Source organism: Chanos chanos, chromosome 3, assembly GCF_902362185.1.
Source record: "Chanos chanos chromosome 3, fChaCha1.1, whole genome shotgun sequence".
Taxonomy (NCBI): Eukaryota; Metazoa; Chordata; class Actinopteri; order Gonorynchiformes; family Chanidae; genus Chanos; species Chanos chanos.
The window spans coordinates 29,775,001-29,827,500 of NC_044497.1; the positions used below are offsets into that span (position 1 = coordinate 29,775,001).

General features: G+C 39.6%; 1 protein-coding gene across 7 annotated transcripts; it reads left to right on the forward strand.

The window, feature by feature from the left end:
- The first annotated feature begins 5,755 nt into the window (after positions 1–5,755).
- oprl1 (opiate receptor-like 1) lies at positions 5,756–25,812 on the forward strand. 7 transcript variants are annotated; one of them, XM_030768596.1, is made up of 4 exons: positions 5,756–5,961; positions 21,131–21,483; positions 22,809–22,817; positions 25,289–25,812. In XM_030768596.1, the coding sequence occupies exons 1-4, from the start codon at positions 5,756–5,758 to the stop codon at positions 25,810–25,812; spliced, it is 1,092 nt and encodes a 363-aa protein (XP_030624456.1). The 7 variants fall into 7 exon arrangements, with proteins under 7 accessions (XP_030624456.1, XP_030624457.1, XP_030624454.1 ...); XM_030768597.1 differs by lacking the exon at positions 22,809–22,817 and adding an exon at positions 23,076–23,084; XM_030768594.1 differs by lacking the exon at positions 22,809–22,817 and having other exon boundaries at positions 21,131–21,509; positions 25,297–25,812.
- Positions 25,813–52,500: the final 26,688 nt, after the last annotated feature.

A 52,500-nucleotide genomic window follows, 5' to 3' on the forward strand; every position in this document is an offset into this window, starting at 1 on the left:
CTCTTGGGGGAGTTTTTGGCGGGGTTTTTTTCTTTCAACTTGTTTATTTTGGTGTAAAATACACATTTAGAAAAAGGTGTACAGTGCTCTGATATTTTTTTCCTGGCATGGCCAATATGACCTTTTGTTATCCTAGGAAATTCTTCTGTCCTTGGGCAGAATTCCGCAGATCTGCTCAGAATATTTTAACTACATTTACAAACACCTAAATAGAAATGAATATACCCCACAGCAAATTCACTACTATTACATTAACTCTAGGTGCCCAAGAGCCAAAAGTTACATTAACCCACTTTATGTATCTGTGTAACTCTACTATTCGTTCATCCATGTAACAGACAGGCGGAGGAAAGCTTGCTTTGGTTTGTTGAGTCTGAAACAAAAGTGCCTTTTTCATGCCATAATCTGATGTATTTCACATGACATTTGGGTTAGATTGGAAGAGATGGTACTGGTGTTCTGGGTGGGGGGGGGCTCCAATGGGAACACCGAGGAGGCATGGCCGGCTGCTCGTTGATGAGTGGCACCTGCAACTCATGGAAACCCATCATCTGCAGTATAAAAGCAAGATTCTGTGTAAAGGAAAGGAGGACGGTGTACCAAGGCAGTGTGAGGAGATATCTCTGCTCTGTTTCCCCAGACTCCGCTCAGCCATCACCGGAAACAAGAAGGCGGAAATGGGCCACAAGAGGGAGAGTACGGAAGCCTGCCCTTGGTGCAGATCTCTTCCCGGGTTGCCAAGCCTGATTCTGAGCTATCGCTGGAAGCATCCTCCATCAGCTGAGACTGTTGCTGGGCCACCACAGGAAACAATTTCCACCAGACTCGGCTGTGCCACTGTGGGAAGCAGCTGCTGCCAGCTGGGTAGAGCAGAAGGGAGATACTCACCAGCTAAGCAGGAGACTCGGGTTCCGATCCTGGCTCAAGCATCTTGAAACAAGCAACGTTGTCTGCTCCCTCCATGAGCTGGCAGCCACCCCAAGGCCCTGGATCCTCTCCAGATCTCCCCTGATTGACATGCCTTCATATCTGCAACTCATTGTGCTGGGTCACAGATATGAAGGCACTCCAATGCAACCCGTGCATGTCTGTAACTTGGTTTTGTAAAATAAGACTTCACTTCAACAGCTGAAATCCTTACCCGGCTCACATCTCCTTACCACTCTGTGACACTGGCTAATCTCAGTGGATTCATAGTGTTGGCGGACTAAACCTTGCCCTCTGATGTTTCACTCATAAGTGTGAATCATATTCTCTGTAATTCTGGACAGCCTGTAATTCTGGACAGTTGGATTGAAAAGCTATTGTACAGCATGAACTTTGATGTTAGCATGTTTTACTTTCAAAAACTGAGGATTTAAGATTTAAAATTCAATTCAGATCACTGTACCAGCATAAATCTCTCCCTCTCTCCATATGCAATATTCTTATACCATATTCTATTCCCATATGAGTGCCAACCATATGGTTTCCCACTCATCTCTTTTTAAAATCAATTCATCCCATCTATTACTGATCACTCTCTCTACTCCCCTTCGTCATTATCATTCCAGTTTTCATCTTCCACCTGCTTCTTTCTTATATCCATTTTCCCCAACCTTCTTGACCTCTCTCTTAACTGTTTTAGGGTGCAGCTGATTGGTTAAATGTAAAGAAAGTGATTTATGCACGCAGTAGAAGTTTAATGGGTCAGGGTTAGGTCTGTTAATACATGATCAAAAAGGTAAACATCAAGCTCTTAGCCATTCTCTCATCAGTGAAGTACTCCCTCAAGAAAAACATTCCTAGCATCTCTTGATGTCAAGGGCTTTTATTCCATGGTTACTGCCACTCGATGAGATTAAATCTATCTTTTTTTCATTGCTCATTCACAGTACTGTTTCATTTAGCGAAAGGTGTTTAAAAAAAATTGCTTAACATAATTTAGCCCTCAGCTTGGTAACAACTTTGGTCATCCCCATACTTTCAGAGTGGTTTGACAATAATTCTTAAACTTTAAAAATCTACTTGTTCAGACAGTATAACCAGATGTTTAATACTTTTAGCAAGGATTCAGATTCTCTCATTTATCATGAGATCCAGAAAAAAAGAGAGAGAAAAACATCTAAGACACCAGTTGTTGCTGCATATTAATCAATATTTCAGTACATTCTGTTGTACACTCAATGATGCTATTATGAGAAGCCTGTTGAATCAACAGTATTGGGCAAAATTTGCCCATTAGTGCTTTTGTGTTCAAGTGACGCAATAACAATATGAATCAGAACCAGTAGTACACACTTTCCATGCTTGTTCAAAGATTTGTGGCAAAGTTTATAAATATACCATTTCAGCCACTGAAGCTGTGAATAATTATACTGCAGGAAATAAAACATGAAAAAAAGTAAATCAAAGGGGTTAACTGTAGGTTAACATGATTTTTTTAAAAGCTGGCAAAGAGTACATAACAAGTGTTCATCCCATAGGGGAGGTATATATGTCCTTTGTCAGTTGAAAAATGGATGATGCATGTAGAAGTGAAGTCTGAGGTGTTTCTATAGCAACTATGCTGGACCCCAGCAGACTGTAAAACCCTAGTTTTATAACCCCCCCCCCCCCCCCCCCCCCCCCCCCCCACACACACACACACGCACACACACACAACATAATGTTCTACTGAACAGTGAACTTGAGCTTAAAAGGTTTGAAGGGCAGAAAATGAGTTTGAACTGCAGCTGTAACTTGCTGTGATACTTTACGCGAATCTGTAAATGAGCTTCCAGATTTTATATTTAGCTGAATATCACAGAACGATTTTAAAAAACTGACAGCAGTTACCCAAATTGATTAGTGTTAATGGTACTTACCGTGAAAAAAAAAAATACAATTTTCTTCCATACACAATACCACAAAACTAAGACATGAGCTAAATAAAAATGAATCATGGAAGCCAATCATGGAAGACAGCTCAAAGTGGAAGCCTGGAGAGTTTTGTTCTTTAACAAAAAGGGCTTACTTGATAAAATAAAACAAAACAAAACACAAATAATTAAATAAATGAATAGAATTGAAGTCTATTGTTAATTACTCAAGTTGTAAAGCACACAAACAATATCTATGACAGGATTCCACTGACAGCTCCAGAAATGATTTTTTTTTAATGTGAGTGTGCGCATATGTGTGTGTGTGTGTGTGGACATCACACTTAGACAATGAAAAGAGACAGTTCTTTGTGTGGTCTGCTCTGACAATAGCCTGGGTTAGGACTGAAACCAAAAAAGCAACAGATTCAGTGTGCTGCTGTTAGTGGGTCTGTCCCACTCCCATGTAACTTCATCAAGTTATAGAAAATTTCTCTCTCTCTCTCTCTCTCCCCTTCTCTGTCTCTCTCTCTCGCTCATTCTACTTAGCATTTATTTTCCCTCTGTTATGTCATATTGCAGTTAGCTTTGTCCTGAGAATTTATGATGTCAGACTGGGTTCATTGCTACACCAGTCTGCACTTTACTGCTGCACCATCTAATACTAGTCTTAGAAACATTCTGCTCAAAATTATTACACATTTTAAAAACGTATCTTAAAAAAGACATTAGCATTACAAACAACTCAGGAATAAATTGTATCTCTTGAATATGCATGGCCATTTTATCACTGCATATTACACAATGAGGTTAGTCATGATTTGACCAGAGAAGGGTTTTTTTTAAACAAATAACACTAGGAAAATATACTCCCATATTTTACGATACTCACAGTTTAACTGGTTTTGATTGTGAAACTTTCTGTTTCCCTGATATGATCCTGAAATATGTGGTTTTATGAAAGGTCAATCCTGCTTTTTCTGCTTCGGATAAGGTCATCGATTACTCTGTTAATCAACAACCATGTCTTGTTCTGCTGATCTACAGTTTAATTTTTCTGATGACAAAATTGATAGAAGAATCTCAGTTACATCAGGAGTGAAGTTTACTGATAATGTAACTGACCTGTGAGCAGTGTGTACAAGTTAGGCTATGATTGTTGAATTCTGATCTCTCTCTCCCTAGATTTGTCTCAGTATTTATTTACAGTGTTAAGTTGTAGTGTTGTAGTGTAAGACCAACGGAGTCTTTTCAGAAGTAGGGTCAAAGGCGATTTTCAGGACCAAGGACAGCGGCAGAGAGGATAATATACTCTATGCATTATTTGTCTTCTCCTTAGCCTTCTAACATATTCTCTATGAACAACACTTTGCCAGCATTTAGGTTCCCGTTATTCTGTTATTCGCTCTCTTTACATTACGACGAATCTCGTCGGTGGCCTAATTACTGAGCACGAGCACCCCCTGTAGCCAACACAATCGCTGATAGGCATGCCAAACCACGAGAGTGCGTTGAATTGCAGAAAACAATAGCGTATGCATCACTATTTACTTTAGTTAATTATGGTGCTATCGACTTTCGTCATAGCATAATTAACATTTATTTCAAAATTCTTGCTTTGTGTACGAAATTAAGAGACAGTTGGTGCAATTAGTGCCAAACATTTGAATTCTCCTAAAATCACTGATATTCATGTTTACTCTCATTGCCTTCTCTTGGTGGACAAGATTCAAGCAAGACATTCTTTCTGGTGCAGCACACTTCTCGAGGGACTGCTCAGAGACCATGCAAAGACCTGCAATTGGAACATATTTGACCAATGTCTTGTGTACTGTTATTTTAGTCAGCCTTAACCCAAGTTAACTGGAAAATATCGTCTGCTAAAATGATTAGAGAAAGGTGGCATACCATTTTTAATCGTAAAACAAACGTAAAAGTAACAAGTGCCTCGAAAAAATACAAATATGTTGGCGTCTTACGCTGAAACCTGACCAGCTGCGTGCCACTCATGCGTAATCAGCTCTCTGGGTACGCGTGCGGAGGCAAAACAGGACCAGAGAGAGAGGGGGAATGAGGAAGATGCCGAGTGGAGATCTGTGGAGCCTGACGAGAAAGTCTGTACTGAAGAACTGCAACAACGGGCAAGCCTTCTACCGCACCTCCCCTCCCTCTTCGCTCTGACTCTCTTTTGCGAGAGAGAAAAAAATGTTTCATCCTCCAGACGTACAGTAATGTGAATTACTCTGCACTATGAGAAACAGAACGCCGCGAACACATTGAAAAATAAAGAAGAGAATAGGACAACAAGAAAGCTAAATCCACTGATTAGCACACTGGATTCGGAATCATCTGGGTAAAGATTAAAGAAATCGCCATCTCGAAAAGATCACACGGACTTTGGAATTTCCTTTTCCTCACAATCAGCGGTATGTGGTGCTCTACTTGACAGCTTGCTGCACTTACGTTTCCTAGGGCAATGCTAGTTTTAATGATGATACTTTGGGCTAGTCCTTTAATGGAACTGTGATGCAGAACGATTCGCATATACAGCATTCCCAAATCGCAGAGTATGCGAATATGTGTATTTGATGCAAAATTATTGATCTGTTCAACACTTCAGTATTGACTGTAAATACACACAGTTGCTTGATGCAAAGCTCAATTTACCTGTTAAGGTCGTTTTAAGAGCGTAACCTTTACAAGGGAAGATCTCATACATTAACTGTATTTACTGCAAAGTACTAAGAATCCATATCGATATGTCCTAGTAAACATAAATGTTGTCTCATGTTTTTTTTATACTCAGGGACTTTGAGGGGAAACAGTGTTATTCAGTTTAAAGAAAACGAATCAAAATGAACTGCATAATCGTATCTGTGCGTGTGGCTTTTCTTCTTCTAGGTAAAGACGTTCTCATGGAGTTCCCAAATGAATCTTCTGGCTTCGTTGACCCGAGACTTCGACTGTACAACGGGTCTTTGTTTCAAAACAACTTCAGTGCGTTCAACGAGACAGACAGTTTCCTCCCTACAGGCGTAAAGATAACAATCGTCGTGGTATATATGATCGTTTGCGTGGTGGGGCTCGTTGGAAACTGCTTGGTTATGTACGTCATCATCAGGTAATTTCCTTTCAAGCACTTCACATGAGCATTGCCTGTGTTATTGTAAAATCAGGCCCATGCTGAGATGCAAACTTCAACCTTGGTTATGCTGTGTTAAAGATGATTATTATGAGACAATGCTGCCTGATTTCTGTCACAGACTGGACTGGGAGAGTGTTGGAGGAGGCCCACTCTCTAGTGCCTACTGGTTTTTAGCCATTAATCAGTGCTTATGTTCATTCACACAATGATGAGTTGTGACTGATGACAGGGCAGTTGACATTTGGGCATTAGAGTGGAAGGTGTGAATCATGAATACTGATCAGCAAGCAATCAGGATCTTCGCATGAAGAACAGGTGTTTAATGAGACCAATATCATATTTCACAACAGTCCACCGAACCAACTAAGTGAAATCAAGAAGTATAAAAAAAAAAAAAAAAAGATATTAATGTGTCGGCTATGGTGTCTACAAAGTTCTTGATGGCTAGACTTTCTGTGATGTGATGAATTTAGTAAAATCAGGTTACCTATTAAAGACAATTAGACCTTTTCACAGCGGTATCCAGTAGGATAAGGGTAACATTTCACACTCTAAGCCAAAGGTCTAAGCTTTGCTCTAACTTTGTGAGAACTTCACAGGAGAATCTAAGAAGCACTCAATGAAGCATCTGAATGTTGCATTTGATGTGTTTAGGTCTGTACCACTAGTTGTCTTGCTCTGGTGTACAGCAACTTATTGTTCCTGATTTTCCTCATCTGGTGTCTGCTTGTCTTGTCATCTGATCTCAGATCTCAATCCATTTGTTTCTTGTCATAAGGCCATGATCTAATGTGGTTTGGTTTTGTACAGCAGAATTGCTCATTGTCAGAGGGTGGATGAGGTCACTCTATAGTGTTCCATATCTAGACCTCTGGGACTGCTACTTTGGCCATGGTCCGTGCTGCAATCACCGCGTGTCTGTTTCCTCAGCTTTTCATTCTCGTTTTGCTGTTTGCAAATGAATGGTTTTAAATACTAAACACTGAGCGAGTAAGGTCTTGATCCCTCTCTCTCTCTCTCTCTCTCTTAGTTCTTCTCCCTCTGTGTTGTGTTCTTCAGGACTCATTCTTAGTGTTGTCCAAGAGCTTTTTACCCTAGACAGAGCAGGGATAATTGAAGCACACTGAGAAACTAGATAATTCATTCTCTCTCTCTCTCTCTCTCTCTCTCTTTCTGCTTTTGTCAGTCTTGCTGATTCCTTTATCGTCATTGTAACAAATGCTGGTAATTATCATCTTTCTTTACCAATCGCTCTCTCAAGTGCAAATGAAAATACACATATCCTAATAAAAGTGTATGTGACACCGGAAATATGTACACACCCTTCATACTTCAAGTTATTGCACAAAAACATTCTAAGCTCTGTGGACACCACTCCAAGGTTGTGAATGTGCTTAAAGTGGCATAAAGGAAACCAGACGTGGACCCAGACACACACACAGACACACCCAGACACAGACACACCCACACACATATCCATGCAACTGCCCACACACACACGCACACACACGCTCACACCCAAATAGACAAACACACAAACACTTAACAAACATACAAACAATTCTGAAAAGGTCAGATTTGTAGCTTTGTGGTTAATTTTGTTTTTGGACCCTTAGTCTTCCATCTGGCGGTGATGGTGCATGTCCAGCTATCATGAATAGAGGCGTATTCATGTAACTTAGAGTGAAGCACTGTAGATTAATCAGCCCTCAGTCATGATGGACTACTGTGCTGACGTCTTGACTTTCAGCCCGTTGACTCCAGCTGGTAGTTTGGTTTGAGATTGCTGGGCTGTGCATCACTATAACCGTCATAAGCTCCTGATTCGTTTTACCTGAGTGAGTCTTGTTAATTGAAAAAAGTTTGTCTCCGTTAAATGATTTTGAGATATAAATAAATCTCTTTGTCTAAAGTAACAATGGAAATATGATTGATTTTTGTTGAAGATGGAGAAAGTGATTAAAGGTTTTATGCACGGCAGGGCAGATCAGAGGGACAAGACCGAGGCAATGAAAGGAGCTTCACACAACTTCACACACACACACACACACACACACAAAGCTGTAAAATAATTGATATGTACAAAGATCACATTTAATTTAGATCTTTTAATTTAGACTATAGAGCTGTTAGATTTTGGATAATGTTTAAAGGTAAAACAGTTAAACTCACAAGGCATTTGTCTATCATATTCCATAAAAAGCATATGAGGTAAACTGGACTAGTCCATGAGCTAGAGGAAATTTCCCAGATTGAGCCCAGTGATTGTATGGCTGAGATAGATGAGATGCCAGAGGACAACATGACCAAGGACCTATTTCTAGGCACTGAAAAGATGCCCTCTTCTGGATAATTAAGCAGCTCTGAAATCGGAGGAATTATATTCTTGGATTCTCATTATCACGACAAATTCTCATCCAAACGGCTCCTAATGAGGAGGATCATAGTGATATATAATATAAGTGTGCATAAAGTCTAGGCCCATAGGCGTATTGTAAAGATTTTTCTTAGATTCATTGCAGTCTTCAGGAATTTTAAATCTAATACCCCATGCTGTTTTTACTGTGTCTGCACAAATGAATGAGGAGGAGGTTGTGTTTGAGCTACATATGATAGTCCTTAAGTGTAACTGTGCCAAAAAGAAAAACATTTCTTCTCATGTTAACCATGATGTATGTTCTTTTAAAATGGTTATTAATGTGTTCCACTTCCTTGGATGTTTGGCAAAAAGCATCTGAAAGCCTGTGTCTTTCTGCAGTGGGCCCAGTCAGCCAATGTCTGTCTGATCAATACTGCAACTCTAATGAATTCATTCTTCCCTCCTTCTAAACCGAAGGAGTGAATTTATCTCCACGTGAGGAGGAATACATATCAGCGCTTGCTCTACAGGCTGACGCTCGTTTCACTGGTTGCTTTCTCTGTGTGAAACATTAGTCTGAGACGTTGTTGTTGCATAAACATCATCACGTGGTCTTTGGTCTGAGAAAATTAAAAAAAAAAAAGAGAGAGAGAGAGAGAAGAAGAAGCTTGGCTCTGACTTATGCTTTTGGGTTTGTTTCAATCTGTCAGGCTATGTTTAGCGGTTCAGCTCTCTAATGCTTTCCATTTACAGCCTGATTCTTCCTCACTGTGGCCTTAGAAACTAGCTTTGCTCGTTCCAAATGGAAAAAAAGGTAAATGGCCAATTTTTAGAATAAGGGTAAATTGGTCAATTTTTTTTCCCTTTTTGTTACATCAAACTGCCTGACTGAAAATATATGTCAACGAATAGCCAAGAATCATAAAAGGATAAAAAAAAAAAAAACAAGGAAAGAAAAAGAAAGAAAACCTACTTGTGGTTGTTTCTGATTTTATGAAAGATGCTGTTTGATTCCATATATGGATTTTTTTTTTAAATGTAAAATGATAAGTATGTTGGGTGTTCTGCGCTTGACATTGTTTATAAACTTCTTGGTGAACATGTATGCAATGCATGGTTTCTGACTGATATCCCTATTAAAGTGAAGTAATTAGATTTTTACCAGCTAATTAGCTGATCTGGCAGTATCAGTCGATGACACTAGAAACCCCCAGGCAAATTAGAGAAAATCACTGGTGGTTGTGGGGTGCTGTAAATGAACATTGCTAATGGTTTTGAGTTATTAGTCAATTTTACAATGCAGAGTGCTATATCACAAGGGTAAAAATAATCAAACATGTTTAGAAATGGTTGTGATGCAAAAGAGAGCAAGAGAATTGTTGATATAGAGGATGATTAATAAAGAAAGACTCTTTCAAATACACAAATTTCTCTCCCCTCTGAAAAATGTCTGTAGCTGCTGTTAGTGTTTGTAGTGTTGCCTGGTCTACATTATTGAAAAGGGACGTCAACGGCTCCAGCAAAGCCGAGCTCTGAGTGGAATATGTGTGCTGCTCTCTGCCAATAAAACATCAACAGGTTTGAGGAGAAGTGGTTGGTTCTCAACTAATACTTGTATTTCTCCAATAAGAACAAATCTCTGCCATGTTTAAGAGTTAGGGTCAGGTACTCTGCTTCATTTGGATAATGATGTGTTACTTTTGCTTAAGGCAGACTTGAGATTGTATAAGTGTTTCTGGACGCAGTCACTGTACATCATGTTTTGTACATTGAGTCCCTAAGCACACACTGATATGAAAAGAGAGCCAATGGTCACATGTAAATGCCATAGACTAAGACTGGTCATCTATATGATGCTTAAGATTGCTTTTTTTTTTTTTATCTCCAGTGTTGTCATTGGACTTCAATTACAGTGATTTATTTACTGCATTATTTGAGATTTCTGCTACATTTCTTCAGGATTCCCAGTGCATATAAACGCTGTGATAAATGTACCTAGTTTGAATTTGAATTCAGAAATGTGTAGTGTATCAATTTTTCATGCTGCCCTTTTAGAATAGGCTTTCCAAGAGACCCAATCTTCTGAGACCATTTCAAATCAGAGGCTGGCAGTTAGTTCAGTAGCGGGAATAGCTGTATCTAGAGACAGATGTAATGCTAGTCACCTGTATCTTATTTTGCTTTTGAGGCTCTTAGGATCAGTGAGACCGACTGGAGCCACCTCCAGCTAACACGTTTCTCTCTATTTACCAGGCCAATTATGTCAAGCCTGCAGAGAACTCCTCTCACAGCCGGGTCCATTAGAAGTCTCTCGCCAATGCCATTAAAAACATATTATAAAATCTAGCTGTTGAGATTGTATGCAACCTGAAACCTGTGGAACAAACAAACTGCTATATTTGAAAAATAGCGAAATGTGTTTAGTGCCTTATTGTACTATATGCATCACTAAACCCCTGATGTGTACTCTATTTTTTTTTAGTTCTTTTTTTATATTCTTGTTTAGCTGGTCTGATTTGATGTGCTGTTTAAAAGTGAAAAGAGAAGATGAACATAGCCTTTCCGATTTCATATAGAAACAAATAAGAGTGCCTAAAGAGTTAAGAGCTAGCTCTCCACAGTACATCTCTAGCCAGTTGTGCTAATGAGGCCTCAGATGGCAATTTATGGGGGCAGACAAATTTATTTCATCAAGGGTAATTTCACCATGCCCGAGCTCAATATGCAGGTGTTTTATGCTTTCCATTTACAAGACGTTGTTTCACCCTTGAAAATCTTTCTGCCACAGCATCATTCTGCAGCATGAAGATTGCAGGATGAGAGGGTAGTGGGAGTGTTTGGACAGAGGGAGGAATCTTACTGATTATGCTCCGTATTTGCCAAAAGCGTCTAGACAATCAAAAGAAATCGCTTTAATGCTTTTGGCATGCGTCAAACTGTGTTTCCTTGGCAGTTCTTCCCCCTCCACCAAAATATGTGAAATTATTCATACCTGCACTTGCTCTGTACGGATTTGTACGTCATTCATTATTCAAAAGCTGGGACTAATTCAATTTTCTTTTCTTTTATTCTGAATGAATTTTACATTTCCGATTTTTTATGGGGATATTGCTTTTGATTTTATGCCGCATTCCTCTGTGTATCCCGCTGTAGGTGGACACATTTTGTACAGTCATTAGCTAATGATTTATACAGGTTGAGTCTAGACGAGATGCTGTGGATGTCCCCAACTTTGCCTTTGTTCCTCAACACTGTTAAAAATATGCTTTGAAACCACCAAATTAGTAGAAACTGGGCCATAGAGAAACCAGCAGAGATTCTGAGACAGCGTAGAGTGTACAGTATGAATATTTCTTATATGGTGTAAATAGATCTTGAGTTCAGATAGGGGGAGCTATGCATGTGCTCCACTCTAAGAAAGAAAGAGAGAAAGAAAGAAAGAAAAAAGAAAACATTCTCTGGTGGTCTTGTCAAGGCTTCTGACTTGATGTCCCTGTTGCTCTCCAAAAAAAAACCTGTATGTGTACGGAAGTGCTCCTCAGAGAACTCAGAGGGGTGTTTTAGACAGAGCAAGTCTGAAGTAAAATACCATATAATACTGTCAAATACCATATAGTGTGCAGACATAACATTTGTATTCTGCAGTAAAATACCATAAAATCTCCAGTGTTTCCAATAGAACATGTTTTTCAAATAATCTTTAAATGATTTCAAATGTTATTTAATTTCATAAGCCTTCAGGCTAAAATCTGTTATTTTTCATTGGCGCCAATCAAGAGCCCTGAGATTTAAAACTCTGTGGCTGGGGCACTCGGATGGCTGAGGGATGAATTACGTTGCGTACCATCACCAGGATTCCGACACAAAGTGATACCACTAATTGGGTCTGGCATAGCAAAGAACACAATTGGCAGTGTTTTTGCAGGGTCAGTCAGACCGAGTACAATCCTGTCTTCATGCTCCAGTGGCTCCAAGCCTCAACAGTTGGAGGTGAATCTTTAGGCAATGGCAAGGGCCCATCTTAGCACTACATTATTGTGGAAATGCTTGTGAACGTGGCGCATGAAAAGAACCAGTGGGTGACTTTGAATGTATTGGAGTATGTAGACTATAGTCTTTACTCTCCTGAATTGGCTCAAAGGTCATGTCAGTGCACAGGCAGAGAAGTACAAGTGGGAGAAAAAGAGTTGTTAAAAATCCCCACCAAAAAAAAAAGAAAAGAAAATGGGACATCCACCCACTATGTCACCTTAATGCATAATTAATGGTTGTGTGTTTCTTTCTGTTTACCAGTAAATGTCCCGGGTAGATCTTACTGTTGTGAAGTTCGATTTAAATGCACTGAAATTCACTATGGTGTATAAAGCATAACAAAATTGTTGTGATCCTTGGATGTTCCCTGTGCCCAGTGGTTGGTCATGATGGTCTCTTCGGACTTGGGTAACTTTGGCTGGAGGAAAATTGCACCGGCCTGAATATATTATATGTGAAAGCAGGAGTTTGGCAGTGCTTAAAGGACTTTCACTTGAGTTGCGAGGCAAGGTGAATCTTTTCATACACTTGACTGCCTGTTGAAATGATAGTTGTGTGGTTGAAATCTCTCTTTCTGTGCAGTCTTAAAGTAGGGGAATAATTATATCTTTTTTATCCATTCAAGCAAACTCCTTCTTAACTGATTTTTGTTCATATGGTTCCCTGCCTCCTGCTGCAATTCACTGTAAGGGTACAAATTCTCTCTTTCCTAAATTCACTAACTCCTTGAATAACATGGTCTGATTCCCAAAGGTATGAATGACTGTGCATGAATGCTCAGTCTAAGAGGTATACCAACTGATGCACCTGTTCAACAATGAAAGCATGTTACTCAGTTGTCGCATAGTAATTTACCTCTCACAACAAATAAAAGGGAGAGATAATCAGTCAAGACTTTCATTAAAACATTTTTCTCAGCATGAAGAAATGCTTGGTGATTTTAAAATTTGGTCACATCTCAGTCACACCTGTGTAGAATCACCGTAGGTTCACCACGTTGTACATGCACCAAAATGTTGGCCTGTAGTCCCAGATTTGCTCTAACCATGGAGACAGGACAGTGTAAGGTTTAAAGGACCTTTGAGCAGGGGCAGATATAGGCATGGGTGACATGGGCAGCCACCCAGGGAGGCATCCTGCTGGGGACAGCATGGGCATCCCGCCCAAAAAAATTCAGAATGGTGACATTTGCACGATCGGTTTTCTATTCCACATTTGCACGTCACGTTAATGATACCATCCACCACGTGGGCCAATTAACCTTGCTGGAATGGGCGCCCTGATTCTAGTTTGTGAGTTAGGTAGGCTGCTGTCTGGGAAGGACTCCCACTCAGAAGTTCAAGATGGGGAGGGGGCTGGGGTTCAGTTGACCTCAGGTCTCCCCACTGGAAGCCCGAGGAGGAGCGGGGGAATCTATCAAATAGCACACCTCAAACTTTATACAGTACGCCTACTAATGCTATTAGTAAAATCAGTCACACTACGAAATGCTACCAAATAAACCACAATTCAGTCATAATATTGTAAATATATAGTTTCACGGACATATTGCTGCATTTATTCCTGGAGGGTGGGGCGTCACCCAGGGCGCCATACAAGCTAGAACCGCCACTCCTTCAGAGCTCTACATTTTGGGGAAAAAACAAACAAACCTGATATGTTCACCTCATCTGACTTCAGTCTTCAGTTTATAAAAGAACTTAATACTTCTTTCTAAAAAAAAAACTGCCTGCAAAATGAGATATTGTACACTTTAATATTAAAGTACATCACACAAACAATAGATGCTATTCCAACTTCTCAGAACTAACTCTACATATGCCAATTTACTACATTATGTCTTCCACTGGCATTTGTAGTGCTATTAGGTGACAGGACATTTTTAAAGAAGAGTTTTTAAAGACTGGACAACTCCCCTCACTTATAATGCAATAAAGCTTCTATTCCACAGATTTTGGCCGATGGAAATATCATTTAATTCTCAAAGGCTGAAGGCGTAAGGTAAACTGAGAGATACCAAACAAACAGAAAGACTAATACTATTTTAAGTTAAGAGTAAAGAACATTCATTCAGGTGCAATTTACAGTGAAATACAGACCATGCTACATTATTTGAAATGACAGCAAGGTCAAAAACAGCCCCCCCCCCCAAAAAAAAGAAAAGAGCCAAACATGTGAAAGCACACGGGAAACACTTTGTTGATGACAGTGTTTTAAAATGATCATTCTTGTCAGACCCAAATATCAAAGTGCCAGACTAGGACATATAAAATAAATATATAAATAAATGGACTAAGTACTAGACAAATGTGAAAAACAAAAAAAACAAAACAAAAAGATGTTGAAAACAGGATGAAATACGGAAGTGAATAAACAAAACAACATTTAAAAACTTGTCACTCTGACTTGACAAACAAAACAAAAGACAAGCACTGCATCCTGGTGTCATAAAACAGACATCAAATACCAGCATGTGGAGAAAATGTCAACATGTCATATATTTTGATCAGAAAATTTTTTGTAATGCTATTAGGGATTTTTTGTAAAATTGTGTATTTTTATGTGAATTGTGGAAATTTCATACTCTGTCCATAACAGGCTGGTATGTTTTATTTGATTTTTTTTTTCATTTAGCTAATCCTAAAACCACGGATATCACTTTTTACAAAAATGCCCAGTGAAAAAAAAAAATTAGTGGGTAAGTCTAGGGTTAGGAATATTAACTTTTCCCGTGATAGTTCACATGATGCATGTAACAAGCACATCAGGACTTTAATTGTCAATGTTTGGACATGTTGTGAGATTAGTTTGGGCAACAGCAGCGACTTTTACAGCCTGATCTTTTTTTTTTTCTTTTTTCTCGAGCAAATGCAGAGTGGGTCAAATGCCATCCAAACGTTTCATTCTTTTTTTTCTCTCTCTCTGTCTACCTCTAAGCGTCCCAGCCTCTTCATGTGACATGTAATTATAATGCTACTTTGTAATTATACAACACAAGTGCTTATCATTATAATTTATGTAATTTTCGAACATAAAGGTAGAAAAGCACCAACAGCAAAACAAGGTCCATATCTGCTCAGTTTACTTGTTGCTTTTACCATTATGCAAAGTATTGAACTTTACCAACCAAGGTACCAGAGAGTGTTAAGCAGTGTAATGTTTTTCACCATTACATTACATGGAATTCACTGTGCAGGAATGGGAACACAACATTGCTGTTGATCTATATGTATAGAGTATGTGCTTTCTGAGAAGTGTAAATGCAGGTACAATACAACTCTCTATTAATTGTGACTTTATCTCTCTCCACTTAATTTAGAGTTTGATTTGAACTTGTTGAACTTGGGGAAAGGCTATCGTATTGCTTAGAGAGGCATCCCTTATCCCTTTGTCGAACCATGTTTTCATATACATTATGTAAATGGACGGTTCACTTTTTTATAAAGTACAGGATGATCACAGTGCCATTCACTCAGTTGTATTATAGCATAGCTTATCCACTGTGAGACAAATTATCACTTTCCAGTCTTATGGGTTTTTTCTTAGTTTTTCACTGTGGTAGATTTCAGTCATAGTCCTTACGAAGACTGTGCTTCTGCAGTAGCATTCATACACTGTCATCTCTAAACATAATTGAAACTTATATCAAGAAACTTGTGTAATAAAATGACCTTTGACTTAGCATTGCTTACACTATAGTTGTAAAGTTGAACAAGCAGACCAGGTTATAATCAATAGGAGGTCAAATACCTTAATCAGGAATTTCAGTGAATGGCTTTGTCCTTTTTTCTCCTTTTCTTGTAAAATTTTGATCAAATTAATCAAGAAAGCAAAATGTAAATAAAGTAATAAAATAATCTTCAACTAAATGATATTTCTTCATTGTAAGGCATTTGCCTGTCCATTTGAACTGAGTATGCACATGCTAAGTGTACTAAAGAACGCTAGCAATTTTTGCATTTATTAACACAATGCCACCTTGAAAAGAGCAGCTTCTGAAATGTTTGTCTCACAGTCTGTGACCAGCTCTCCCACAAAACTAAATGTTTCCATTCATCTTAACACAGATGAAAAGCAGTGCTTTTCAGACATCACAGGGGGTAGAACCAGATCAAGTCAGTATTAGTCATATCTAAGGGTGGTTGTATTTTGGGACAAATCCATTTGCATCCATCTGAATCTGTTCATTAAGTAGAGCTTCACATAAGTTTTAATAATTCCTAAATAATGTTTGATTTGTAGTCCAGCTTTTTAATGTTTCCCTTTAGGCATGTATCAAGTCTTAATTTGCACAATGTGTGACCGAATTTTAAAAGAAGTCAATTATGAACGGTGGAAGGGTACCTTATTCCACTTTGTGAAAGTAATTAATCTAAGCCTGAAAGTGAATCAAATTCTGGCCTGGCAATGGAAGTGCACAGCCAATGTTACGAGTGCTTTTATAAATGGATATGAAAATGACTGTGAGTGTGTAATTTTATCGCCATAGTCACATTTTTTTCAATGACATTAATAATAAAAAACTACCAATGCCTCATTACTCAGTATTTAGAACTGATGACTGTAGTCTTTCTTTCATCAGAATGTCTTGGGTTTTGTGATTGCAAGTGATGAAAGTGTAATCAAAGTCACCTCAATCCCACTTTCATTCACTGGGTCAAATGAAGGGACATGGTAGGGATGAGAAAAGAGACATATGTCCCCAAAGAAGTAACCTGCTCTCTTATTGAAAGTCCACATATTCACATGAGCACTGAATAACTCAGACGATTCATAAATATTTGAAATATTATGGTATATAGGCTGGAATTGAATCCCTGCTCTTTTTTCTTTTCTTATCTTTTATCTTTTTTTTTTTTTTTTATGTTTATCACCCTTATGCCTGCAAGGTGGAACAATGGCCTCAATAAATCAGTGTCTGATTTGTTATACGTATATCACTGATCAAATGATTATTCTTCTCTCTGGTCACAGATGATCCCGTTATGAAAGGAAATGTCACTTCCACAAAGGCTGGATGTAGGAGTAGATCCCGGTGGTTAATGATCTTAGAGATTGGTAGTATAATGTGCAATGAATTATTGGTAGTTGGAAGGTTGGTTTTTAAGCCTTGGTCACGCTCTTTAGTGACTGACACTGTTACATCAACGTATGTTTTTCTTTCATTTGAGCAAAAGAGACAGAACTAAGCATTTTCTCTCAAAAATGTGAAGAGAGTTGTAATTCTCTGAGCCTCTGTGAAGTTACTTAAAATCTGGGAATGTGCTATATATGAAAATACAGAAGATATTAACGTTGAGCTGCTATCATTTAAAGAAGGAAATGAAGACAGTGATATGACATTATTCATTTATTCAATTTACTGATTTGAATTGATGGAAGATATACTAGCAGGAGTCGATTATTTTTCGTGTGGATCTGAGATGGAGTTTGTGCTGCAGCTCCTTCGATCCTCCTCATCTGATTTCATCAACTCCTTCATCAGTTTCATCTCCTTCCCTCTTTAGCAGCAGTTAAATGACCTAAAACCATCTGTGGCAGTGTGGCAACCAGACAGTGAGAGAGAGAGCGTGAGAGAGAGAGAGAGAGAGAGAGAGAGAGAGAGAGGAAGAGAGGTGGGAGGGAGAGTGAGGGCATATATTTTCCTCGTCTCACCTACAGACGACCAAATCCCTGAAGACGCTTTCATGCTCTACAGACTCTGTCTGATTTCCTCCCTTTCCAACCATTCCCTCCAATTTTTTTTTTTTTCACTCACTCATAGCTCAGAGGAGAGCCCATCTCAAAGGGAATTTTCAGGTTTTCCTTCTGTACCAAAACAGATGTATATTTAGGTTGTTTCTTTGTATTTTGGATGTATATCCTAATGACTCCAGCATATTTGACAATGACTTGAAATAATCAAAGCAGCATATGCCCATTATTCATTCTGTTCACAGTCCTTTCATTTGGTGTTTGGAGTTTATTTAAGCTTCAATGAAAATGCTATCAGCTTGTGTAATTAACAATACGTAGCTTTCGTGGATATCAACCTTTTTCACCCACCTTTTATTAACCAATTTTTTTTTTCTTTTGATAATTAACACATAAAGCCTCTCATTTTCAGACTGTGTTATGCCTTTGTAACTTAACTTTATTAGAGTCTCTGGTCTACTGAAAATAGAATCAAATGAAAATTAGACAGTCTAGTTGTAAAGGTTTTCAAGGCTCTGGAATATTATGAATGAAAGATCAACTTTGACTCTTAATAGATTTTCATAGCGCACTGCTTTAGAGCTGCTCCAGAGGGAATTTCATGTCAGTCAGTGATAAGGCACAGGGCTTTTCAGCAGCTTGCTGCACTTAATGAAAAATGGGTTAGTTTTTCCATTTCATGAATAATGTATTTAGCTGTTACTTTTTGGCAGTCCAATCAAGCGCTTAGATTTTGTGTTAGTGTGTAAATTGCTTTTTATCTGACTCTTTAACTGATAACTGTATAAGTTATCAGTGTGTGGTTTTTTCTGCCTCTCTGCTCAAAAGTCAAGACTCTATATTCATTTCATGTTTAAAAGTTTGACAAGCGCTCAGAACCAAAACACTTGTACATTACTTGTAACTGATGGATTATGTTATAATTAAAGCCATATTTATATATGTTCAGAACTAATGAAGTCTTCTTTTAAAGGGCCAAACACTATCAAGATATAGTCCAAATGAATATTTGATTTCATGGTTAAGTTGTCAACTGATTGAACTGGCAGCTTATGAAATTTCACATGTGTATAGTAGTAGTATATGAGCATAACACTTTTTTGGGGACCAAAAAACAAACACAAACTAACGAACACACCGAACCCACTGCATTTCTGTCATCGTGAAGTATTTATAGAGAATGTGGAGTAGGTGTGAAAACTTGTCAACACAAGTCCTCTATTATGGAGTCCCTTTTACTCTCAACATGACATGCTCTTTTGTTAAAGAGTTTATTTAAAGAGCCTAATGCACACTGGCTGAGCTACAGGTGGGAGTTTAGCAATTTGTTCCTCCTCTTTCCTGTGCCCTATTCACACCCTCAATCTAAAACCTTTAGAGCACAGACAAGTCATGCCCCCATCCCCCCCCAAAAAATCACCACAGAAGACCAGTTGCTCTGAAAGGGAGAAAAAAAGAGAGGGATGTAGAAATGCTAAAGGATGAACAGACAGAGAGGTGGTGAGCTGACAGGAAGAAAAAGAGAAAAATAAGAGGTAGAGTATTAACATGATGATGGGAAAGAAAAGAGGAAAAACAGGAGTACTTGATGGCAGGCACAAAGATGACAGAGAGAGAATGGCTAAAAAATAAGTGGCAAAGAAGGGTGTTGAAAGGATGGAGGGGAAAGAGTGTAGGTAGACAGAAATGGTAGGTATGCTTGTTCAGTGGCATGTCATTATTGCTCCATCTTATTATGTCTTTTCCATATATTCTCTTTGATAAAGCAGTTAGAAGAATGTAAGAGTTTTTCAGCCTAAACCTTAATGGAACTAAAGCACTCTCATATCCCTCACAGGGTTTGATAGTGCATCATCCTCAAAGTAAGCCTGACCTGCAAATCTTACCACTTTTCAAGATCAGAAATTTCACCATCTTAGGGGGAAGAGTTACGGTATAATTTTCCAGACTATCAATTCATTCTTTTCTCTCTCTCTCGTATTCTCTCCCGCTCTCAATAAGCATGAAACTGGACAACGCCACCAAGAGAAGCTAGGATAATCATTGCACTGATTCTATTTTGACAGAGAAACAAAGCCGTCTGAACTACTTTTATGTAATGTGGTTTGGGATCGATCATGTTTATCTTTCCTGCTTGCCGATCATGCCTGAGGTGCACTGATTCTATTTTGGTGGAGAGATGAAGCTGCCTGGACTAGTTTTAAGTAATGTGGTGTGATCTGTCATGTATGTCCTTCCTGCTTGCTGATCATGCCTAAGGTTTTGCTTAAGTGCACCAGGTTAATTCCTTCTGGCACTCTGGGAACTGGAGAATGATGACATTGAAGAGGTTTGTCTCTTAGAAATGTGTTACAGCATGTGACTGGAATGTCCTGGAAGCATCTGTAATATGCACTGATAATTAGGCCCAAACGATGAACGTGGGATAGATATGCCTTGATTTGTAATGAGCTGCTGCTGTCATCTAATGTGGTAAAACAATGTTTTTGAGACCTATGGGGAATTCTTACAGCTATGTTGCAAAATCTTTTTTAAATTGTATTTATTAACGAGAATCACTTTTTCAGAATAGACTGTCAAAGCAAATTACAGCTGCCAATGTAGAGTGCTGCTACTGAAATTACACATCTATGTGTTTATGCAAAGTTGTAAATCAATATACACTGTGAAGTGAAAACCAAAGACAGCAAGTGGAAATGGTTGAATGAATGAATGAATGAATGAGCGGACAAACAAATGAATGAATCAATAAATGAATGAACAAGTGAATGACTGAATCAATCAATCAGTCAAGGTTTGAAATAAAATTTTGGTGTAACGATGCAGAAATCTTGTGGATTTGATTGAATGCAAACTCAGTGGAGTGAAATACCTGTGTGAACATGGGAAGAGCTCAGTGCTGCTGTTTCTGTGCTGTAAGCTACATCCACTCACTGCAGCATCTCAGTCACATGCCTGGCTTTCAAAGGTCCCGTAGTTAAGAGCTTATCTTGAATGCTTGTTTTTGTGTAAAGGTATTCTCTCTCTGACTTTTCTCTGTGTGTTTGACTCTGTTCTCAGGTACACAAAGATGAAGACTGCTACAAACATCTATATCTTTAATCTGGCCTTGGCAGACTCTCTGGTCCTTGCTACGCTCCCCTTTCAGGGCACTGACGTCTTCCTTGGCTTCTGGCCCTTTGGAAACATTCTCTGCAAGGCCATGGTTTCCATCGACTACTACAACATGTTCACCAGTGTCTTCACCCTGACTGTCATGAGCATGGATCGCTATGTGGCTGTCTGTCACCCTGTCAAAGCTCTGGACATGCGCACTCCTCATAAAGCCAAAGTAGTCAATATCTGTGTGTGGGTGCTGGCGTCAGCCATCGGGGTCCCTGCCATGGTACTGGGGGATGTGGAAGATGACCACGGTAAGCTGTATGTGGGTACAATGTTGGTATGAAACATTGATCTGTATCCCATGCATCATTTATGAGGATTTCATGGATGCAAGTCCATACAGCCTGTTTATTTGGACTAGATAGTGTGGTAATGCTTTATTTTACAGTATGCTAATTACTAGATATTAACTAGGAAATGAGATGGTAATAAAATACAGGATAGGAAGTACTAAATAATTTCCTGGTAAGTAAATAGAAACTTACTAGGAAACAAGATGGCAACAACCCTAAACCTAACACTAACCCTAACCCAACCCTAACCCTAACACTAACCATCTAGTTTCCCAGTAGGCTTCCATGTACTTCCTAGATAATAACTTAGTACTATACATTTCTAATGGGTCCCCCCCAAATAACTATATCTTGTTGCCATCTAGTTTCCTAGTAGGTTTCTATGTACTTACCAGGAAATTATTTAGTACTTCCTATCCTGTTTTTTTTTTTGGCACTTTCCTAATAACTGTATTTTTATTATCATCTAATTTTCTAGTTAATACCTGGTGTTATCTAATGATTGTGATAGTTTATGTGGCATGTTGGATGTTTGAAGATGTGCATCTTAGTTTGTATGGGTCTTTAAGTAATACTTTATCCATTCTTAGATTCTTCTTAGAGACGGCATTGCAATTGAATTGAGAATCAAAGCTTATAAAGAACAACTACAGTTGAAATGAAAGAGAATGTACATTCTTCGATACACATTCCTTTTCTGAAGGACTAGACTTTACAAGTTCACAGAGTTACAAAGAGTGCCACCTGAAGAATACAATGACACCAGAATCCATGTTTGTGTGCGTGGGTAAGCGAGTGAGTGAGTGAGTGAGTGAGAGAGAGAGAGAGAGAGAGAGAGAGAGAGAGCAAGAGAAAGAGAGAGAGAGAGAGAGAGAGAGAGAGAGAGAGAGAGATGCAATCTGTTGACTTTCTGCTAGGGACACTGCTGACCCTGAACAAAACCTATCTGGCGTCTTGTCCGATCAGATAATTTATTCATTGTCTTAATAGACATTTGTGAATTATGAATGAGCCCCTTAAGCCCTAAGGTTGCAGTGTAAAAGCTTCATTTCCATTCAGGTCTTCTTTTTTTCCTTTCCTCCAGCTCCTCCTGTGCTGTCCTGCACTGCCACCAAGGTCTTTGACTGCAACTAATTATCATACTGTTTTAAAAGCAATAAGACAACAACATCAAGATTATAAGGAAACAGTTCACTTATATATAAACTTCCATGTAGTTTCTTCCCCTGATGCATATATTTAGCACTGTATGTTCCATGGAAGATGTTCACCATTAGAGATAGAACACTCCTGCATTTTGCAAATATTAGCTGTAGAGAGAGAGAGAACCAAGATCATCTTGAAGCAGTTACCCCCATAAATGGGTAAATCCTCATAAATGAAGTAGCTTGGGCCTTTATATCACATTTGGGGTGAATGGAGAACAATTCCAACAATGAATATTGTGTTATTGATATGGATGATGCTTATTTAGTTGTACACTGCCTCATAAACATTCAGAGGGCTCTCCAGACAAGCACGGTCCAGTGGATCCCTTTTTCCAGCTGCAGTCAACAGCAGTGACAACACCCTGTATGATTTTCTCATAGATATTTTGAAGACGTATTTGACATCGCTTGTTGTTATGTCGTCAGGTAGCAAGATGTTTATTTATTCATCGTTTCATACTTGTTCTGCTTCGTTGCATTTGACACTTTAGCGAGGATGGAGGCAGTGAGGGAGAGGGGAAAACACAGGTATGAGGACAAAGAGTATATAAAGACATGCTGAGCTACTATGACTTTGACATAGATGTTTAATTCCTCCTACAGATACTAAAATAAATAAATCAATAAACAAAAAATGAAAAACAAATAGAAACGCGTATTGCATTAGTGAGGCAGCAGCCCACCATCGGAAGTGGTTAATTGCCATAAATGGGATCCAGAGGAAACCACGAGAATCACTGCAAATGCTAGCTATTGTAGCTGATAGAATGTATCATCTTCCAAGTGTTGTATTAGTTAATTTACTCTTTTTATGTGTTTACGTGTGTCTTGTAAATTCAGTCCCCAAGTGTTCCAGTTGTGAAATTTGCTCAGTGTTTGGTCAGTTTTTACTGGTCCACAGAAAGACAACAACAAAAACGACATCCAAAATCTATGTCACTTAAAGCCGAACTACCTCATTTGAGTTGCTGTTTTCCCCTCTTCTGTGTGTTTCTGAGCAAACATCTTTAAAAGTCTATGAAAAGAAAACGTGAAAGAAAAAAGGAAAAGAGCTGTGTTCCTGGGCAGAACACCTGTGATTTAACTGAACAGAATTGAACAGAAAGTTGCCTTGATTGTCCTGTTGGCATTACTGAGGGAGGATGAGAGCCTCTCCCAGACATCAGCTTCCAACACATCTCTTTCAGCACACACCCAAAATAAGACAGCTTTGAGTGTAAAGATATCTGAGCCGGCTGAGCCCTCAGATAACCGTGAGTGCAAAGAAACAAATAAGAGACAGCAGGTGATAGAGCGAGACATTTTTCAATAAGGATTTTATATATGAGGAGACTGGGAGAGATAGAGCTCTATTGAGGGAAGAATGAGGTGGGTCAGAGAGGTAGAGAAGGCAGATGAACACTCTGATCTCTTTGGAGCACCCTTTTCACATTCCTCAGGCTCAAGGAAATTGTCGACTGCATTTCGGTATTGTGACCCATTCATCTGTGGAATGAACACTTTCCCCGAGCCTTGCCTTCTTAGAATCTGAAAAACAAGGTCAGCCATTTATCTTGCAATTACCATATGTAAATGATAAGTTACAGAATATGGGGTTAAGTGCATCAGGAAGCCATCAACTTGTCTCTCACTGGTTTCCAAACTGCTGAAGTGCTTCAAGTGAATGCCACACTTCCATGGAAGAACTTCTCCGCATGGTCTTTCTCTGTTTTACTCACCAATCCTGCCATTCTGCATTTAAGAGTAACCTCTCAGTATCCAATAGCGTAATGACAGACTGCATACACATATTTTTTTCACAAACCTTAGACTGCGTTAAATTTCTGAAGGTCTTTTTCTCAATTTGGTAAATTTTCAGTTCTTAGTGAAATTATACATTCACTTCAGAATACGTTGATAAAATAAAAATGAAAAATAACCTCCCTTAGAAGATGTCCCTACCAGATTTGGCAGCATGGTCTTTACTTCTCAGATTGACAGTTTCGGCCTTTAATGGAGTTTTAAAAGTGATATCTGCCAGAAGTGTCACTAAGGCTGATGAAAGAGAAGCTGATTAAATAAGAAATAAAAGCCATCAAAAAACCTTGTGGAATGTTTTCCATGGTCAGTTGGATTAGCCATTTGGTGGATGAAGGATATTTTACATGCTGTTATATCAGCCTGAACTTTCTTTTGTCCTCCTCCTCTACCAGCCAATTACTAATATGACACTGTAATTGATACTTATGTTGAAAAGTCCTTAACTGACATAGCAAAAAAGAGAAATTTATTAAAATTTCTCCAGTAGATTTCCTTTTGACCCTGCAGATATTTAATGTGTTGGTTACTTCAAAATGTCATGTATTGATTGATGCCATGAATGGTTCAGTCCACCATAATCATATCTTAAAAGCTATGTGTGGGTGTGCAATGAGGGTGAACACGTCAAGTGTGAAGTGAATAAAGTCTGGTCCAAGATATAACTAAAAGTTTTTGACCATACATCTGCCTCAACTTTCTCTGCTTTGAATCTCCTTTTCCTGTGCTTTTCATGTTATGTCTTATTTGGTCCTCAGGTATTGAGTGTATTGTGGTGCTCCCTGATCCTCGTGGCTACTGGGACCCTGTCTTTGGCACCTGTGTTTTTCTCTTCTCCTTCCTGGTTCCTGTGGCAATTATCAGCGTATGTTACAGTCTGATGGTCAAGCGGTTACGCAGCGTCCGCATCCTGTCTGGCTCCAAGGAGAAAGACCGAAACCTGCGGCGAATCACCCGCATGGTGTTGGTAGTGGTGGCAGCCTTTGTTGTGTGCTGGACGCCTGTCCAGATCATGGCTTTGGCCCAGTCTTTGGGGTTCAACCTCGGTAGCATGCAGACTGTAGTTCTGATGCACTTCTGCATTGCGTTGGGCTACGTCAACAGCAGCCTAAATCCCGTGCTCTATGCCTTCTTGGACGAGAACTTCAAACGCTGCTTCCGCGAGTTCTGCCAACCCTCGCCCTTCCAGCTGGACGTCCAGCAGTCTGGCCGCATGCGCAGCATCGCCCGTGAGGTCGTCTACAACTGCAAGACGGCAGATGGCAACACTAACCCGGCATGACTAGGCGTGGAGCTGCCCCTGGTCTGCTCTGAGCATCAAGCTAATCCAGGGACAGGTAATTCCAACACTGAGTTGACTCAGATTACCACCCTCTAGCGCCACAGTAACCTCCACAGTTATTGTGGGGGTAGGGGTGTGGTTAAAGTAAGGGGTGGAGTCACACTCTGTGACACACCTACATAGGGACAAAGGGGCTCTCTTCTCTCAGTGTCTTAGTTGATTTTGGATGTCACCATTTGTCATTTTGTTCTCATTTGAACAATTTAGTTTCTTTATTTTTGCTTTTGCAGTATTGTGATGAAGATATGTTTGATTTGTTAATTTATAACAAATATCAATAATGTCCTGAGAGGGAAAATGTAAATCTCCATGGCCTTAAAATGTAACGCAAAGTCTGTTTAAGTAAATTTATGGATGATGTGTTATAGTCTTTGGTGATGCTTCATTCTTTTGTTTTGTGGTATTGCCTATAGCTGCTCAACTCCAGACAGATAGCATATAGAAACTGGTAGCAGAAAACACAGAGACTTAGCTTATAAAGCCTGATTATTACTGAGAAAATAAATTTGCTATTTTCTATAATTTTGTCGGTTGTCATGTAAAAAGCAAAACTATTTTATATGATATTGTGTTTTGTAGCAGTTCAATGAAGGGGGTAGGGGGACATTTTAATGAAAAAACAAACAAACAAACAAAAAAAACAAAACAAAACATAAAATATAGTATTGTAACCAGCTGTTCCAATGGTGTTTTACTGCAATATGCATAATGTAAAGATCTTTTGGGTATTGTTTAGGTATTGTTGCAGTCATCAAAGCTCTACCGTTCTTGAATGCTTTCAGTGTACACAGTATCTGACATCCCCTGTTGTGTTGAGCAGGATACAGGGAAAGCACTCACATTTGTTTACATCGCCGGACTGCTGAATGTGAACAGACCTCTTAAATAGCCAAATCTTGCTGAAAAAAAGAAGTTATAGTAGAAAATAAATGGTGTACACTTAATGCTTATTGCTGTGAACTGTAATTGATATAGTGATAAAGTGATGCTATGTTTGCTTGTTTACCTATTGCATTTATGAATTTATCTATCTATTTATTTATTTATTTATTTTCATTCACTGACTGGGTGAGTGAAATGATAATCAAATTGTCAATGATATCAATGAATGGATTTTTGTTTAAGGTAACATTTAAAAACATATATTTTTTCTGCCTTTGAATTGAATTGCTGTGATTAAAAAGCATTCTCTATGCTTTGGCTTGACTGTGATCAGACACCAGAGTCTTTCGCTCTTTTTTTCCCCCTTTTTTTATTAATTCATAATTTCTCTAACAGCCCCATATGAAACAGATCTGAAGTCATTTACAACCCAGGGTGTCTTATAAATTTTCATACAGTGAAAAAAACATTCTCTGTGGTATTTCACGCTGACATGAAAGTTGAAATCTACTGTCACATGCAAATGACTGACAATGTGGGCACCACCAGGCTCCAGTGGCAGTGTCTTGAAGCTTCTCTATCACGGTAAACCTAGGAGCTCTCTGCAGGCACAGACTCGGATACACGCTGATTTGTTGCATGCATTATTCAGATGCATTCGTGTTTATTCTTTTAGCAGACACTCATCCAGAACGACATACAAAGAATTACATAAAGTTATCCAGCAAAATAACAGAACAAATCACAACAGTACTGGAGAGTAAATGCAGTAAGTGTAAGGACGGTTGTTAAAAAGACAATATTGCACACAAAACAATAGAGCAAATGCAAAGTGCAGTGTAACCAAGACAGAAGCTCAAAGAGGGCAGGGCTGAGCACTGTGATTGGTGGACTGAGTGCCTGATTTACACAGTCGCTGTATAGTCAAGCTATTATTTAAAAAGTTGAAGTTTTGGGGATGCATGGCAGTGACCAGCAGGCGGTTAAAGAGCAGTCCTCTCTAGATTTTGGGGGTTCAATTCACCATTGTGGGTGGAAGACTTCAAGGGAACAGAAAAATAGCCAATGGGTGCTTGAAGAGACAGTCTAGACAGTTGCATGTCTGAGTCTATACTTCTGCTTTATGACTTAAAGATACTTAAGGACACTAGCCTTTAGTGGTACAGTATCCTTGAACCAATATCTTACATTTCACAGCGGCTCTAGCCAGGAGCCACTGGAATGATTTAAACAGAGGGCATGTTAGAGTTTTTCAGCTCATATACCAGTCAAGCAATCCTATTTTTGGATGTGTGCCAAGGGATTATGTGTGCTAGTAGCCAAGCAAGTTGGGAGTTGCATTATTCTCTTTTCAAGACCACCAGTTCCTGGACAAGGAACTGAGTAGCATCGGAGGGCAGGAACAGGCAACGTCTCTTGTTGTTGCTGAGAAAGAAGTGGCAGGTTGCAATTGTAGCAGGGACAAGCCAGGGGTTGCCAGGGGTGGGAAGCATGTCAGGGTATCAGTCAATGTGGTGAGGCCCTGATGGTGGAGGATGTTTCACTGGTAGAGGGTGAGAATGAGAGAGTGAGCTGAGTTTCAGCAGCGTTACAGTGCTTAGAAAGAACATTTGATTAGATAACAGAAGCCTGGGAGTAATGAGTAATGGGCCACACACTAATCCCTGGCAAAGACCAGTGGAAAGGCAATGCACTGCAGATACTGGTTTTCCCCAAGCAATTAGATAGGATCAGCTCTCCTGGAAAAAGCAAGGTCTATCTCTGCTTCGGTTCCATTCATATGATGCGCCGTGGTGTATAAGGGTGCAAACGGATCTATGAGAACCAGGATGAAGGATAAGGGGGCCTCTCACACTGTGGCCTGTGACAGGAAGCAGAGCAAGGGGCTAGTTTGGTCAACAAAGTAATTCTGTACGGAGATGGAGATAACTTAAGTACTGTCCTCAAGTGTTTTGATAGAAATGAAGAAGGGTTGCTGGTTTATGGTTTGAATGCAGGATTATCTATATCGAGGTATATTATTATCTGGCCTGCTATCTGTGGCTCAACTGCACAAATACACAAATCCACAGCTCCTCAAATATCAGGCTAAGAGGAGAGTTAAGCCACTTAGTTTGAAATGAAAGAGAGGGAGAGGGAGAGAGAGAGAGAGAGAGAGATTTTTTTATGTTACTGCAGCAGTAATGACATACAAAGTAATAACAAGGAGTTGTAAAAAGAGAGAGAGAGAGAGAGAGTCTGCAAGAATGATAAGTGGAAGAAAAAGCAAATACAATCAAGACTGCATGTAAGAAAACCGAGTATACAAAACCACCCAAATTTTTATACTCTTTTGGGCGTTTGAAAATTAGCAAATTAAAATTAAATATCCAGTCTTTGAAACAAAATGAAACAATTACGGATTCAGAAATGTACTACATTACAAACCAAAGAATGTCCATATTCATTGTCAAATGCTCATCTTCCCAGGGTGAGATGCAATTAAAATGTTTTCCTGCATCACTTATGGTTCCAACTGAGGTACTAAATTAGTAATGCAAAACAAGCCGCGAAACAAGACCAAACGTGAGAAAGTCCATTCAAGCACATTTAAAATAAACTGCCTTTCATGGAAAATATTTCACTCCTACCCACTGTCATACAAACACATCACCTCCTGCCGTATGTTGCAGGGAGGGGCAGATCCAACTGTTTTTGCACCGATAGGAAAATAAACTCCTGCGTTACCACTAGATAACACGATAAGACTGACGAGAATCTCATGTAGGTTAAATATTTTATTTCTATCTTGAAGAAAGAGTCCACTGTACCCCCACTCTACCACTGCCCCACTCTGGATTCCCAGTGCACAATCTTGAAGGAGGATAGCACTAGGCTATTGAGTAAAAAGTCAGTAGGAGCAGTTAGTAGGGGGAGGATCTTACTGGAGATAGTCTAAAGGAGAGACAGTCTGAAGGAGCGAGGGGATTGGGCAGAGTAGACCCGATAGGGAGTTAGGAGCCGGAGCATTTGAACTTCAGAGACGGTTTTGAACATAGCGAAGTTGATGTGGGAATGTGCTTCAAAGGTTGATGGTTGAGGGACTTGCAAATGTTGAGGATTTCTTCAGAAGTAGCTCATAATATCTGCAGTAGGAGTAAAAGGACTGCGGATGATTGAGGACACGGACGACCCCAAACAGAAGGAACAGTTTAAGGAGGTTCAAAGTGTTAACTGGAGAAGGTTTTAAATGACCTGCAATAACAGTGAACTCCTGCAGTAAGGAGTTATCCCAGGGGAAGTGAGATTTCATCTTCCTACTTCCTTTTATCCATTGAGTGGATTGGTCTAAACAAGGTAAGTTTATGAGCCAAGGAGCTGCAGGGCAAGGAGATGTGTGCACGTACTATCAGAGTGGGTCAAGAGACATATGTAGGACTTTAGATCCAAACTGATAGTGTCAGCTTGGATAGAGTGGGCATCAGTTGACAGGAATGAGGAGATAACTTTCAATGGCCAATGGGAGAATATTGTGGTTCCTTCCACAAGATACATTCCAAATTATACATGAGAATGGGGTTAGATTAAATGTAAATTTCAGAATTTCAAAATACCATAGTCATCTGATATAAGATTTGGTGTAGTTTAGCTCCTTGTAAATATCAGGTCCACAGGGTTGTTGCACTTGTGGGTGTCTGGATATTTACTGGATGACCCTGAATGATGACAGTTGTATAGAGAGGCTGATGAATTGGAGTATATCTGGGGTCACCGGAGTCTATAAGAGGTCAAGGAATGTTTTGGAGTGTTGTCATCAGGGAGGACGCACAGAAGTGAATTAAGTTTATCCAAGAAGCATCTTGGTGATTCTGGACGGCAATGGAGAACATTATTCAATGGATGTGGTCTGGAGACCGTAACAATATGGAATACAACTGAGGAAATGGAGAGACCAGTTCAAGTTAAAGTTCAAATCAGTTTTATTGTTATTCCATACCTGCACAACTATACAGTGAAATGAAAGGTACTTTATCCTGGAGAACGGTAAACGAGGACAGTCCAGAGAAGAGATTGTTGCACTAAGGCAGCTAATGCAAGTGGTGGAAGGGAGTAGAGATAGATAGAAAAGGCAAATGGAGTAAGGAGCAAACCAGTACCTTCACACCAGTGTGAGTCCACTCTGGTGTGCACTGAGTAAGCTTAGTAGAAAACAGCTGAGTTTTTTGGCATGATGCAAGTCTCCACCACAGCTTGTCCATAAGTCCAGAAGCAGCTTGGCACTATGGGTAAGATTGATGATTTAAGACAGTCTTTATTTATTGTCTAATTTAAAGTTGCCAGGGCCACCTATAAGAAACAGTTCAACCAGAGTGCATTTATCCGACTGTGGTACAAACATAGGTCAAAAAGAATGATTTTCTCTCTGTCCATCCTTGGTGGTCTCCTGCATGTAGAGTCATGTGTCTTTGTGGGAGTATTCATACATAAAGACTGGCCCTATAGCCACTACACTGGCAGATAAACTAATTTCCTAACTACTAATGGACAGGCTTCATCAAAAGAAAGAAAGAAACCCTATAGCAACACAAATACAACCAGAAAATATATTCAAGAGTGAATCTGTGTACTCTAACCCAAGGAAGTAAGTTTACATGTGCAGGGTTTTCTTCTTCTTCTCCTTCTCCTTCTTCTTCTTCTTTTTTAAATCATTCCCTCAGGTTCTATATATAATATAAAATCACCGAAAGCAGTTTATTATAGAGGTAAGGGCCATCTGCCAACAGATGAAATATTCTTTTGTTTCTAAGCCTTACAAAACTGATAACTCTGTCGTCTTCATTCAGTAGTGAAATTATTCATTTGCTGTTTGTTTTTGTTTTTTTTTTTTTACAGAAAGCATCTCTTGGTGATAACGTTTTCAGGGTAAATGAGTCCCCAGGTGGAACAGGGATAGCTGGCAAGGCTTTGCCGACATGCAAACTATAACATCAAAGGAATGATGTTGTAAAGAGTGGAAACACTGGGAAATGCTGGCTCCTGTTGCTTCTATACATCAATATTTGATATCTCAGTTCTGTTGCTATGGCAACATATCATATTGAATGTGTCCTGTCTGAAGCTTTTCTAATTTGTTAAAATGTCATGAATAAAAGACCAAATAATAAAAGAGCCCTAGTTGGATTCCAGGCATCTGTTTTTTGGGGTTTCCCAGGCAGTGGGAAAGATAACAGGTACTGTTTTGAGGGAAACTACATTCTTAATGTGTTTATTTAATTAGCTGTCTAAACAAATTCATCAATGCCACTGAGCCCAGTTGTATTTTAAGATGGTGTACAGTTGTATTTTAAGCTGGTGTATTTTGAAATTACAGTTCCTGTCTGATCCAGGTTTTCCAAATGCAGCACTGAGCTGTACGTCTTGCTAAAAGAACTGTCCTTTCTTACCCTCCTAAAACACTCTGAGTAGTGGTTTCCATGCCAATACGTGACTGGAGCAGTTAGTTCACTAGTCCATCATAATCAGTGATAATGCTGTGTTGACTGTTCAATCATGTCCTTTCCATTCAGTTGTATGAAACACTGATTGTGCTTCATTTCAGTATTTCATATAAATTCTTCTATTTGGCACAGCTATGTGAAAACAGTTCACAAAAGGGAAAAAGGTTAAAAGTATAAGCATGTGCTTTCATCTCTTTGGAATCGTTTTCAGGTATGTATACAAACTGAGGTGTCTGTGTGTAGACACAAACACATGGTCTGTGTTATGATATTGCTCCTGTGAGCTTGTGTGGGTGGAACTGTGTGTGGTTTCATGCTTGAGTGCAGATCTGCCCCTTGCTGGAGCACAGAATCATCCCCCACACACATTACATACAGACTGAGGCTACTTCTGAATATCAGTGTGAATGTGGGACATAATACAGTATTACAGTTTGCTGGGGACTGCCTCTGCTCTCTCTCTTTCTGTGTGTGTATATACATGTGTGTGTGTGTGTGTGTGTGTGTGTGTGTGTGTGTGTGTCTGTGTGTGTATTTACACGGTCATTTAATCTCTACAGTGCAAGAAGAACATGGTACACACATACAGATGCACACCACTTCGATTGTGCACTGTTCTCTGCTTCTTCAGGTTTCCCTTGAGAGATTTCCCCGTCATCCATCTCTGATATAGACAGGAGAAAGAGAAGTGCTGTGTCTGCCTCGAAAGGTTTCTCCAGAGACCTCTTGTGCTGTTAGTAGAGCTCTTCAGGCCTTTGAGCATGCTATTATAACACTCCGAAATGCCTGCTTGTGTGTCTGCTATTTACCTGCAAAACAACTGAGAGGGAAATCTAAAATGTGTGGTCATTGTCATATCCCACTTCAATACAAATGCTTTGACATTTGCTTAGAATGGAAGGCAACGAACCCTGTATTCATTATCGTCATTTCCTAACCCTCTTTCTTTCTTTCTTTCATTCTTTCTTTCTGTGGCCTTACATTTTTTTCTTCCTTATCTACTTCTTCACACAGACACACACATGCACACTCACGCACACACACACACACACACACACACACACACACACACACACACACATATGTCAGGTAGGGTAACATGTCTCCATGGCAGCTCTGCTCATTATCTAGCTGTGCTATCCGGGGGTTGAAGTCCCTGAGGGCAATGACTCCACAGAAGTGCTTATTCACCCCACTTTCCCCTCCTCTCCTCTCCTCTCCTCTCCTCTCCTCTCCTCTCCTCTCCTCTCCTCTCCTCTCCTCTCCTCTCCTCTCCTCTCCTCTCCTCTGTGGCCTACTGCACAAACCTCCTCTCTGGCATATAGATAAGCAATACAGATAAACAACTTTATATTTTCACTTTTGTTTTTTATTTCATTTTGTCTCACTCTCATTTTTTTCTAATTTATCTCCTGACTTCATGCTGGGAGCCAGAGTGTTTAGATAACAGAATTTATTAAATTGCAAATATCATTTGATCATTTGTTGTCAATATCGTCTTTCTAATAAAACATCCATGAGGTATTTATAAAATATATGTTGTAAGGGTTAAAAAAAAAATCACACAGACGCTTATGCTAACAACGGGGGAAAAAATGCCTCAACTAATAAGATGTCTTTACACTGTCAAAACCTATTTGACTATCATTTAAAAAAATCCATATTGTCTGTGACTGGTAGTGCACAGGAGCAGTTTTGGGCAGGTTGCTTTGGGTGGATGAGTTGCCCAGAGTCTTCCTCCCTCAGGCACTCTATGGTTCTCACTGATAGTTAGGCATCTATGTAGTCGCAGTTACAGTTAAGCCAATAGTAGTCTATGTTGTTTGTTACATCGTTTAAAGATATCATACAACTTCCTTTTTGGGAAAATGAGTGAGTAGCCTCACAATCAATGGAAGAAACATGAGCTAACTTCACTCAACACAAATGAAGTGACAGCAGTGCATGTGCGGGAGATTCGGAAAAGCCATGGAGCATTCCAGATTAGGAAAAAGAAGATCAGAAGTAACAAAAGAGCAAACCTAGATATTAGATGTTAGGTTCACACCCAGAATGACAGTTTGTGTTAAACCAAAGGGAGCTAGAGTGATAAAGATTTTCTTATGCTTTTTTTTTTTTTTTGTCTCTCGGTTACCTCTAGTCGAATAATAGATAAGACATGTCCATGCGTCTCAAGGCTGCTGCCTTGGGTAGGCCGGATTCCAGTCTCTCAGTCTTTTGTTTAAGAAGCAGATAGACTCTTTAATAGGCTTTATACAAGCATCCTTTTGAAAGCCACATTGAGAGCGCAAAGCAGCCATTAAACGCTGTACCGTATTGAATGTTCGTTTCATGCGGGTTGCTGGGACAATATACAGCACGTTCAAAAACGATCATGGACAACATCCAATGAGTGGTGTTATCGTGATCTATTCAAAACTAATTATAAAGTCTTTTCTTAAAAATCTCTTCATCGAGAAAGAATAAGCCATGCTGCACCATGTTTGTCCATAAACAGTAATGATTTTCATTAAGCAAAACAATCCAATCACGGACAATGCTGTGACTGGCAAGATGATGGAAAGCATGTAATTTTAATTTATATTTATATGAGACCTCTGATTTTGCTCTCTCTCTCTCTCTCTCTCTTTCTCTTTGTCTGTGTGTGTGTGTATGTGTGTGTACTGTAAGTGATGATAAGGCTTCATCTCATCTTCCCCTGATCTTCTGTGGGAGTGAAATGTGTTTGCCCTTTAAGTTAGATGACAAGTAATGGTGAGCATTTCCCTTTCCCTTCACCTCCTATGTCTTCTAGCTTTGTAATCACCTGGTGACAAAAATGCCATGACTTAAGGTCAAAGTGTATCTCTTTTCTTTATGACAGCCTAGAGGGGCCAAAAGAAGAAAATTGGGGGGATTTTTTTCCTGGTCAGGTTAAGTGATGAGACATAGAGAGCAAATGTGTCTGGAGATGAGTACAGACAGTACAGACATCAGAAAGAGTGAACTCCAGTTTTAGTTAATAAGGCTCTGCTCTCTCCTAGGTTTCTCTACCTCTCATAGGACCTTGCATTAAGGACAGTTTTTGGTGATCCGATCAGAAGTGGACAGCTCAGAAGTACAGGTGTAAACGCATCCAATGCACATTGAGGTTGCATTGAGAGCCGATCACAGACCACATACTCTCCACACCTTCGATTGTACAGTGTGTTCCAGAGTTCTCCACCACTCAATTACATATCAAACAAAAGAAAACCAGTCTCAGCGCTTGCCTTGGCTTCTCTCTCTCTCTCTCTCTCTCTCTCTCACACACACACACACACACACTTCCTTTCTTCCGCTCCCCACTCCTTTTATCTTCTTCATGTTTCTGAGAAACATCTTTGTCAGTGTACTGCAGTCCATTTAAACTGGAAACTGTTCTGTTCATTAAATATCTGCAGATGGTGGACTACAGTGTAAAATGAAATGGTTTAACTGCCTCTAACTGTACATTGTAACTGCCTGAATCACTACTTTTCATTTGACATTCTGTGCCATACTGATGTCATTAAAGATCATAGAAGCAGCAGATTTCATAAGTGTCGTCATTAAAATATGTTATAATTAGTAATGCTGCGACATTTGCTGTGCACAAACAAAACACTCAGCTCCAATATTTTTTTTTTTTTTTTTACGTGCATTTTCTTTTGCGTTTTTATACTTCTCTCACTGTTTTCACAGCTTGTGGAACATTCTATTATTACACTGTTCATGATGTTTTACAGTTAGAAATAAACGATTCACAAGACATCTTCAGCAGAAAAAATACCACAGCACTTTTGACTCTCACATAAACTGAACATTTTCAGTTTTTTATTACCTGGAAATTTTAGTTGGTGTGTGGGTGTGGGTGTGGGTGTGGGTGTGGGTGTGTGTGTGTGTGTGTGTGTGTGTGTGTGAGAGAGAGAGGGAAAGAGACAGAGAGAACAGATAGAGCAAGAGGGAGACAGAAAGAGTATGAGAGGCTTTTGTGTCTAATGACTTTTTCACATAAATGACCTGTTATGAATAGTGCTTTGTGCTGTAGTGAACTCATAGAGGGAGTCACTGTCTCTCACTCGTCCTCTGTTTGTCATATCATTATCTACTAGGATACAGCAGGGATATCGTTTATTCATAATTTCATGCACCAAATACCAATAATTAGTTCAAACTTTAATTGATCTTTTCAGTTATGATGATGATGATGATGATGATGATGATTGTTGTTGTTGATGATTTTGCTGTTGCTCTTATTATTATTGTTGTTGTTGTTATTAGTATTATACACCATATTAATTGTTTGAAAGATACATGTAACATAAGTATACCTTACCGTATGCCTTGTTATACTAAGGTCCAGGAAACTACAGTGCTACAGTAAACTTCTCCTCCTGAGTGTAGAAAGACATGTCCATACTGGGCTAGCAAATCAAATGTGATTCCCAGCCCTGAGGACAGTGCTTTGAGAAAAAGTCAAGAGTCATCAGATTCATTACCAAAGGATGGTCCAAAACAGTAAAGTTGTGACAAAAAAGATAGATATTTTTCTTGAAGAGGTTACTTGGACTGGAATGACAAGGAGGTGTGTGTGGGTTGGTGTGGACCAGTAGAGGCTACCAGGAAAGTAGCCAGTCAAAATTACTTTAGACTTGATACTCTTCTTCTTCTTCTTCTTCTTCTTCTCCTTGTTCTTCCTCTTACTGGTGTCATTTTTATTTGCTTCATTGCTTGCTCACGTTTTGTTTTGTTTTTTTTGTAGAAAAGATCAAGCCTCTGTAAATACTAACAATCCTCTCATTGTCTGGCCACAGAATTATCTGTTGTGTGCTCTGTCAACTCATTCCTATTTGCACTTCCCTACCAGTTTCTCTGTTTGTATTTGTCCTTTCCCACACCAACAGGCATTGGTGATTTTGCTCATTTCAAAATCTCTGTTTCTGTGAATAATTTCGCTGGACAGAGAACTGCAGTTATTCATTCTTCACTTATTGTTTTCCAACACGAACAATCAGCTCAGATCCAAAAAATCTCAATTGTACAGGTCTTCCCCCTTCCAGTGGACAGGCTTGTCCATTCTTCCGAGACCTGGCATCACCCTCAAAAATTAAAACAGAAACAAGGAAAAAATCTCATGAATAAAAGAGCAGGCGGTCTGATCAATGAGACTGCTTTGCTACCTAAATCTCATCAAATCCAGGACCACACAGCCAAAGCGTCCCCATGAATAATACATTGCAGGCACTGAGTGTAGAAATGGGAAGCGTTGATCTTTCGGGATGTTATTGTGAGCTTCAACCATCTTTCTTCCAGTGACATTAAATGCTTTGCACATGCAAAAGGTGGCTGCGGGCTGCATAGAAATCACTCAGCCAGAACAAAGCAACTATCTGTCCATCTGCCAGTTTAACCTTGATTGAGTGAAAACTATGACTTACTCCTTGATTAGAGCCTGAATCTGATGGAAAAATTATCAATACTCATCTAGGTGACTCCTGAATCTTAACATCTCTGACATATCTGTGGTGCACAAACATTTAATAAAAATGCATATGCCTTAATGTTTAACTACTTCTAGCAATGAAGGGAACGTCAAAATATTCATTTAAATATGTTAATCATGACATCTGGTAAGCCCATGTTACTTGGCGATTTTCAAGGCACCTTAGTGTAGAATCTGTCGTTGTCTGGAACTCTGCTGGAGGGCTGTAACATCAGACCACAAGAAAATGCATTAGCTGCTGTTTTGTTGATGATGGTCGAAACTCTCCTCTCCTTAACTGCCATCTAGTAATAGAACCATAGTCATAGGGCATGCTTTACAACATTGTCATACTCGTTAAACCATTCAGTGACCATTTGTGTCCTATCATTTAAAGTCATTTAATTTCCCATCAATAAAGAAATTCCTCTGAATCAGAATTTATAAGAAAGGTTTTGCATTTATGGGCATTTACTTTCTTTAAGGGTAAGAGTGGACTTAAACAATACCAGATAAACACACTCTACACCGGAATGGAGGAACATCATGTCCCTGTCATGCACTTGTCTCTGTTTCCCTCTGATTTGACCTGTCAGACCATGGCTTCACTGGCTTAATATCCACTGGCTCATCTTGCTCATCGACTGATTATTATTCACACCTGCTCTTATTCTTGGACTCATTATTCAAACAAATAAATCCTCCCTTATTCTCTTATTCTCTTCTTATTCTCTTAAGCCATTTAAATTAATTCTGATTTTATTCCCATATTGTGTTCTGATTCTCTTTTAAGACATCCTGCTTACATCTTCGGTAGTCCGTTTTACCATGTGCTGAATTTTGCCTGTTCCTGTGACTTGGCTCTGGTTGAGGTTTTGGATTAAATTCCACCCTGCACTAGCATCCTCCTCTCCAGAGTATTGCTTATAGTCATTGTGATAAACAACTGCACCAGACAGGTTTCTTCCCATATGTGTTACTAAGGCTGAACAATGACTCATCGCATCATCATTTTGTTCCCAGGTCCTTTGCTCTCTGGATCACTTCACGTCTAAGTCTGCATTTTTGTTCCTGATAATAAGACCATACAATGCAACTCCACACACCGTAATATACCTCTCCGTGTAATTCTCAACAGACCATGACGTTGTTGATGAGACTGTCCACTCACACGCTAGATTGATATTGACAGTCAAGTGATTCACAATCTGTTTTTTTTTTGTTTTGTTTTTTTGCCTCGGGCCTCAAAACAAATCATAGACAGCGCAATTGATGAGGAGACACTTTGACCAAAACTAACCCTAGATGATGATGATGATATCTTTCCCTCAGACATCTACATCAGCCGCTGTTCCTCCTAAAGCAATTGCAAGTTAAGCAATCCTCATCACTCAAGCTCCTGTCAAATACACTCCCCGCGATCAAAATAACAGAGATCTTTTCCTCTAGCGAAAATAAACTGTGACTGGACACACCCAGTATTTTTATACATAACACTGAAACCACACTTGCATGTTCTGTATTTTGTTTCCTTTATTTTGGGAGTTACCTTTCGTGACCCAGAGGGCTGTGATGTGACCAACATGCCATTCTGACCCAAGATCATCTCTTCATTATTATTATTATTATTATTATTATTATTATTATTATTTTCTTTTCTCTTTTTTTTTTTTTTTATTAATTTTTTAAAAATAAAAACACAAATGCCCCTAAATCTAGGACTGCTGGGAGTGAATTTTCTTATTAAAGCTGGTAACATGAGTGTACAATTCACACATGATCCTTGCTCCTCTCTCACTGAAACCTTGCGAGTTTCTGTCTTCTCCACAGATTGCCCAATGCTGAAGTTCTTCTTTGCTAAGAGAAATGTGTAACTGAGAGTTACATTCACTTTCTTTAAACAACGGTATATATACAATGATAAGTCTTAATCGAGGGAATATTCTACTGTGACAGGCATATCTATGACTGGATGTGCATTTTTGTCACGCATCCTTTCCCTCTGCCTCTGTCATTTACCTGGGTAATGTTTCATTCAGATATGGTGTATTCAGTGGGTATCCTGGTAGACAAAGAGCATGGTGACTCAGCTCATTAAACAGTGTTTAAAACTCCACAGTGTTCCATTAAGAACAGCTCGTATGTGTCTGAGGGCTTCCGCTGAGACTGAATACACTCTGTTTGCTCTGTGTTTCCTTTCCTTTCTGGACAGGGTAGGCAGATGGAGGTAAATTAAATCGGGCTATTAGAATAGCCAACAAGCTTGACGGAAAAAACAAAACCTCCCCAGTTGAATCCAAGCTGCTAAAATCAGCCTTGGAAACGAGTGTGCCTCCCAAGGTGACATGTGTGTAATATTGATCTTATTAACTAAACAAAACAACTGGTTCATTCAGGAGTCAACCCCTCCTACACCTGTATTATAGGAGTGTGTAGTGGAAGCGTGCTCTGGGTTTTTCTTTTTATCCACTGTATCTCTGAACAATGTGCTTGAGAGCCTCCTCAAGAACAATGCCTGTGTGCTCCAACACAAATTCATCTTCCTGCACATCAAAGTCGCTCTTGACATTGATTGAAGCGGGCAGCCTTTTGTAGAATTGCAGCTGCTCCATACAGAATAGTTTCCAATTAAGGAGAAAGATTCAATTTGCAAATTTATTTTGTCCAGCTTTCAACGATCAACATCAGATATGCTATCAGCAGCTAAATTGTTTTTGTGTTTTGATCCTGAAATCGTACTCTGACTAGAAGATGCCTGCTTTCTGAGAAAGAGGTGGAGTTCTTTTTTTTTTCTTTTCCATCTGAAGCCCTTCTACTGCATTTAGACTATTTGGCATGCATAACAATCATCTGTACATTAGTTAAAAAACATGTTGGTTTTTTTTTCAGACTCGGAATGGACCTTAGCACTTGCTCAGCTCTGTTATACTTAAATCTACTTAATCTGTGACAGACTACTTCAAAAGAACCATTCCCAAGGTAATTCACTTAGGGAAATGTAATCATACCTTGCCTGAGTCTTTACTAAGACAGAAAGCTGTCAGATACACAGAGTAAAAGCCATGTTAATTCTAATACAAATTATATAAAGGATGAGTGCAAAAGTAAGGATGGAATAAAGAAGGGTAGCGTTGCTATCCCTGTTTCTCTACAATATTCTTGATCAAGAGTATTGGTTACGGTGCATATGCTGATTAAATCAAATGATCACAGTATGAGGTAGCTTAGCCTCAGCGTATTTTTTTACAGACCGAAGAAGGACGTGGACACAGTTACACAAAGCCAAAGGAAGATTAAAAATGGCATGAGAGATTATCGTAAAGCATAACAGTTCTTCTCTGTTAATTACACTCTGCAGTGTTGTGACACACAGTTTAACATGCAGTCATCTGCTGTTGGTGGAATCAAGCTGTGTAGCTCAGCAGTGGTGTCAGAATATAAAACATCTCAGTCACTTGTCACTCATCAGCAGTGAGGCCCATGGAAAGAGGAATCTAGACACATGGAAGTCTCTCTTAAAAAAAAATGGCCCTTTTACATTTTGTAACTGCAACTGTAAACTGTCAGCACAATGTGGATACAAACATTATTAGTCTGAATGGACTTGAAATACAAATAATTATCAAATTCCTAACAAAGGTACAGCAATACTCTGGAGGAATTTCTGTTCTGTTTCATTTATGGTAACTAAATAAATATACATCTGCTCTGATCACTAAAAGCATGTCAGAACAACACCCATCACTGGTGGATATCTTACTTTTTGAAGCTTATTTCATAAATATCAGGTGTTGATACAAACAACTCTTGTGGCTGCACAGGTCTTCAGTAAAATGTTCTCTTATGTTCTCCTGCTCTTTTGCTCCTGGTCCTTGCCCTCCTGTCCATTAGACTTGACTGAGAGGTTGTGCTATGGCCTGATTTGCATCCATCGGGTGCCCTGAGGTTGACCTGTTGACTGCCTTGAAAAGATTAAGTGATGTCGTCGTAGGGTAAGGCGTTGTTTTCGGCGAGTCACAAGCTGGCTGTATCTCCCAGAAACCCCCTGGGCAGTGTGGAAGAAAGGGTCTGGAGGAGGCTGTATGAGTCACGTCGTTGGCACGGCGACCAGCTTAATGACATGGTGAATGACACAAGCATCTCAAAGAGTCTCTCCATCTCCCACCGTACCAAACACCCAAAGTGGCACAAACAGGCAACGAGAAACACAAAAGAGGTGCTAAAAATAGCTAGAAAATGAAACGTGGCTACATGTTTACGTGTGCGCTCTCATGTGCTAATGTGTATGTGTCTTGGCACCTATGACGAACCTAAAGCATTGCAATTAATTTGAAAAGCGGCATTGTAATGTTACTCATTCTCCTCGAAAAGTTTATGCCATTTTAATAGTGTGTTAATGTGCCAGTACACACTCTGTTTGGGGTGACATTGCAGCAGTGGTGAAAGATGTCTGTGTTTGATGGGGAACAGCTGGCTGGCTAAATCCACTTCCACCAGAGCACATCCTGTCATCAGTAGGCCTAAGCAGCCACCATTTTCATTAGCACAATTACATAATGGGAAGTGACATTAAACAGCATCCGGATTTCGTCTGGAGTCAGGGGGAAGGAACTGACCGATGAGACAAGATTGGACTGAAATGGTTTGGAATAGAGATTAATACCTTGTTGTGCTCCCCTAGCGTAAAGAGCTGCACTTAAGAAAGGAAAATGAGATCAGGTAGTGAACAGGGTTTCTGAAGATAAAGGACTCTCCTCCCACCTCTTCCAGATATGGTAGAGTTGTGCTATTAATAATAATGATTCACAGATCACCACCGCTTAATCCTCTCTCGTCAAAAAGAGAACGTATCAAGTTTCGTATCATTTTAGACCCTTTGCAGTTGCTTCGCACACACAAATGACTTCTTGGACCTGAGCCTTAGGTAAAACCACGCTATTATGGTAATACTGTGCAGAGCTCAGATCACCCTATTTTAATTCAATCAGTCTAAGGAATACACTTGAATTCAGTTTGCAAGGTTTTTCCTCATCATTTTCAATGCCTGCTTTCAGCTTATTAGCTGAATTTCAGCTGAGGATCGAACTGAGGATAAAATTACTTTGGTTTTGGTCCACTGGTTGTGGTATTGATGATGATGATGACTAATATTATTTCTAACATTTTTAAAGATACATTTTGCATGAGTTTACCTTTACATCATACTCTACTGAGATTTAAAGTATTATTATTATTGTTGTTTTGTTGTTGCAGTCTTCGTTGTTGTTATAGCATAAGTGCAAAACAGGTTAGAGGGTGTCACGCTGGCGGTGTGGTGCAGAACCCAAGTGCAGGACACAATGATGAAGGTGACAAAACGGAGGACTTTACTTGAACTGAAGATCAAAATACAGGTGTAGAAAAGGAACAAAAACTGGTAACAAAAGGGTGCAGCATAACAGTGTGCATAAAACACAAACAACGATAGACAATGGACAAGGCAAACACTAGGACTTAAATACAGAGGGAAACTAAACAGGGCAAAACAGGATTGGTTAAAACTGACAAGGTTAATAATGAGACAAACGGGAACAGGTGAGGGGCGGAGACAGACACAGAACAGGCGCACAAACACATGTCAAACTAAAAGTCCAAAATGGAGGTGCAGGCTGTGACAGAGGGTGAAATTTCATGCTCCTCCGTATGGAGCAATTTAATTTCTAATTTCACTTTGTGTAGTGATGGCAACAGGCAGACAGACAAGCTAAATTAGATTTGAGCTTTGAAACCATGTACTCTTATTAAGACTGTTAATGCAAATCTAACAGGTAATACTGGGGGACTGCATGGTCTGCTGCCTTCAGTTTTTATCAATCAATCATTTATCCACCAATTTAGTGAACTTGTCCACAGTGTGAATGAAGTCAATTGTCTAAGCCATTATAAACAACAGTTAAGAAGTAATTCACACTGTAGTTGATAACTGGGCCTTGAGGGGAAGCATTTCGGTACAACACACAGTCTCAGTGTAATGGAGATGTGTCCAGTCTGTTTTTCAGGAGAACAACTGTTGTTGCTGCATGAGAAAGCTCCTCATGTGTTGAGGAGGGTGGATGTGTTTTCTGCACTATTGCAGAAGCAAGGAAGTCAGGCTGCGCATTGCAGCAAAAGCAGAAACTGTGTGTGTGTGTGTGTGTGTGTGTGTATGTGTGCGTGTGACAGAGAGAAAGAGAGTAGAGGGGGTGAAAATGAATAAATAAAGACATGAAATTCACTCGGTGGTTGCTATTAAGGTTTCTGTTTGATGTGAGTTGAAGCTGCCTTCAGCTGGCACTTCTCTAGCTCTCATGGGTTCAGCGCTGCAGCATTTTTTCTGTTTTGGTTTTTTTTGTTTTTGTTTTCTCTGAAGCCCACAGTACCGATCTGATATTTCTTTCCGCTCATCACATCATCCCACATAGAGTCAGTACAGCCCAGGCAGGAGTTTTTGTGAAGACGTTATGCTTCATAACTACACGTGGCTCTAATATACTGCTCGGCCATTGACAAGGGTGCTTCATCTTCCTTTGCCTAAAAGACTCAGTGCCCGTTTGTCAGTGGGGGGTACATTAAGTTTGAACTGTATGACTCCCGGGGGAGATGTCACCTCTCCCTCTTCAATCAAAGAGCAGACTCTCACCTTTTGTCACTGAAGAGGGCATTGTGTCTGTTACACAAGATATGTGGTTGTGTTCCTCTGTGATTTTCTGATTTTTTTTTTTTTTTTTTACAGAGCTGGAACAGCGTCTGAATGGGGTGCCTGTGGCTAGCGAGGGCGTGAAACCTCCAGCCTGCATAAGATTCACAGCATGTGTTCTTGACAAAGAGCCAACAGAGAGAATGGAAGATCAAGCCTTTTGCTGGACGGCCTTGTGACCATTTCATTACTCTTCCAGATGGAAACACTATGGCTAGCTCTGGAAGGTTTTCTTCATTGTATCTCTCACTCTGTTCAGCTTTCATTCAGGTCTGGATTCATTCTCCTCTGCCTGTTACCCTGTATATACATACTTGACGGCTATGCTGAGACCTTTATATGTGTCATGTTCTTTTGATAAGAGAGATTGGAGCAGAAAACAAAGACTCAATGTGCATGAGCTCCACAGAGCCCATTTAAACATTTCAGTAACTTCAGCAAACTGAACTCGCATTCATAAGTTCCATTCATCAGCAATCAGTGAGAATGTTTCTAGCTGAGACAAATACAACTCAAGGAGGGCACAGGTGCTGCAAAATGTGTTCTCTAAGCCAACAAATCAAGTCAATAAAGGTTTGAAAATCAGTTTCTTTTTTTCTCAAGTCTGACTTAATACTGTGGAAATGTGAGGGTGCCAGTTAACTGCCACCATAAGCTGCCGTAGAAACTAATATAACATTGATTCCACTGAGTAAGGCACAGAAGTACATACCAGGTCAACCATTTCCTCATTATATATATATATATATATATAATTCGGTGTGGACGTGATTCTTTTTCAGTGCACAAATATGAGTTTTTACAAGCAGCAGTCAAGGCTAGAAGTGGCGTTACTGTAGGAGTCACATAGTCAGCACAGCAATGTCACAGCCCTGGACTCCACCCATCTCAAAACACTTAACCACAGCTAAGAACAATGGTGTGAGGGAACAGACATGGAGACAGACAGACACACACACACTCACACAAACAGCTTTTCACTCTCCAGTACATTGTACAGAATGAGGGCTGCTATAAATATCTCATCTCCAATTGTTAAAGACTATCACTATACATTGAACTAAAATGCCAGCAGATCTCTTTACTGATTCCCATTAGTGAAAGCATTCAGTAATTAAAACCCCCTGTTGGACCATCAATAGACACAACACATGCACAGAATTCTTTATTTTGCTTCAGGGATTTTACTGTGTTAATGGTGAATTAGCCTCTGAAAGAGTTCAGATGTACTACTTTTTCCTTTTGCTTATTTAGTGTATTGTTTCAAATGTGAAAAGGAAACCTGACCTCTCACAAGCTACTGCAGCACATGGTGTGTTTTTTTTTTCTTTCTGACTGCAAAAAGCCTGTTTATTTCCTCACAAACAGAGATGAAATATGCCTCACCACACTTCAGCAGAGGGGACGTTCATGCAAACAGGAGCTAAATGAGTCACGTGACCCCATTTCATTAATGCAATAGCACTCTCAGTCTTGCTCAATTAGCCTGGGTTGTCATTCTGAGACAACAGACAGCCAATCCCAAATCACCTACTTCTTCCACTCCATACACAAGCCAGAACCCCCTTACAGGGTGAGTTTGTCCAATACCAACATTGTGTTTTAGCATGCATAGAATATTGGCTCTTTGTGTGTATGTGTGTGTGCGTGTGTGTGTGTTTGTCCTTGGGCCCAGAGGCAAAGGAGAGTACTGATTCCAAATCATAAATTTCTATGCCATCATCTTTCATTACCATGAGCCAGCTGTCCAAGTGTCAGCCAAAGAGAGACAGGCACAAGACTTGTAAAGCAATAAATATAGTGCTACTGGCTAATGCTTATTAGCTAACCGTATTCCCTTCCCCCCTCCTTCCACCCTTTCCGTTAACAAGAACCGTTAGGTTCCTCTGGAGCCAAACTGCTGTTTTCCAATGTTAAGGCATTAGTGGCTTGTGCGGTGTGAACAGATAGGAGGAGAGCATTAGAGATGTGGACTGGTGGAGGAGAAAGTGATAGCTGATGATTGCATGCTATTCCCAGTAGGGCGAGACTCCCAGAATGAGGCATTTCAACTGAGGATTCTTTGCAGAATGCCTGATATGTTAAGTGTCACAAACAGAAGGAGACTCTGGATGCATGTGCAGATTTCAGTTTTATTAGATTAAGGTAGGAACAAAACATGAGACTCCAAGGTGAGCAGAGGCCCCGTTGGGTTCAGGAGCAGGACCAGGGACAGGAGACCCAGAGGTGGACAGAACCTCTGCTGTGACTGGATCTAGCACCAGTGCCCCCATGGTGACCAGATCCAGACTTGGGGCTACAAGAAAACTCCCCGCCAAATTGGGATCTGGATCCCTGCCATGAGAGGCCCCTACCACACCTAGATCCAGAGCTTGAGTTCCCAGTGCAACTGGAACCCTCAGCAGGGCAGGAACAGGAGCTGGATCTGAAGCCTCCGAGGTGGCTGGAACAGTGAGCTGGAGCACTGAGGTGGCTGGTAGCAGCAATGAGTGGTTAAATGCTTAGTGGGCAGAGGGCACCGCCACAACAGGAGCTGAACCGTGCTCATCCAGAACCCAGGCAACGACTCCTCTCCTGCGCCCTTCCGCTGATGGAGTTCTTCTAGTCCACCTTGACTTCTTCACTGTCACCTCTAGTGGTGTTTCAAAGGTGGCATGAAACTGGAAGATGAGCTTTAGGGAAGGTAACTGGTGTAGAATCAATAGCACCCTCCTTTCTCTGCCACCAGTCAGCTGCCTAAAGCAATGCTTGTCCCTCTAGAAGATTAATAAAAACTACCATCTAGGTATTGTCTCCATGGATCCCCTCTTGTGCAAAGTACAGGGAGCACTGACATAGAAATTTCTGGCACTTCCAAGGGGATCCATCATGCTTTTCTGGTTGCTGAGGGAACTGAGGCCAATCTGCTGCATCCATTGGAAGCTGTTGAATTCTGTCACAGACTAAAGGCAATTCTGGATGCATGTGCAGATTTCTCAGTTTTATCGGACCAAGGCAAGATCAAACAGGTTACAGGCACTGCACTGCACTGCAGGCAAAACTAGGGCTATTTATATAAAACAGAACAGGACTAGCTTAACCAAAAACAGGTTCAACTAATTTGATTACCAAGGTTAATTATGGGATCAGGAAGTGCACATACAAATCTAACAAAAAAATGGCCAGCAGAGGGGGAGGAAAGAACCAGGGCATGACACTGAGTTTATCTTCTTTTCTTCTTTTATTTTCCTTTTGAGATTCTAATGTTGTTGAAATAATAAGCATTTGATTAGCCAGAGCAAAGGACTTTTGACTGACCATTAAAGAGTTCAGCTGTTTAGAGTAATTTTTTAACTGTAACATTTTTAGAGTAATATAGTTTTGTAAGTTGTACTGTGTGTGTACTGTGTGCATATGTATGTATTTGTGTCACATAAAAATCTTACAGAATTCCCTGTAGACTTCATCTGTGTTTATTTGTGAAATATTTTGCTGGCTATTAACTTACTGTTATTAAAAATGTTTCATCAAACTAATTAGAAACAGTTTAAACCACTCCAGCAGGGACAGGTCACATAGAGAAGACACTAAGGCTGTCTTTTTGTTAATATTTTCTGTTTCTCTTCTGCTTTTGTTGTCCCCACCTGAATGCTATATCTTGGAAAGGATATATGATATATCACTCATTATCATTATATGCACTTTGATTTCTGAAGCTCTCTAGAGTCCAGTTTGACAATTTGTATTTGAGTCTGTTATCTGTTCTAATGCTTTGAAATAATAACGTACGAACAAAATGGATTCAGAACATTCATATTAATCCAATTTGACCACACTGAAGAGCAATTTTATTGAAACCAGCAATAACTCATTGTTATTTTCAGCTGACGCTGGGCTATTTTCTCTTTGTTACAGGTAAGTCATTGTGATGAATGGAGTGTAGTCATCTACTTACCTCAGGTTAACCATGAGGGTAAGAAATTGCTACATCCACTCTGAAACTCCAATAATGTGTCTCACTATTCTGGTCTGGTTTTGAATCTCCCTCTACTCTAATATCTTTGTTTCAAATAATCGTAGGTTTCATGATTAACTGATGATTTGAATCAGTTAGAGAGAGTGGAAGATGAAAAAAAGAAACTTGCAGCACAGGAGTGGAATTGGGAAACACTGGCTGAGTGGTTCATCTGCTCCTCACACTTTAGGCTATAATGGTGTGGTGTATTGGGGGACAGTGTTGCGGTCCAGGGAAAGCAAAAGTTTAATCTGCGAGATCAGGTAGAAGGAAATATAATTGCTTAAGCCATCAGCAATCGATCAGGTTCATAATCAATTTTAATCTGCAACCAAGTCAGTGAGCTGGAGACAGCAAAAGCTACACATATAAAAAGGAAAATGCCAATATCTGACAGAGGGGTTTCTTATAGTGTGCAAGACGGTTTTCTTTTTAGTTTTTTATTTTGTTCTTCTACCAACCACCTACCACCGTTCTTTAATATTGTGTTTCTAACAGTGAACAGTGATTCTAATAACTTTTTCATAGCTGTTAAAATGAAGGCTTCCTGAGAATGCCTGGATCAGGATTATTTTGAGTATGGCTAGTTGCCCTTTACTGGGTTCACTGCCTTTGAGTATTTTTCCGTGGAAAACAGCCCTCACTGTGGGCAAATCAATATGGCACAAAAGAGCTGTTATGGGCTCTAAATGGAATTGATTTGGCCAATTGGGAGCTTGTTAAACCCTGGATCTGTAGACAGGCAGCAAGTGTCAATTGAGATAGCTACTATGGAAAGAAAGGCATATGATTTGAAGGTCTCGCATGGGCTTAGAGAGAATCTTCATGTGATCTTTACTCATAATTAGTCAGTCAGTGAACAAGCTAATATTTTCTTAAGACCAGTCATTACACTAGATTCAGGACAACTGAATAGTCAATGTATGAATCATTCATTCACTTGTAAGAAATGAACGTTTTTTCACAAATATTAACTGATTCCCAGTATGCTTAAGAGTTTGCAGTTCATTGAAAGGAGAGTACAGCTGTGAGAATTCCATAACAGAGGAATTCAAAGAAATGGTTACACAAAGATTTGAAGGTAGAAGGTTTTAATCATAAATTACAGAGTTCCTAAGAAAGTTTTGCTCACAGTTGAGCTCTAACTCACAACAGAGTATGGTTAACTGCACTACAGACATTGTCCAATAGCTTCAATCTCAACCACTTTCTCCTCACATCACACCCTTGGCCTAGACTCAGAGATGATTTCTGTCAGTCCACTGTCTCTAAGAATTTAGTATCTCTCTTGCGCCTCAACTTCATTTTCCTCTTATAAATCTTTGTGAACGGTTTAGTGTGTGTTTCAAAAACAGTGTCTTGGTTCACCCATTTTGCTAACTACCCATAATTAACAGAACAATTACACTGAATTCCAAAACTCTTAAATGTTTGCACATTTTTTGTTGCTTTTGCCTCTTTTCATTCCCTCTTGTTCATGATATGACGAAATGTTTTTACAGTGCCTCTGTTTAATGTATGCAGATTTTTAGGCTTTGTGATGGCCAGCTTCGCTTAAACCAGCACTTTCTTGATTCTTACATCACTCAACCCAAACAATAGTGTCCAAAGGCTGAAAGCAAAACCTAGAATCTAGACAAGCTACTTTATGGCGACAGTGATGACACACAAATGTCTGCTTTATAAAACATAGCTGGGAAACCAGTTCAAATGATGCCTGTAGTGCAGTGGAACCCTGTGCAACATGTGCCATCATTTCTAAATGGTTCTTCTGATAAGGACAGAGGGCAATCTGTATTTTATCCTCCTCAGTCTCACTATATTGCTTCAATTTCACAGAGTCAAAAGAACGATAATGTAGCACTATGCAAAGACTTTTGGAACTCACCGTAAGCCCTTGATAATTTGACGTGTTAAAGAACAAGGAAAGAAAAGTATAAGAAAAAGAAGTATTGAGACTATTTCTCTCTTTGCTGGATGTTCATTCATACAATCCAATCTTCCCTGTACAGTTTGTCGACCTTGGGAATTCTCAGGGAGTTTGAAGAGAAGCAGGTGATTGATAATTGTTTGACATCCTTGCTGTCTCTCAAAGGCTATAGAGATGAATGAGACACACACTCACACACACAAACACACACACACACAAACACACACACACACACACAAACACACACACACACAAACACGCACAATGATGTAGATGGAGAGATCTTGAGATCGCACACTGCGACAGCGATCTGTTTGGTTATCGCTGATGGCCACACACCCAGCAGGATGTGAGGTGCCCCAACAGGAAGTCAATGGCATTGATCTCCAGGATGACAGAGGTTTCCGATTGGATCGTCCTCGCATGTTTGAGTTGGGTTTGCTGAAACAGGGGAGATAGCACATAACTCATTTTGTTAGACAGGTGACAATGTTATCAAATGGGCACTGGAGTGGGAGCCTATGTTTGGCAGTGTGGACGGTGTTAAATGGGGTGTTGGAAAGCCATTGACTCTGTTGTTTCCCTGATGTGCGAGGTGACCCCCGGATATACAAGTCTGGAACTGAACAAGTTCACCAATTAAAGTTAATGTTGCCCTTTGGCATGCCATAAAGAAAAAGAAAAGAAAATTGGAAGGGGTTACATCGGAGGAAAAAAACTATTTCATATATATGTCCTCATTTTCAACTGTCTATATTGGCAGGATGTTGAACGTGGGTTTAAAGGTTATTGCTGACACAATTCTCATAGCCCTTATGCTTATGCTGTTTCGCTGTGATTTTACATTTGAGTGTATGTATGTATGTATGTATGTATGTATGTATGTATGTATGTATGTATGTATGTATATATGTATCTATCTATCTATCTATCTATCTATCTATCTATCTATCTATCTATCTGTCTGTCTGTCTGTCTGTCCACTGTGTTTATCTTTGATATGCTTTGTCATCTATCCATTGCATCATTCTCTCTCATTTTTTACCAATCAATCATTTATTCATTCCATTCATTTATCCATCCATAAATCCATTTACTTCTCCCACTCACCTACCATCAACCCACACTCTCAGCCCCTTTGGTATAATGCTGAGGACAAGCCAAAGAGAAAAGAATGGTGAAAAACCACCATCTAGTGTTAAGATTTAACAGTACATGTTATTGTGTTTACAAAGAGCTAATTACCAGAGAAGAAAAAGGAGAAAACAATGCAGACAAAAACACAAATTGTGCCTGTGATAGAATTATCTAATGAGACTTCATTCCTTTGTTTGTTTTCTTTATGTGCTACTTTGTGTGAGAGCATAAATTGATAAACCATGACAAACAGCAAAAGACGGAGCAGGAACTAGAGAGAATTTAATTTGATATTCCTTTATCTGTAAAATGAATTTTAATCCTATTCTAATGTGTAAAACTTTGTTTATCTGCATTTAACTTTTAAGACACAATAGCCATCTAACAATGAGAGCAATGAAACTAATGGAATGGTAATGTTGCCCTCTGGTGTCTGTTGAGACGACAAACTGAAGGAAATCTTCTGAGAATCTTTCTGATTTCAAAGATTACATTTTTTTTGCCTGAAATTTCCTACATCAGTGAAATGTCTGTGAATGTGATGGTGTGAAATACCAGTGCAGTTGATTTGGTAAAGGGCTGTGCTTTGTGTGTTTACTTAAGCAGCATTTTGTATGATTATGAAATAAACATGTCATGGCTTGTGTGGTAACTGATGCTTGCCCACACACATTAATATTTGTCCTTCTCATGGGATCAGGATGGATGAGAGAGAGAGAGAGAGAGAGAGGGAGAGAGAGAGAGAGGACGGGAGGGAGAGAGAGAGAAGCCAAGGCAAGCACTGCTAAAATAAGTTCCTGTTTTATAAAGAAATATATTGTATTAAATTATTATTTTGTCAATACATAATTTCTCTCAAACAATTTGGGTTAGAGTTAGGGTTATTGTGATAAGAAGGATTAAATTATGAATTCTTGTAATAGTATCAGTATCACATCAATATTGCTGTTTTCTTAGAGTTTTTCTTTGCCCCAGAACGTTCTTAACATAACTTCTTGAGTAATGAGACCT

Bases quoted from the DNA above. Each gene is read 5' to 3' on its own strand.
- oprl1 (XM_030768594.1), top strand. From the start codon at position 5,756: ATGGAGTTCCCAAATGAATCTTCTGGCTTCGTTGACCCGAGACTTCGA. The intron at 5,962-21,130 runs GTAATTTCCTTT...CTCTGTTCTCAG, and splicing joins GTTATGTACGTCATCATCAG to GTACACAAAGATGAAGACTG. The intron at 21,510-25,296 runs GTATGAAACATT...TCAGGTATTGAG, and splicing joins TGTATGTGGGTACAATGTTG to TGTATTGTGGTGCTCCCTGA.